Source organism: Echiichthys vipera, assembly GCF_963691815.1.
Source record: "Echiichthys vipera genome assembly, chromosome: 21".
Taxonomy (NCBI): Eukaryota; Metazoa; Chordata; class Actinopteri; order Perciformes; family Trachinidae; genus Echiichthys; species Echiichthys vipera.
The window spans coordinates 12,819,505-12,885,283 of record NC_139846.1 but is presented as its reverse complement, the minus strand read 5'-3'; the positions used below and the strand labels follow the sequence as shown (position 1 = coordinate 12,885,283).

The following is a 65,779-nucleotide window of genomic DNA, read 5'->3' as shown; positions in this document are numbered from 1 at the left end:
TGATACAGTAAGTAGGAAATATTATTATTCTACTTTCCCCATACAATAAACAGGGCAGTTTTGATGTTGCTATCGTCTCATTCTCACACTCAGGTAAAGGCAGTTGCAGAGGAATTTGCAGGGAAAACTTATGATGTTTTCACAGCAAAGAGTTACCGGTATCAGACAGTTGCTGGGACGAACTACTTCATTAAGGTAATTATTACTAACGGTGCAAAGAGTACAAGAGCAAAACCATGGAGGCTCTGGGAATCACCACTGAAACACTTGTTTCTATGAACTTTAATGTTTTGGTTAAAAAAAAAGGCAAAAAGCTTTAAAAAACCTACTGTGCTCTACCTGTCCAGCATCAAATGCCAGACAGACGTTAGTATTAGTGTCATTTAAAAGATACCAGACTGCTTTTGTTACAGATTACACATTCCTATGCAGAATCTGTTCATAGAGATGATGTAATAGCTGCAGGCCAGGGCGTAGTGTGTGAAGTGTGAAGAATAAGGGTTGGACAAAGAAGCAATAAAAACAAACTACTGTATCATATGATAAACACATCAGTCAATCAACAGAGGTCATGCAGTATATGCCAACTATTCCAAATGGACTCAAACAAGCTGCAGTCAAACATGCTTTTGTTTAAACACGGACTGTATTGATGTCTTCTTAGGTCTGAAAGTATAAATTGCATACTTTCAGACCTTTCACCTTTGCAGTCTGTATCAAGTCTCACTGCAACATTTAACACTATTCAAACCCACAGAACTTAAATTGTGGATTTCACAAAGTTTCTAATGACAACCAAATATATCAGGCTGATTTTAGGGAAATTTAAAAAATATATATGTTTAGTAATATTGTTACTCAAAACAGTATTTCTACTGAGCTAAAACTGTTAAAAGTCAATTTTTAAGTTTGACAATTTAGCATTACATTTTTCTTAAAGGGTGTAATATGTTGCTGAAGCTGGCCGCACACTATATGGGCCGTTATTGGCCGGGGGTTAACCCAGACACAGACACCACCACACTCCTCTAATGGTCATAAGTGAAGATTCACAGGGATTTATTCAGAATTGTGTAGAATATTTGAAAATATTAAAAATATTTGAGCGAATAAAAGCGTTCACCTTAGAGCAGCGGTGTCAAACTCCAATTCACAGTGGGCCAAATTTAAAAACTGGGACAAAGTTGGGGGCCAAACTCAATATTTACTAAATAAATAAATAAAAAAGAATGCAAATGTGCAAGTTTCCCTTCTCTCCAGCTGTGTAATGTTGAACCTTTCCAGTGCAGGTCCTTGTTCTTGTCGTGGTGTTTCTTCTGTTTGATTCTTTGGTTACAGCCACAGTGACCAACAGCTCTTTACCTTCAGGAACAGATGATCTGCTGAAAGCTCCTGTTCTCCATCTTTCTTTTGGTGGTTTTTGGGGAGGGGTGGATTAAGTGTGTCTGCAGAGACTGGTAGCATGGATGCTCATGTTTGCTAACAGAAAAGGAGACGTGGATGTGCTTTATACTCACGGACCAGCTCTCCCAGAACCTTGATTTGATCTTGCGGGCCAAATATAATTACTCCGCGGGCCAGATTTGGCACACGGGCCTGAGTTTGACACCCCTGCCTTAGATGGTATAACAAAATTAATATCCAACCATGTTTTTTATTCAGACATTCAGTAATCTCTGCTTGTTGATGCTCTTGATATGAATGAATGAACGAGGAAATGAGACTGTGTCTGGCTCTGTAAGAAGGAGGAGACAGAAGGAAACAAAGGGTTTATTGAAGAAAACCTGCCAGAGTTCAAGTTCTTTCTTTCTGGAACAGAAAATCCACAGTTTCCCTCATCTCAGGGTTAACAAACTCAGAGTTCTGCTATTTTAAAACAGGGCCCAGATTCCCAAATAAATGCAAATGTTGCTCCGTGTCTGTTGGATGTGTTAGAACAACCACTAACAGGTTTGACATAGAATCCAAATGGCCAAGATGTCCTGAAACTTTTCTTTTGCTTTCTTGCAGGTCCATGTGGGAGGAGATGATTATATTCACATCCGTGTATACGAAGATATCAGATGTACTCAAGTAGAGCTGGTTTTAATGCAGCACTCCAAGAGCCTGCAAGACCCTATTGTTTACTTCTAATGGGATCCTAAACCACACAAAGAATCAGTGACTACAGGCTGCACTTTCAATAAAATGACATCAATTTATCCTGCCTCATTATATAAAACAGTGTCATTTATATCTGACTCTTGTCCCACCCTCTCATTCATATGCAGAGAGGTTTCATTATTTCTTGTAAGGGTTGCGAAGTTGATTCAATTCAATTCAATTCAATTTTATTTACAGTGCCAAATCACAACAAAAAGGTTATCTCAAGACACTTTACATATAGAGTAGGTAAAGGCCACACTTTATGACTTATTTATGATTTACACCTTAGATCCAAAAATTCCCTCATGAGCAGCAACAATTTTCACAAACTTTAAGAAAAGTAGTAATAATTATTATAGTTATTACATTTGTATTGTATTTGTATTTGTAATTGTACTTATCGAGGGGCGAGAACCAGAGGGGCGTAAGTGACATTTTGGTTGAAAATTAGTTATATATATATATATATATATACAGTTTATCACAATAAAGCTCTTGATGGTGTCGTTCCACTGCCAAAAAGGTTCATGTGAATTCTAAAACAATCCAATTATTAACCAAAAACCAAAACACCTGACCCTGAACACTATGAACTATTTGGGGCCCAAAGGGTGTAAGTCCACTTAAATAGAAAAATATATTTTTGAATGAATCTCAAAGCAGTGTTTATTAAGTAAATTGTTTATGAAGATGTTTAGGACGTTTTAATATTAAAGATTGAATTCAATAAACAAAGTCAGGACAAAGTATGGTCCCTTTTTGTTTTGGCTCCCCTGTTAAGTTGACCAGATGTCACTTTTGCTGTCTGATTCTCAAGGCCTCCATTATATAAATAGTAATAGTGTTACTATTTGTCTTGAATAGTGAGATAAAATAGGCTGGTTATTTAAAATCTAGGCTTTCTGGTTCATACATGAATTATCAGTCACAATAACTGGAAATGCGCTGCAACTCTGGGCAGAATGAACAACTCTGTGGTCTACAGAGACACTTGGTGGTCAAGTATTGTAATTGCAGTATGAGTATGATCTTATGTACATGATAAAAAAACACCTAATATTATATGTTTATTCTAAAGGTATGGCACTCATGACATAAACAAAAGCTTGTGTTATATTAGCAAGAAATATTGCACCATGTCTACATGTAGGATCTAGTTTAATGTGCATTGCAAACACAAAAACATAAAGTCAGGTCTAAAAAGGGGGTTTGATTCACGTTTCGCATGAATTCACACGGTAGGCACACTGCCCACCATGCTATGGCCACGATGCTCACGCGTGCAGGAGGAAGGAAGTATGACATCATCGACTACGATAAGTAGTGAAAATATAAGAATAATTGAGGCATTATGCAACTTATTAAATCAGTGTCTATGTTGTAAATATTCTTCTAGACAAAAGAGATATTTTTCTAATGACAAGAATGACTTTGATTTTAATTCACAATTCATTCACTATTGCAAATGGATTAAAATAATAAATTGTATGGCTTTAACATAACGATAAAAAAACAGTAAAAAAAAGAAGACAAAAGTCAGAAAACTCAGAACTATAAAGGGGTGTGTGTGTGTGGGAATAGAAACCAGTAGACCTTCCTATAAATATCGTATTTTGCCAAAAGTATTCCTATTGAATCATAAAAAATAAAAATAATAATAACCAAGACTAGCTAACTGCTTATCATTTTAAGCCTTGTATCATATTATCTTGGTCTGGATTTAGAAGATAGGCTTCGGTCTAGGTTGCACGTGTCCATCAAGTTGGGGATAATGTCCAACGAGGTGTAAAATATGGGAATGAAGAGACGATGGGGAAACCAGAAAAGCTGCCTCCGTGGACAGTTTATGCCACAATGAAACTATTCCTGAGAAATAACTTAAAGTCAGAGCCAATCCTGCAAGCCAGATAGATATATTGAAACAGTTGATTACCAGAAACCACACATGAACCTTCAATTCATAGCTGTGCTGAACCACGTTTGATTGTGTGTCAGCTGTATGTGTTAATCCCTGGACTCCACGTTATAGTCACATCCCGGTTAGAATCATCATGTGACCACTGTTCCTCTCTGTGAGTCACATGCTGCATGATTTTGTCCAGATGAACTAATGAAGTAACTTGAAGATGTTTGAGGTTTGGCCCTGCTGTTGTCCGTAGCAACCGTATATTTGGTGTTACTTTGAAGACTCATGAAGTCACTTTTGTTAAGAAATGTGACACATTTCCTTTAAATTCCTGTTCCATGAAGTGGACCGGTTTTCGCCCTATAATAATAACATGTAGGAGAAAACAAGGATAATATATATATTTGATAAGTCACAATGTTCGCATAAAAGTGCAGATGTCTTCATCAGATGTTGCAACTGCACTGACCAATAAACTCTGACTATTGTTGAGTAATGAGGCAGATGATTTCTTGTACACTTTACATGTTTCAGCAGTAATGGCGCATGTTGAGAGGCTCTAAACTGGGAAGTGAACACAACCTTAAGAATACTAAGAAACACAGCAATGGCAGAACATTTAAAAACAGATGTATCTGTGGGGATGTTCAGCGGGAGCTACTGTAGCAGATCAACAGAAGATCTCACATAGAAAGGGTTTGTATCGTCTGGGAACATGAAGATTAACGTCAGATGCATCTCAGCACTGTGCGTCATAAATCTGTAATAAAGGAATATTATTTCATCAAAATACATTTTGAAAGTGTCTAAGGGCTTAGTACATTAAGTATATTACTCATTCTTATACTCACTTATGTCTCATTGATTGTTGCAGCAATTTTTGTTACACAGATTTGATGCTAAAGGAATTATGGACAAAAAAATGGTCAAAATCCCCTCCAAAATACCACATTAAGACCCAGTTATTGATGAAAAACACAAAAACTTTGGATATTTATAGATTTCTGTAAGAATTCTCCATCCATCCTCTGAATGCCCTCTTTAGTTTGTGGTTGTATAGTTTCACGAGGCTGTAATTAACCTAGAGGTCATAACAGCTCATTTTATACAGTGAACTCCATCCATCATCATCTGTAACCACCTGTCCCTGCTGGGTCGCTGGGGGGGGGGGCAATCCCAGCTGACATTGGGCGTGAGGCGGGGTACACCCGAGGGGACCAGGGTGAACACAGGACAGGAACACCAGTCTATCACATGGCACGTAGAAACAGACGGAGACAGACAAGCATTCACACTCACAATCACAGTCGTCATGTGAGTGTACACCTTTGGACTGTGGGAGGACGCAGAACTAGCACTTGCTGTAAGGCGACAGTGCTGACCACTACACCACAGTGAATGCCCCTTACGGTGAACTCAAGTTTAAAACGAAGCTCTTAATGCAATGTTTACTATGGGGGCTGACATCATATACAGTTTTAGAATAGATGAAAATAAAAAAACTGTATGATCATGACTGTCATAGCAAGCTCCTTCTGACTCACATCTATGAGGCTGATTACTGATAATGAAGTTATAACATTCAAAACATTTGTTTTAAGCTGGAATTGGGGAGTAATTCATGAATTATGAACACTAACCCCACCTGTTCTGTGCTCCACCAAAAATGTCACGGATCAGAGCCACTTCCTGTCTGTATCCAGAGGTAGTTATAGTATAAATATACGTGATAACCAGCTGCAAATCAACACTTGAGACACAAACTAAGCAGGCAGTTGACGTCTCTGTTAGCTTGTGTCAATGGCGAACAAAATTCCTACTGGAGTGACGGATAAAAACATAGTCATTTGTGGAGGATGGAGTGAGATGAAGGATGCATCTGAAGAAATTCAGCAGATTTCTCTTGAGGTGAGCTTCATTTTTCAACACGACTCTCTGGTCTGTTTCAACTGAATTTAAACCATATTTTCTTTATTCATACACAGCTGAAGCACCAAGTGGAGACGCTTACAGGCAAGAACTATGTGGTGTTCAAAGCATTTAAGTACAGGAGTCAGCTTATGTTAGGAGGACAGAACTTCCTCATCAAGGTAAATAATATATGAAAAAAGAGATGATTATGAGAGAGAATACAATATACAGGTTACATTAATTGAGCCATTCAGTTTAATCAAATTAAAGAAGTATAAAGATTTTTGGGACGTTCTATTTTCATCTTTTTTTTCCCCTGCAGGTTTATGCTGGAGAGGAGGACTACCTTCATCTGATGGTCCTCAAAGGAGTTCCTAATGCTGAAGAAGAGGTTATGCTGAAGGGTGTAGAGCAGCACAGAACCAAAGACTCCCCCCTGGATCCTTTCATTAAATAATCACACAACCTGTGTCAACAGTGAAACACTTGCAGGCTGCAGTCTCATGATAACATGATCTTCTTTAATCTAACATGATTTGACATTTTGAATGTTTAATCACACAGAGATGCAGATATTTGGTGTTCAGAAGCAGTCGTTTGAACGCACTACTTCCTTAAGAAATAAAGCATTAAAAAGGCCTTTGTACTTCTGTGGTTCTTTTAAACAACATCTGCTTTTGTGTGAAGTCAGATTAACAGATTATATGTGGTCTTGGGTGGAATAAATGGTTACAGATAAATCAGAAAAGGTGATTTCATCCTTTAGTTTACACACACCTTCACAAGGATATAGACTTTTAATTTCTCATGTTGGGAGAAAATCGAACGAACAAGGAAAAACCCAGACACTGACTGATGTCTGGTTTCCTTACTCTCCTGACATTAACTTAATTTCTGCAGTCTCAAATATGATGCTCTGCTCCTTAATCTCAGGATTACTTAGCATTATACATAATATTCATAAAAGTGGTCAAAGGTGCTTTGTTGAAACAGAAATAAATAAGACTGCAGAAGACTTGGGCATTGAATTCAATGTTAATTTTTGAGAAGCACACTACTCTGCTGTGGAATAAAGCAGTAACTTTAGATCAGAACGACACAATGAAAATCTGAATTATAAGATTTGAAACATTATTCTTTTATCAACTAGAATTTGTAAAATCATTTGTTGATCAACTAGAATGTGTAAAATGATTTGTAAGAGAGAAACGAAACAGACCTCAATCATGTGGGTTGTTGTTACACATGCAGCTCCACCCAACATGTGGTGGAGCCACCTGTCAGGTGTATCAGGGTGGTTACTCTGTATAAATACATGCATCTGTGATCAACAGTTCAAACTCTTGGGACACATGAAAGCAGACAGTTGACTTCTCTGTTAACTTCAATGGACCCTCATGGTACAATGTGTGGAGGATGGAGTGAGACACAGGAGGCCACGAAGGACACTCAGAAGACTTGTGATCAGGTGAGATTCAATCTACCTTCATTTCTCCAAAACAACCACAGACACACGACTCAACATTATATTTCATTCCTGTGCAGGTGAAGGGCCAAGTGGAGGAAAAGACAGGAAAGAACTATGCGGTTTACAAGGCGGTCAAATACAGGAGTCAGATTGTGGCAGGAGAAAACTTCGTCATCAAGGTAAATAATGTGATATTTGAAACAAAGGTATCTGTGTTTAATAAATGGCTTTAATAGGGACATCCAGTTGAATGTAATTAGGTGTGAACAGGACAGTAAACACCAGTTGTACACATCACTGCTGGTGGAAGATTCCGAGTGTTCAGAAACACAAGATCAGGATCAGAGGTGTCCAAGTCTGCTGCTGCAGAGCCGTCCTGCGTGAGTTAGGCTTCTTTTCTCTAACAGTCCTGACTCTAATGATGCGCTCATTTAACGGTAAACACACTTGTACTTATATAGTGTCGTCTTCCGACAACACAAGCTGCTTTTACACTGCTTGCCACACTCACTCATTCACACTGTGATGGCACAGCCTTCTGGAGCAATTTGAGGTCAGTGTCTCTCCCAAGGACACTTCACGCGGGCTACTCCGCAGATCTTCTGATTAATGGGCGACCTGCTGTACCTCCACTGCCGCCCACTATCAAGCAGCTGAAGCTTCTGATGATCATTAGAATCGGGGGGTAGAGTAGGGAGGAACCTAAAACAGGCAGACACTGATGAAGATGAATATGTTTCTCAGTTTTCACATTTCCTTCTCTTCCTGCAGGTTCATGTTGGGGGAGTGCATTATGATCATCTGAGTGTCTTTCAAAGACCTCTGGATCACTCAGACGTTCACATGCCGCTCCCAGTGCTGCGCGGCGTGCTGCAGCACATGACCAAAGACAGCCCCCTCGAACCTTTTACAAACTGATCACACGACCTGTTTCAACAGTGGAATACTTCCAGGCTGCAGTCACACATTAAAACGCTCTTCTTCTTTATTCTGAAATGATTTGACATTGATTTTGAATGTTTAAACACAGAGAGATGAAGATGTTGTTGGAAAGCAGAAAGTTGAATGCTCTATACCTTACCCTACCTAAATAAAGCCTTGTGATTCTGATATACAGAATTTGCCTTTTTCTTTTGTGTAGTCTGATTTCTAAAATAGATGGTCTTGATTGGCAGAAATGCTCACAATTAAATTTTAAAAACGATTTAAAAATCATCTTAGTTCAGACCCCTTTGTGATTAAAAAAAACAACTCATGTTGTTCTGATTACACAAACCAGGAAACACGTTCTTATTGTAAGTTATGTTTCCTGACAGGTGCAAAGTATGAGGAATAAAATATTTCATGCATTCTTCTGGGATTAAAAAAAAAGGTGTGGGGAGTGAACAGAATCAAACCAGAGGAGGAAAAACACTGACACCAAGTCCTGGTGACATTACGCACCTTAGGTCTTCATAAGAAGAAAAAAAACGGGTGCATGGTGAAACACTTGCAGGCTGCAGTCTCATGATAACATGATCTTCTTTAATCTAACATGATTTGACATTTTGAATGTTTTATCACACAGAGATGCAGATATGTGGTGTTCAGAAGCAGTCATTTGAACGCACTACTTCCTAATGAAATAAAGCATTAAAAAGGCCTTTGTACTCCTGTGGTTCTTTTAAACAACATTTGCTTTTGTGTGAAGTCTTATTTCAAGATTATATGTGGTCTTGGGTGCTGGAAGAGAAACATATAATTTACGTTCTTATGATATTACAAATGTGTGGAGCGTACAGAATCTAACAAAAGAGGAAAAACACAGACAAACTACTTTTGCGTGCCCTCACAATATTAAACTCTCTCCTCATGCATCATCATTGATTCATTTGATCTCAGGTGCCCTGGCGGGAAGTTTCACATGTGCACGCCGTGGACAGGGGGCAACCCATTCGAGGTTATTGTTGTAATTTGATGAATAAAGACGCTAGTCGGTCTGTGACTTCAGATCCGTGTATTCACATGCAGCATACTAGCACACACAGTGGAAGACGTCAGCTCAGACTGCTTTTACAGGTCATCATACCTGATGTAGCCACAGGGTGGCATTGTAAACAAACATGAACCTCATTTAGACTCAATAACAGGCTATTCTAATGAACTCAAATACCCTAATCAACTAAAATGTTAATACTGGTACAGCTGTTGAAAATCCTAACATGACAGCTCTTTTTTATTCACGCAGTCCCACAAAAAGGTTTAATCTCTCCCGAGGCTTAATCAGACAACCACTCTGGGAGTGTAGGCCTGGCCTTGCCCCCCCTGGTGTGCGGTTCTTGGGAAGGGGCGTGATGAACGATGTACCCCCTGTGACTTAAACTAATGACATGACATTGATTCATTTGATCTTAGGTGTCCCGGCGAGAGGTTACACATGCAGTAGGCACGGATCACCTGAATGAATTATTTTGTTTCGAACTGGGCATGAAGTATGCAGATATTGTGCTACTGCTCAATAGGCATGGGCATGTCATAAATATTGTGAGAGTCCTGATTACACAAACCAGGAAACAGGTTTTATTGTAAGTTATGTTTCCTGACAGGTGCAAAGTATGAGGAATAAAATATTTCATGCATTCTTCTTGGATTGAAATAAGGTGTGGGGAGCGTACAGAATCAAACCAGAGGAGGAAAAACACTGACACCAAGTGCTGGTGACATTACGCACCTTAGGTCTTCATAAAAAGAAGAAAAACGATGGGAAGTTCGTGCAAACCCCACCCAATTCAAGCCTGGGGGATTTGAGAAACTACAGCCCAGTTTGAAAGCAGCAAGTTGAATGCACTGTACCTTATAAATAAATAAATATAATGCTGTGATTCTTATAAACAGAATTTGCCTCTTTTCTTTTTCTTTTGTGAAGTCTGTTTTCTAAATTGCATTGTCTTGATTGGCAGAAATAAGGATTTAAAAAATCCCCTTAGCACAGGCCTAAACAAATCTTAACATGGATATAAATGATTAACTTCTTCATGAGTAAAACATTACATAGGCCATTAAAAAGTGTCCATAAATGAATATTAAGCATGCAGTGATTAAAGTGGCCTCCTTGGATCATTTTCCTCCAGTGTTGAATTCATCCAACATCCACCAGTTTAAAAACAACAAAAGGTGTAAAACGTTAATCTGAACTGAAACCTTGTGTGGCTGTTAAAACCTTAACATCGTAAATCATAACTGGGACACAATATCAGTTCCATCAATCCATTCATCTTCAACCACTTGTCCCTATCGGGGTCGCGGGCGGGCTGGAGTGGATCCCAGTTGACATTGGGCGTGATGGGGGGGTACACCCTGGACAGGACGCCAGTCTATCTCAGGGCACATAGAGACAAACAGAGACAGACAAACATTCACACCAGGGGCGGAGTGGCCATCGGGACAACCGGGGAAACCCAAAGCGATTTCACGGTCGGCCGGTGACCAACAAGTTCAAGTGAACCGGCCAACAGACTGCCCTGCGCAGCCTTGTGATGTTCATGACCGGCCCATCGCATCTCATCTCATCTCATCTTCAAACGCTTATCCAGGGTCGGGTCGCGGGGGCAGCAGCTTTAGCAGGGGATCCCAAACTTCCCTTTCCCGGGCCACATTAACCAGCTCTAACTGGGGGATCCCAAGGCGTTCCAAGGCCAGTGTGGAGATATAATCTCTCCACCTGGTCCTGGGTCTTCTGCGAGGCATCCTTTCAGCTGGACGTGCCTGGAACACCTCCGTAGGGAGGCGCCCAGGGGGCATCCTTACTATATACTATATGCCACCTCAACTGGCTTCTTTCAACGCAAAGGAGCAGCGGCTCTACTCCGAGTTCCTCACAGATGGCTGAACTTCTCACCCTATCTCTAAGGGAGACTCCAGCCACCCTCCTGAGGAAACCCATTTCAGCCGCTTGTACCCGCGACCTCGTTCTTTCGGTCATGACCCAGCTTTCATGACCATAGGTGAGAGTAGGAACGAAGATTGACTGGTAGATTGAGAGCTTTGCCTTCGGGCTCAGTTCTCTTTTCATCACAACGGTGCGGTAGAGCGACTGCTACACCGCCCCCGCTGCTCCGATTCTCCGGCCAAACTAACGCTCCATCGTCCCCTCACTCGTGAACATGACCCCGAGGTACTTGAACCCCTTCACTTGGGGTAAGGACTCATTCCCTACCTTGAGTAAGCAATCCACCGGTTTCCTGCTGAGAGCCATGGCCTCAGATTTAGAGGTGCTGATCCTCATCCCAGCCGTTTCTCACTGGCCTGCGAACCGATCCAGTGAGTGCTGAAGGTCACTGACCAACGTTGCCATCAGGACCACATCGTCTGCAAAAAGCAGAGACGAGATCCTCAGCCGATCTGCAACCCCTCCCCACCACGACTACGCCTCGATATCCTGTCCATGAAAATCACGAACAGGATTGGTGACAAAGCGCACCCCTGGCGGAGGCCAACCCCCACCGGGAACGAATCCGACTTACTGCCGAGGATCCGGACACAGCTCTCGCTGTGGGTGTACAGAGAACCACCCCATCCCCTTGCTGCCCTATATCAGTTTCAAAACAGCCGAAAAATGTTGCTTTGAATATCAGGAGGAAGGAAGTTTCTGTTGTGACGTACAATATGCAAAGTTCAAATAGATTTACACAAACTCTTTCTTTGGTTTGGCTGTTTGCTTTCTAAACCTTGTGATTTTGCCAACTTATTCCACAGAACTACATTGAAATCACTGAATAACTGATTAGGCACACACACACAAAAGCACACACACGCACGCACGCACGCACGCACGCACACACGCACACACGCACACACGCACGCACGCACGCACACACACACACACACACACACACACACACACACACACATACACACCCATACACACATGCACACACGCACACACACTTGCTGTGGTGTGGAGGACTCTCACATATGGGCAAACAGATGTCACCAGTGAAAACAAATCAAACATTAACATTTAGCTGGAATTGGGGAGTAGATCATGAAGAATGAACACTAACCCCACCTGTTCTGTGCTCCACCCAAAGTGTCATGGATCAGAGCCAGTTCCCGTCTGTATCCAGAGGTAGTTACAGTATAAATATACGTGATAACAGGCTGCTAATCAACACTTGAGACACAAACTACACAGTTGACTTCTCTGTTCTTTTCCACAGAGCTTGTGAAAATGGCTAACAGGTCTGGAGACTGGACTCCAACGAAGGATGCAACTGAGGAAATTCAGCAGATTTCTCTTGAGGTGAGCTTCATTTTTCAACACAACTCTCTGGTCTGTTTCATCTGAATATAAATCATACTTGCTTTATTCATACACAGGTGAAGCCCCAAGTGGAGAGGCTTACAGGCAAGACCTATGTGGTGTCCAGAGCATTTAAATACAGGAGTCAGGCTGTGGATGAAGGAAAAAACTTCCTCATCAAGGTAAAAAATATTGTTATATTTGAAAAAAAGATGTCTTTGTGTAATATACAGGATAACCTAATTGTGTCATCCAGTTTAATCAAATTCAAGAAATTGAGACGTTCAATGTTCACGTCTTTTTCCTGCAGGTTTATGCTGGAGAGGAGGACTACCTTCATCTGATGGTCCTCAAAGGAGTTCCTAATGTGGCCAAGGAGTTTGGGCTGCAGGGTGTAGAGCAGCACAGAACCAAAGACTCCCCCCTGGATCCTTTCATTAAATAATCACACAACCTGTGTCAACAGTGAAACACTTGCAGGCTGCAGTCTCATGATAACATGATCTTCTTTAATCTAACATGATTTGACATTTTGAATGTTTAATCACACAGAGATGCAGATATTTGGTGTTCAGAAGCAGTCGTTTGAACGCACTACTTCCTAAAGAAATAAAGCATTAAAAAGGCCTTTGTACTTCTGTGGTTCTTTTAAACAACATTTGCTTTTGTGTGAAGTCAGATTAACAGATTATATGTGGTCTTGGGTGGAATAAATGGTTACAGATAAATCAGAAAAGGTGATTTCATCCTTTGGTTTACACACACCTTCACAAGGATATAGACTTTTAATTTCTCATGTTGGGAGTTCTGAATACATGAACCAGGAAACATTTCTCCTCCTGTCAGTGATCGACAGGCGTCCTGGAACAGAAACATGTTGTTTTACGTTCTTATGAGATCACGAATGTGTGCAGCGTACAGAATCGAACGAACAAGGAAAAACCCAGACACTGACTGACGTCTGGTTTCCTTACTCTCCTGACATTAACTCAGGATTACTTCACATTATATATAATATTCATAAAAGTGGTCAAAAGTATCTGCAAACTAGGAGGAAATTACTTTGTTGAGACAGAAATAAATAAGACTACAGAAGACTTGGGCATTGAATTCAATGTTAATGTATGAGAAGCACACTACTCTGCTGGGGAATAAAGCAGTAACTTTAGATCAGAACGACACAATGAAAATCTGAATTATAAGATTTGAAATATTATTCTTTTATCAATTACAATGTGTAAAATCATTTGTAAGAGTGAAACGCAACAGACCTCAATCATGTGGGTTGTTGTTACACATGCAGCTCCACCCAACAGGTGGTGGAGCCACCTGTCAGGTGTATCAGGGTGGTTTCTCTGTATAAATACATGCATCTGTGATCAACAGTTCAAACTCTTGAGACATAAAATCAGTGACCTCTCTGTTTACATCAACAGCCACTGTGACAATGGCCAACCAGTGTGGAGGATGGAGTGAGACAAAGAAGGCAACTGAAGACACTCAGAGGATTTGTGATCAGGTGAGCTTCAATCTTCACAACCTCCACACACACAACTCTGGTCGGCATTAACATCATGTTTTATTTCATTCATACACAGGTGAAGGGCCAAGTGGAGAAAAAGACAGGCAAGAACTATGTGCTTTACAAAGCCTTCAAATACAGGAGTCAGACTGTGGAGGTACAACACTTCCTCATCAAGGTAAACATTATTGTGATGTCCGAAAAAAGATGTCTTTATATAATGTAGGCTACATGTTAAATTCATTAACATCCAGTCAAATGTGAGGTCATGTTGAATTCATGCAAGGACCGTAAACACCAGTAGACCCCACCCCTGGCAGTGGAAGAGTCTCATTGTTTAGCAACACAAGATTAAGAAGAATATATTTGTTCAGATGTACAGTTTTCTGTCTTTACTGCAGGTTCATGTTGGAGGAGTGGACTACATTCACCTGAGTGTTAGCCAAGTCGTTCCACTCCTGAGAGATGTGCCACAACCAATGGATTTCCTTTGCGGCGTGCTGCAGCACATGACCAAAGACAGCCCCCTCGAACCTTTTACAAACTGATCACACGACCTGTTTCAACAGTGAAATACTTCCAGGCTGCAGTCACACATTAAAATGCTCTTCTTCTTTATTCTGAAATGATTTGACATTGATTTTGAATGTTTAAACACAGAGAGATGAAGATGTTGGTTGAAAGCAGCAAGTTGAATGCTCTATACCTTCTGAATAAATAAAGCCTTGTGATTCTGATGTACAGATTTTGCCTTTTTCTTTTGTGTAGTCTGATTTCTAATAAAGATGGTCTTGATTGGCAGAAATGCTCGCAGTTCAATTTAAAAAAAGGATTTAGAATAAAGGGACAATAAAGATCCTAACCTGAACCTATATGCAACATGATTTGTGTTTACAAATTGAAAAAAATGAGGTTCAAATGTAGAAAAACACAATGAATAAACGTAGTAAATCTCATTCATAGATATGTCACATTTCATGTTTATGAAAGTATAAACAAATATTATTATAACATGTTATATTGTCAATTTTTATCTTTATACACCAGTTACATATGTTTCACAAGAGGAGTTAGATTAAATTAGTAGTTAAATTCTACAAAACAAAAATGTGTTAAGTGTTAAACTGTTTCAATACTAAAACATGCCGTTTTTAGCCTGCATTTTTCATTCATGACACTAGATATTTCATTCTTTTGTGCGTTATTTGTTGGTTGTGTTTGTCATTATTTATAAACCGAAAACCAACACATATTTATTTTGAATGATGTTGAAATCAAATTAACCTCATATGTGTGCACGTAGGTCACCATGATTACATGTGCAAAAGCTGTTTGCATCAGCAGATGTTGCAACTGCACTGACCAACACACTTTTACTATTGTGGAGTGATTGAGAGGCGGATCATGTCTCGTATTCTTCAGATATTTATGCAGTTATGACGAGTGTGGAGGAGCGCTCCAGTGTGAAGGTTGGGAGTGAACACAACCCTGCAAAATACACATTAATAAGGAACTTCCGAGACCTTAAGTATCTCTGCTGACCTCCTTAAACAAGTTCTCTGAACTGAAATGCAGATAACTAAACATTAGCACACAATAACTGTATAAATGATCATTATAAAGACTGAACGGTATGTCAGGCTGGGACAGGCCTCCATGTGTGCTTTGACATTAAGAAATGACAGGAAAGTAGAAGCCCTGATTTTATTATGACAATTCTGGCCATCAAAGCAATTACAATCTGTGAAAGTTTGCATTTGCTTTATTGCCAAATGTTAGTTGAGAAGAGATACCACCACTGTCATGTTTTACCTGAAAAATAACCGGTTCTGGAGGTTGGAAACTGGCGGGACAGATTTCCCTGCTCTCCCTCTCCCTGCTCTCATTCACCCTGCTCTCATTCACACATGACCCCGTGCAGGAAATGTCCCTGCAAAAGACTGCATGTGTGAAAGAAGCTTTACTACAGTATATTCCCGCAAAGCTCGACCCAAAAAGTCTTGTTTGAACACAGATATTACTAGGACCTCTAAAGATGAACATTAAATATCCAGGAATTCACATTCGACACAACCAACTACCCCTGTAACAGTTTACATGGAGCCATATAGGTTTCAAACTCTTCATAACCCTCATCATTTGCTTTCCTGTTTAATTTTCCATTTGATTTATGAATTTTTTTAATGTATTTGTTTGTGTATATATTTTTGTACTATCTTCCTTTATTTTACCCTGATCCACATTCATTTCTGGATTTTCTTCGACAGCATTATCAGTATATGAAACCTTTTTTTTTTTTTTTTATCAATTACTGAATTTTGCTGCATTTAAATGGCATAATTAATCTATTTATTTATTAGCATTATTTGCTGCATGTAAAGCTTTGTATGCTTGTAATGTGTTAACCATTAACTACCTTATGGTTTAAAGGTTTTATAAGAGTTTCTGACAAGGTTAAGATTTGAACTGGCTTTTGTAGAGTTGCGTTAACTGATAAAAATCAATGAAGTTATAACATTTGAAACATTTGCTGGAGCTGATCCCAGCTGACGTTGGGCGTGAGGTGGGGTACACCCTATCACAGGGCACATAGAGACAAACAGATACAGACAATCATGTGCTAACCACCACACCAGCGTGCCACCCTGACGAATTGCAAAACAAAAAACTCTATCCTTGGTTCGGCTGTTTGCTTTTTAAACCTTGAGGTTTTGCCAACTTCTTCCACAGAACTACATTGAAATCACTGAATAACTGATTAGGCGGTTGTCACAAGTGAAAACATAAAAGATTAACATTTAGCTGGAATTGGGGAGTAATTCATGAAGAATGAACACTAACCCCACCTGTTCTGTGCTCCACCCAAAATGTCATGGATCAGAGCCACTTCCCGTCTGCATCCAGAGGTAGTTACAGTATAAATATACGTGATAACAGGCTGCAAATCAACACTTGAGACAAAAACTACACAGTTGACTTCTCTGTTCACTTCCACAGAGCTTGTGAAAATGGCTAACAGGCCTGGAGGATGGACTCCAACGAAGGATGCAACTGAGGAAATTCAGCAGATTTCTCTTAAGGTGAGCTTCATTTTTCAATACGACTCTCTGGTCTGTTTCATCTGAATATAAATCATATTTTCTTTATTCATACACAGGTGAAGCCCCAAGTTGAGACGCTAACAGGCAAGAACTATGTGGTGTTCAAAGCATTTAAATACAGGAGTCAAACTGTGGAAGGACAGTTCTTCCTCATCAAGGTAAATACTATTGTGATGTTTGCATTATATACTGGTTCAGTTAAGTGTGACATCCAGTTGAATCTAATGTGATGCCAAATCCATGGATTGATGATCCTCACTGTTCATCAACACAAGATCAAGATGAAAATATTCTTCAGATGTCCAGTTTTCATCTCTTTTTCCTGAAGGTTCATGCTGGAGAGGAAGACTACCTTCATCTGATGGTCTTCCAACCTCTTGGGTGTGTCTTAATGGATGTGCTGCAGGGTGTAGAGCAGCACCGAACCAAAGACTCCCCCCTGGAACCTTTTACAAAGTGATCACACAACCTACAGTGAACCTACATAATCGGCTTCTGTCTAAAATGATTTGACGTTGATTTCCAAATACATAGAGATAAAGATGCTTGGTGTTCAGAAGCAAGCAATTGAATTAAGAGTCTAACGAAATAAAGATTTAGGCATTTAAAAAAATGTCTTTCTTGTGGTTCTTATAAGCAGCAATTACTTTTCTTGGCTGGAAGAGTTGGTTGCACGTAATCTACCGGCTCACAGGGGAATCGAGAGGAAGGAAGAGGCTAAACGAGCTCAGAGACAGGACAGAAGTATGGAGGCCGAAGCTAAACCTGTAATAGCTAATATGGGACTACATCTGACACTAGGGGGCAGTGGAATATATATAATTCATTCAGCTACATTTCTATATAAAGCTACAGCCAATATAGGCAACTTGTTAACACACTGCTGCCTATTTAAACCTCCAGTGGACATGAAGCAGCATTAACATTTCAAGTTGTGTTTCATCACCACCTTAGTCCAATACTCTCCAATAAACTCTCTTTTGCTTGGTGCTGATTAAAACCTGAGATTAACTATTTACTGAAGAATCCCTCGGTGGCGTTGCTTAAATGAATTTTGCAGTCACCACAGATAGTCCGGTAAGAACTGATGAAGGATGAAGAAGTCCTTAAATGGTGCTTTATTGTGCGGGGCGGCAGTAGTTCAGTCCATAGGTGACTTGGCTGGGAACCGGAGGGTTGCTGGGTCGAGTCCCAGCGTGGCCCATGTATGGAGCATGGACTGGTGGCTTGAGAGGTGCCAGTTCATCTCCTGGGCACTGCCGAGGTGCTGTTGAGCAAGGCACCGAACCCCCAACTGTTCGGGGTGCTGGTCACTAGCAGCCCCCTCGCTCTGACATCTCTCCATTAGTTGCATGTATACAGGTCCTGTCTGTGCATGTGTGTGTATTTTGGGCCTGTGTGTGTGTGTAAAAGAAAAAAAATTGAGTGAAAATTGAATTTCCCTATTGCGGGACAAATAAAGGAATTCTTCTCCTTTAATAACTACCACACACACACGTGCCACTGCATTAGAGTTCAGATCAATGTCTGTGAACAGGAGTAAAATAAGAAAGAGAAACATTTGCATTTATTTTTTATTTAGATGGCCAGCAATCGACTGATACTGGACACAGTGTTTATTTAGCTATTCATTTGAAGGAATGAATGAATCTGTTTATTTTGGTGTATATCAAGCGTATATAATTGAAAGGGTGTAGGTTGAAGCCAAGGCTTATACACCCCGACCCGTTCTTATCTTAAAAACGAATACAAAAGGATCAGATCACAAACAGTACATTTACATTTCTGATCACAACACAATAAGAATAGAGCACAGTGCATAACCCAAAATAGTACAAAAACATTCGACTTGATTCTCCATACTGTAATGCGAATGACGTCGTTCTTATAAAGTCTTTTAAAGCAGACTAGAGTACAGCATGATTGAATATTTTCCATATGTTAACCCCTCTAACAGAAAGACTGTGATTTTTTTTACAGTAGTTTGAGTCTTTGGTTTCTCAAATAACCGTGGTCTTTTTTAGGTTATAACTGGAATCCTTCATTTTAAACGAGAAAGAGAAAGAGAAAGAGAAGGAGAGAAAGAAGTTTTTGCTCAGTAACACGGTTTGTATTGTAATGTAATCAACTAAGTCCCTGAATTTCAAGTGACTAAATAATGGGTTGGGTGGCTCACAGAAAGCTTTATTACTGAGGATTCTTATAGCCTTTTTCTGCAATAAAAATGTCAAATTTATATTTGTTCTGTATGTTTTCCCCCAACCTCAATGCAATATGTCATATATGGGGAAATTAATGAATAATATAAAGTGAGGTGGTTCGGGCATCTAGTAAGGATGCCCCCTGGGCGCCTCCCTAGGGAGGTGTTCCAGGCACGTCCAGCTGGGAGGAGGCCTCGGGGAAGACCCAGGACCAGGTGGAGAGATTAAATCTCCACACTGGCCTGGGAACACCTCAGGATCCCCCAGTTGGAGCTGGTTAATGTGGCCCGGGAAAGGGAAGTTTGGGGTCCCCTGCTAAAGCTGCTGCCCCCGCGACCCGACCCCAGATAAGAGGTTGAAGATGAGATGAGATAAAGTGATTAGTGAGTTTTAATTTATACTTTGACTAGTACTAGTACAAATACAAGTTATTTGTGTAGGAAGCTGAGTCACATCAGTGCACGATGCTCATAGAAAAGGTCTGTTTCATTCCGTATCGCTAGGGCCCCAATAAAAGGTAGAAAGTTATGAGGATTATATTATACGACAGAGTGCATTCACTTAACCAAAGTCATGGATTTTAACAGGCAGAAGAAAAAAAATCAACAACAGTAATCCTCTAACACCTCCAAGAGAATGCATTTGTTTGAACTTCCGGCAGTAAATTTCAACAAAGGATGGAAAATATATCCAGCTTACAACGCTGATAAACCTGGATACAGCTGCTTTTCCCTTCCCTGATTGGTCAAGGTCTCAATTAGCGTGGCAACTGAAACATACTATTTAATTTGTCCACATGAGGGTGCTCCAGGGTTATTGAACCGCTGACCTTTTGAACAGCAGGTCAACAGTCTGGGTTTTCAGCGCCACACAATCCCAATCTGTATGAGACACATTTGAGACATACAGTTTGTGGTACTACAGAGTAAACTGGAGTTGCGCAGTAGTGTGAACAACAGTAACGTCAAATGCCAATGAAACATGAGCTCTGCAGATTTGTCTGGTTCCCGGGCTACACCTGTACTGTAGCTCCACCCAAAATGTCATGCATTAGAGCCACCTTCCAGTCTGCACCCAAAGGAAATTACACAGGATATATATTTGACGACCAGCTGGAAATCAAACACATAAAAGCAGACAGTTGGCTTCTCTGTTAACTTCAACGGACCCTGCGGAAATGGATCAGCCTATGTGTGGAGGATGGGGTGAGATTATGGATGCCACTGAGGAAATTCAGGACATTTGTAATCAGGTACGCTATGATCTACCTTCACAACCTCCACACAAACAACCCACTGGACTGCACTGACATCATGATTTATTTCATTCATTCACAGGTGAAGGGCCAAGTGGAAAAAAAGGCAAACAGGAAATATGTAGAATACCAAGCAGTTCAGTACAGGAAGCAGACTGTGCGTGGATATAAATACCGCATCAAGGTAAATAATATTGGGACATTTGCGAAGGATGTTCGAGAGCCTTAAATGTGGTTCTTTGTATGTTATACGAGTTGAATTAATTGTGACATCCAGTTGAATGTTATAGCGTGTCAAAGGCACAGAAGGACAGCAAACAACGTTTAAACAACGCACCCCTGATGGTGGGAGAGCCTCAAGATGAATCTTTTTCCTGCAGGTTCATGTCGGAGGAGAGGACTACATTCACGTGGGTGTCCTCCAACCAGCGGAGAAAGAAGTAGACATTGAGCTGCTCGGTATGCAGCAGGACAGAACCAAAGAGGACGCTTTCTGATCAACACGTCCACGCTGCAGAACTATAAGAAGATGCACTGCTCCTTTTTGACATAGATAAAATCATTTGGTGATGGGAAGCGGCAAGTTGAATGCACTGCCTTCTAAAGGACTAATAAAGATGAAAAAACAAAACTGATTACCTCAAAGTTGATTCTGAAATGTGTGTTAAGGGAATAAAACATTGTTGGCTTTTGTTTACAGGAAAAAAATAGAACAACTCCGGCCTTGTTTTAGATCTTAAGAGAAATGGGAGCTACAAAAACAACCTGTTTTAATATCACAACAAATCAAATTAGTCTTGTACAAAGTAGTTACATGTTGACTCATTACGCCATGATCTATAGTACGATACGTTAGCAAAACTTAGTGTAAAATTGTTTTATATGAAGAGCTAAGATCAAAACTGTACGTGCTGGAATTTATTTTATGAGATGGCTGCAGGCTAGGGCGTACAGGCTACACTTTTAACAGGCAGGCGTGAAGGAAAGGGGGTTGGACAGAGTCGCAATAAAGACACAAACAAGTCCATTCAAAGTTTCTGTGCCGGCTCAATTTCAGCAGTTGATTTATGATTTTACGATAACACGGTGTCTTCTGAAACCGTTTCAGGAGGAATACACTCTGATATAGTATTTTGCATAGATGTATGTAATACCTCGGGGGTACAACTCTCAATTAGTAACCTCTTCAACCCACACCTCAACATGGATCTTTAACCTTCTCAATATTCGCGTTCCAATTACACAAACCAGGAAACATTTTCCCCACTGGCACTTACTTGGCAGGAGTCCTGGAGGAGGCCATTTTTCTGAGATGAAAAAAGGAGTGTCGAGCGTAGAGAATCTAACCAGATGAGGTAACACCACCAAGTCCTGCCTGCCAACTTTCTTGAATAAAGCAAGAACAAAGAAACAGTAAGAATCTACAGACTGTTGAGGCTGTGCTGAGTCACAGCGTGGTGCTTTGACCTCAGTGCTAACATGCTCACGTTTACATTAGAAAGCATTATGGGGGAACCATCAGTGTCTGTAAGAGATTTTATGTCCATCCACCAAACAGTTTTAGAGACAACTGCAAGCATTTCAGACGGAGCGGATTAAACTGTGCTGCAGAAAGTGAGTTCCTCAAAAGACTCACAAACGCTTTAAAATCATAGACAACACACGTCACTTGAAAACGTTTAATTGTCTTTTTAAAAAAAGTCTTTTTCTACAACTTTTCTCATTGAAGAAGCACACAGATGACTGTTTTACAGCTGTGGTAAAGTATTACAACAATCACAATGGAATATAAGTGTGTTGGAGAAGAGGTCAGAGCGGTCAGAGCGGTCTGGGTGGTCTGCAGCCTGCAGTCAGGACTCAGCACCAGGTCACAGTTTTCAGCCCCAGTCTGGATTCAAACCTCGTGCGGAGCAGCTCCTCTCACCGGAGCCCCGTCCTCACTTCACCCTCGGAGGCGTGTAGTGGATTCGGCACCTTTCACTGAACACCTGAACACGGGAAATGAGGAATGAGTAACGATGACGGGGAATGAACGTGGGATTACGGGACATTACTGATAAAAGCGAGCATACCTTCAGACTTCTATCATTGACAACTTCCTCGACATTCAGCTCTGATTGCATAAGCTTTAACTGGAGACAGGGGAGAGGGGAAAAAAGCATTACTTTGTGTAGTGTTTTATCTCATAGTATGATGGCAGACTAGTTCCAAATCAGAATCAACTTTATGTATGTAAACAGATTACGTACCAGGAATTTGATCTGGTGGTTTTGTGCTTAGCGGATGCATAAAAATATACAAATATACACATAGAAACACAGAAAGAATACACTAAATTAAAAATGATTCACACAGAATTTAGCAATAACAACTATTTAGAAAGAAGACATTAAAAGGTTACAAATATAGAATATTAAAAATAAAATACGCATTAGTGCAGGTGAGGGCGTTAATGTAACGCACCGTGATCATGAGGATTTCCTAATAAACAGAGCAGGCTGTGTGTGGACATGTGCTAATGTAACGTGTAACGGTCGGGGGTTGCGAGGGGTGCGTGGGGGGACTCGGGGCAGGGAGAGGTAGAGTGTGTGTCACCACGAATACAATAACATCCCTTTCTGTCTCCTACACAACTGTTTATATAACTCCACTCCAAAAACCTATCAACTTTCAAGTTTTGAAGATCAATGAGGAAATGGGTCAAATTATTAAAAGGTATTATTAAGTTAATTATGTCTGAGATTTATGTTGCCACACCAGTAGGATAGAGTGGAGGAATTTAATAATGTCGGTGCTCACTGTGAGGAAAACCTGAATTTAAAAAAGGATTATTCCAGTGATTTTTTAAAATTATAAAGTAGAGGACTTGCATATCTCCCAAAACACTGGATTCCTAATTTCCCAGAAGGCAACTTGAAGGCATATTTCATTAGATTCGTCCCTGCTAGGGCTGTGGTGAAGAAGTACTTTCCCTGCAGTCCTTTGAGTTGGTTCAAACGCATCGTATACAGTAGTATTGTATATCTACATGCGTTATGTAGATTGATGCATGCAATGCGGAACTAAATTTCACAGGAATTTTAGCTGTTGGCTGTTAGCAACAGCACCATAACAGGCAGATTGTCAGTCTCTCTGTGGCGGGTGCAAAGAAAACCCCAGAGCTGAAAACAAGAAGGACCGAGGCTTCTGAAAAAAACAAAACAAACATCAGTATAGTAGTTGTGGTGGTTGCTCACCATCCCCTGCAGTTGGCAGCGTGGTTATGCAATATTAGATAAGTAATATTAGAGTATTTCTCCTGCTCTGTGCAAAAGGTCCGGTAGTAATGCGCAGTGTCACCCAATCGCCTCCTTCTACCAGTCTCTATAGGCTACGTTGCTATTTAAATTATGAATTGTATCAGCGTATGAGTGTTTTCTTTAATTATCTAAGAGGGCAAGAGGAAGGGGGCTATCCACCCCTCATTAGAGGGCGTTAACATTTAAAAATGTGATGACAGAGACGTCAAAAATGGTCGACATGCAAGGTTAGAGATGATTTAAAACAGTAAACAAATGCCCAAATGCCCAAATTTTTTTTAAATAAATTTGGTGAAAAATGTCAATATTAACACCAGCACCGATGTGTTTAATCAAAGTAGAGTCATATTAGTAAGTTAACAGCTCAAAAAAACACATTTAAGTGTTCATGACATCCTTAAACTGCACACGCCCAGTTCATAACGCAGGCTTATGCCCAATACGAGGCAACCCTCATGACGTTATACATAAATAATACTAGAGAACTCAACTTAATGTGTAGAATTATGCCCATTTAAAAATTGTATCTAGAAGCGTGTCTATAAAACCACTTACTACTGAAGAAATAGTCCCTTTGAATCGGCCTGCATGGCTGGTGTTAAGTGAAAAGGATGTTTTTGTTTTGTGAAATGGGCTGAACTGAGCCAAATCCTCTCCACATGAACAATGTCCTTCAGCGACGGAGGACTGGGTTACATCTCACACAGCTCCGGGGTGTTTGGGGCCCTCTGGTGTTTCAAACAGGACTTACATTGGTCTGCTCCTTTCTGAGGTGTTTGATGAGTGCCAGGTTTTCGCTGTCTTTCGCTCTCTCTTCGCGCAGTTGTCTCACCACCTCAGATGTCTGGGCTATACAGGACTTGATAGCTTTGTCTCTGGTCAGATGGGCCTCCATCATCTGCGGAACATACGGGATTATTACAGGAGCTGCTACGGCGGTATGATATGGATCAGCTCGAAGGTCACAGACGTTATTTAAACTGTCACTCACAGACTCATAGAGTTGTTTGCATGTTTGCGTGGCGTCCACTTTGCCTGAGAAGGAGACTGTGGGCACGGTGGTGTTCAGGGCGTGGACGATGCGGTCATCTATGGTGCGCATCACCTTCAGCACCTCCTGAGAAACACAGTGGGGCCGACCAAAACCATCAAAGCAATGACCAGGAGGTCAAAAAGATGTGTAAGTTATGCTGCAACATATGACATTTTTCAATTGATGACTGGTTATCAGAGCACAGCCTGATGTCTTGGGAATTACGCAATGAATCTATCCCGGAAATCTGACAACTAGAGCAGCAACGATCAGTAAGTCGACAGAAATGATCGCCTACTATTTTGATAATCAACTAGGCCAATTGTTAAAAGTACATTTAAGTGCAAAATGGCAGAAAATGCTGTTTTCTACCTTTCAAATGTGGATATTTTAGGATTTTCTCTGTTTTAAATCACAATAAAATGAATATTTTGGGTTTCGACAAAAGCAGACACTAGACGACACTAGACGACAACACCTTGGAATTTGAGAAATTGTGAAGGACATTTTTCAGAATAAATCTGCAGACGAATCGATAATTTACAACAAAAGTGAGTGTTTTACTGTCAACGCCTCTGATGGGAACCCTCACAGAAACAGTGGAAGAGTCGAATCTGTGAGATTGTGCAGATAAAGGCACTAAGAACCAAAGGAACGCAAAAAGGACAACAACTGCTCATAATTGCAATATGTTGCAGGCTTATTGTCAGTATAGGCCAAAAAAAAGAGCACTTTAATTCACTTTTCTCCATAGTTTTGCATCAAATGTTTCCCTATTTGTTGTGACCCACACAGCAAGAGTTGTGGAGCTGGAGGGTGACAGCGGATCTCTCGGCATTCACAATCATTTTACACACCAGTTGTAGTTTGTTTGCTTTTAAATCTTGGATTAAATGTCCGTTTAGTTGGATTGTAAGGACATTTAGTGCAAATAAATATAACTGTCTGATGAAGCTTTAAACAACTTAATCAGGTTAGGTACCACATGCTGCTCTGGTCTGGAGACCCGGGACAGACTGAGCCTGTGTGCTGATCCAGTCCAGCTCCTTGAACTCTTCCAGAGCAAACAGTGTGAACATCAGTGATCAGGGGGCTACGAAGACGTGCACAACACCGCGGGTCAACTTCTACACGGGTGCGATTCACACCGTTGCCGTTCTGTAACCAGCCAACACGGATACATTAGTATCTTCCTTAAAAATTACCTGAAACATTGAGAAGTCCTCACAGTTTAAAGTGCCACCGGGCGCCGCCATGTTGCACTACGGGGGTCCTCTCTGGGGTGACTGTTCAAGACGGTGCCTGAATGAAATCAAGCTAACTGCTCGTTTAACATGATGCTATGTTTCCCACGTTCATTCAGTGTTCAAAGCTTTGTATATAAGTCAGTGTCTCTTTCTACACATTGTTTTAATCTAAACACGTAATTACAGAACAGAATGTTTCGGTGTTGTGTCAAAGTCTAACCTAAAATCTGTTATTTTTATTATTGTTGTTGTTGTTGTTGTTCTTCTTATTATTATTATTAGATAAAGCATATGGAGGACTAAACATGGCCTGAGTCTAAATAAATAGATATATGATGAATAAATAAAAAAAATAATGAATAAATAAATACAAAATTATATTAATGATTGAATGAATAAATGCGTGAATAAATGGGACCTTCTACCTCATTAATATGGACACATAAATACACAAATAAAAAAGTGTAGGTGAACAACAATGTACAACGAATGTAAAGCATTTATTCTTTTATTTACTCGTGTATACCTTTATTCGTACATTTATTTAATAATTTATGTATTTATTTCATTTATATATTCATTCATGCATTTTTCAGCATTTGTTTATTTATTCATGTATTCCTTTTATTTATACCTTTATTCGTGCATTTATTCATTCGTGCATTTATTTTATTTTTTATTGATATATTTATTTGTGCATTTATTCATTCTTAGATTTATTTTATTTTTTATTTATATATTTATTCGTGCATTTATTTCAGCATTTGTCTATTAATTTATTTCTATATTTATTCATTCCTGTATTTATTTATTCATGCATTTATTCATTGAGACTAACAGATTATATGAAATAGACTTTTTATTGTAAGACGTGTATTATCATTTCTTTTGATCAGGCATACAGCAGAGGCTCCTATGCTTATGTGACGGGGTCCTGTCGCAGTTGGTGAAAGCAGAGAGGGGTTGACTTTCAGCAGCTGACGGCAGTTTTCATGGCTCCGAGCACACGCTGTTCCTTATTTACTTTAACATAAAAACATGAATTTCGTCAGATCTCGCCTTTCCATTGGCACCTTTATAGGTTCGTATTGTTAATTATGGTTTTAGTTGTTGTTGTTATTGTTGTGAAATGCGCAGTTCAGGTTTTTTGACCTACTTTAGCCATCTTTTTTTTGTTTTTATTATTTTACCACATTTCTAGACCTTGTTCTCCTGACACACCTAACGTCTTTTTATGAAAATGATGGCACATAATGTTTATGTCATCATATGTTGACTTGTGACTGTGTACGCGTTTATTTAGGCTATGTAGTGTATGTATGTAGTGTGTGTATGTATGTATGTAGTGTGTGTATGTATGTATGTATGTGTGTATGTATGTGTGTACGTATGTATGTATGTAGTGTATGTGTGTATGTATGTGTGTACGTATGTATGTATGTGTGTATGTATGTATGTGTGTATGTATGTAGTGTATGTATGTATGTATGTAGTGTATGTATGTGTGTATGTATGTATGTGTGTATGTGTGTATGTATGTATGTATGTATGTATGTAGTGTATGTATGTAGTGTATTTATGAGTGTATGTATGTAGTGTATGTATGTAGTGTGTGTATATGTGTATGTAGTGTATGTATGCATGTATTTGTGTATGTATGTGTGTATGTATGTATGTATGCATGTATTTGTGTATGTATGTGTGTATGTATGCATGTATTTGTGTATGTGTGTATGTATGCATGTATGCATGTATTTGTGTGTGTATGTATGTATTTGTGTATGTATGTAGTGTGTGTATGTATTTATGTATGTATGTATGTAGTCTATGTATGTATGTACAGTATGTATGTATGTAGTGTATGTATGTATGTACAGTATGTATGTATGTAGTGTATGTATGTAGTGTGTGTATGTATTTATGTATGTATGTATGTAGTCTATGTATGTATTTGTGTATGTGTGTATGTATGTACAGTATGTATGTATGTAGTGTATGTATGTAGTGTGTGTATGTATTTATGTATGTATGTATGTAGTCTATGTATGTATTTGTGTATGTATGTATGTATGTATGTATGTAGTGTGTGTATGTATTTATGTATGTATGTATGTAGTCTATGTATGTATTTGTGTATGTATGTATGTAATACTTTGGCATGAATTAGTTAGGTGTGCTATGATTACAACTCGAATGATCAGAACAGAAAATTAACCAGAAACGGTTTGATAACAGTTTAAGTCATTTTACAAACCAAAAATGACATTTCTCAGCCTCTCAGTTGTGCTGATTTGCTGCTCTTTGTGTCTTCTGTGATAGTAAACTGAATCTCGTGTGTTGGACAAAACAAACTTGAGGAGCTGAGAGAGACCTTCCTCTCAATTATCTGACATTTTACAGACCAAATGTTTGTTTGAGAAATGCTCAGCAGCTTGACCAGTGTTGCATGAATAATAATCATATCCCTAGTTATTATTCCACCTAGATTGAAAAAATACTTTTTGTGTTTCATATTTTGAATATGTCACCAGGTCAGAGGTGCAGACATGTCACTGAAACATGGAGCCACAGAGGGATGTGCAATAAACCGCAAGAAGTCAAAGCAGAGCCTCTGCCTGCAGCTCCAGCACAAGGTAGAGTTTGGATCATAGGCATACCCATAACCAATTCTTATTAGTTCACTACCACCCTTTGGTTCTTTTAACCTGTACCCAGAATACAATGATACGTCAGATAAACTGAACCAAATCAAATTGATTCAATTACATCTAAATTGGTAACTGTTTCCCTTAAAACGGTTGTATTTCTCAGCACAAATCAGAGAAATGAAACATCCTCATATTTAATGTCATAAGATTTTGTATAACACAAGTCATTTCTGGACATAGCACACGTTTTTCTTAGTCCCAGAGGGAGGAGGGACACAGGAAGTGGGGTTACATCCGGGGTGATGGAGCCATCGACTGGGGCTTGTGAAACTGAACTTGTCTGCATCTTTTCTTCAAGACGTGGATTTGTGGATTCAAACTCTGTTTGTTTGTTCTCTCCAACGTGTGCGTTCTTTCATAAAGCCCCTCGTGCCGGGTTCAGAGTCCCAGGCTTCAGACCCTCTAATATGGACAAGAGGATTCTGATCTGGTCGGGACGCTTTAAGACAGCAGACCAGATACCAGAGTTTGTGTCGTAAGTAGTCTCTTCCTGTTTGTACCAGACCTCCCAGCACGCTTAACTCTGATTGGCTCTTTGCGTGATTTAGTTAAGATACATCACAAGAACAGAGAGAACTAACTGGATGAGTGGTGGTGCTGCTGTGGGTAGCTGATGTTCCAAGATGACTGCAGTTCAAACAAGGCGTCTGTTTTTGGACGGAGGTAATTACTGTGGTTCCTGAAATCAGGGTGGAGATCATATCTGATCTGCTACAGTGATAAAAGACCTGATTGTCACGCATACAAACTGCAGACCTCCCACCTCCTGCACTCACAATGAAATTCAGCATCGACTTAGTATATAAAAAAGGAACATGCACATCTCTTTTAACAGTGTGCCGAGCTCGAAAACAGCACAACGTGTCAACAACACAACTTTTAAAAGTGTTTCGCGTTGTTTTTTTTATATTGTTTCTTAAAGCATCAGATATCTGAAAACACTGACATTGATTTGTGTGTCTGCCACAGGTTTGAGATGATTGATGGTGCCAGAAACAAAGTCCGGGTTAAAGTCTGCTACTTGATGATGGCCTTAACGATAGGGTCCTGTCTGCTGATGGTGATTCTGGGGAAACGGGTGAGTGATGAGAGATGATTGCATTTGCATGCATTGTTTTTCTCTATTATCTGTTAACAAGCAGAGAAATCTTTTGTCAAATGGTTTATAGCAACGTGAAAGGGCCGTTTAAAGCTCTTTTCGGACGGGATATGTTTAATGTGGGGTTATGTCATTTTTTACCGGGGGTTTGGTCCTGTCTGAATGCACCATGCCAGTAATTATTCCAGAGAATGTCAGTAAAAAATATGTCGCTTTTCACCTTCTGTAAGACATCCTGGGAAAAATACCTCAGGTAAAACCAGAATAGTCCAAATACGACCGTCTGTAAAACATATGTTGATATTCAGTCATATCCTGTCAATACAAAGATTCCACATATTTTTGAGCGTGGAGGCGCTTGAAGAAGCACTCACTTTTTTAACATCGTTTCTGTCCTTTTAGTTCTGTGTTTACTTAATGTTGTGATATCAGGAAGCTACGTAGGCACACATGGCGACAGGGAGGTGCAGTGGTGCGTAAATCGGGTAACCCCTCCCACTTCTAGTAGAATACAGGGATTTCTGAATCCCGTGTGAATTGGCCATTTATATTACGGACGTCCTGAGGTAAGACTATAGTGTAGGGCTTTAGTCTCTGAATTTGTGCTCATGAATTAACCCTTTTGTTCCATGCACAAAAATCCAACTGAACCTTTTCAGATCTTAACTGTGATTCGTCTCATTTCGGCGCAGGCTGCAGGCAGACACGAGTCCCTGACAACTATGAACATGGAGAAGAAGGCCAGGTGGAGAGAGGAACTACAAAGAGAGAAGGAAGCTGCTGTTGCCCTAGCTGAGAAGGCGCAGTGATGGAAGATGACTAGTCTCTGCCCAACCCTCAGTGCCCCACCCCAATATTGAGCCAATGGCATCTCCCTTCTTACTTCAGAGCTCCCCACTCACATCCTAGAGAGTGACCAAAATATTCCAGAGAAGTTGATACTTTAAAAACCCAATGTAAAGTTTTACCTTTGCAGTGAATAAATCGAGGTTATAAACTGGGGCTTGTTTTTGAGGAAACGGCACTAACAATTACTGTTGTATAAGCAGCGTAGGATGTATAAGAGGAGAGTTGACACAAAAGCATGACTTAACTGGTCCTGTGATGGAGCTTTTAGGAGTTTTATAATGAATTCTTGGCATTAACTATGCAGCAAAATAATGATTTTCAGACAAGAAATCAGTTGGACAGACAGACCAATAAAGGTGTGTATTAATGCTTCTAGTAAACTTAAACACATACCTTTCAAGCTCTGACACAAATGCCTTAGGTGTCCTGTTTTGAAATCTGCATCAGAGGCAATGGTCCGTCTTGTGAAGACAGTTGCTCATATTTTTGGTTTTTAGATGGGAGTTTTCTCAAGAGCACAGCGAGAAGCAGATCAGGCACGATCCATTTGCACCATGGTCTGTCGTGTCCTCATGTGATTAGGCATTTATTAGTTCATGACTGATGTGACATTCATGTTTGTATAGTGAGCACCAAAAACATTCATTCAATAAAGTATTGCGTCTTGAGATTCGCCATCTGTTTTAATGACCTGATCTGGTTTCATATAAACTGCAACTCTAAAGCCAAAGGGCCAAGTCAGTTTTTTTACACTATTTGTAGACAAAATGATAGAGAAAATACTCTGCAGATTGATATTGAAAATAAGCATGAGTTGCTGCTTTACAAAGGTGCTACATTTCTTCAGCCGGATGACAGTAATTTGATCAAAGGAAATGCTTCCCAAAAGGATTCACTCTGTACGCAAACCACAATGAAACCGATTCACTTACACTGTGGTTCATGAAACAGCTTTTATGCAAATGGCATAACAGGGGACAGTTGCACAAAATCAATACAACAAACAATAATTAACATGTAGAGCTGGTCATCTCTTGTAGAGATCTTAATAAAAGTAAGCAATGTTAAGAGGACTTGGTAAACAAACATTCAGTTTTGCTAACTAAGGTGATCACCAGTATTTTCAAGTTATCTGGACCTTTGTTGAAATTATCTGGAAGGATTCCTGTAGAATAAAGATTATGGCACCATCAGCAACATGATAGATGCTAGCCCCAAATAAAAAAATATTGTTTTTTTCTAAAACAAAAACAACAACTTCAAACCAAATAGCTGATATATGTGTCGATGATTTGGCGTGATCAAATTGAAATACTACCTGAACATGTCAGACTGCTCACAGCTAAACAGACAATTTTCCAAGAGACTGATTTACTTTGTTACAATACAGTTCTTCTAGCTTTGCTGAGGCAGCATTATCTACTGTTGTAATAAGTGTGCTAATAGTTTCAGTCCACAATCTGCTTGAGTCCCTTTGTGGGGAGGGTAAACGGTAAAGTACATTGTAATCCGTGTCATAACAGAAGGGGACTCGGAGGATTCAGATCACACCTCTTTACACCTCGCTTCCTGAGGAGGGAGGAGCCGTGTCATCAACCAAATTAAATAGCTAACGTAAAAACTACGCTATATTCTCGAAGATCAGTCCTGAACTAAAGTGCTGCAAATTAAATTAAATTATGGTAAGATAATAAAAATTCCCGCTCGTCTGCGACTGGACAGATTCCAGGGTTAAATAGACTGTTTTGTCTCGTCAAAGTCTAATTGTCTCAGTGCGAGGGAAGACTCCAATTCCCATGGTTCCATGGGGTTATTCACATCACAACAGAGGCAGTCTTAACTCTTCAGGGTGAAGCCTGTGCAGGTGGATAGTCCCATTACTGGATGAAGGAATGCATGATATGATGTCCAGGAGGGAACACAAAGCAGCCTGGTTTGTCACTGACAAGCTCCACCGCTCAGTGACACAGTCAGGTTCCTAATTTTTCCATCTGTCGTCATTCATCCAATGGCTGGAGAGAGGAGGTGAGGGAATTCAACCTCCATTTTTGAGTCGTTTAAGTGCCTTTCGTAGAGGTCAGTTGGGACTGGCCACGTGGCCCCTGTGTGGGCAATTCAGTCAACGTCTCGTGATCAGTCCAGTGTTTCGGTTAGATAATTCTTCTCTCTGTGTGTGTGTGTGTGTGAATCACGTCTGTGTGTGAATCATGTGTGTGTGTGAGAATCCCGTCCATGTTTGTCTGTCTTGTGAGTCATTAATGGTTCAATCAGACAAGCGGTGCAGTCCTACAAACTCCCACTTAAATCAGAGATACGGGTCGCTAATCCTCCTCTGGGAACACAGAAGTGCTTTTCATTTGGGATGAGCTGAAGAAATCCAAAAAGTACGACTGGGGTGGTGTTACAGGGACAATCTGCCTGTTAGAAGATGCCGCAGAAGATGAGCAGCTAGTTGGGGTTCAGGCGCAGAGGTGAGCTCAGCGCAAGACAGAATGATGAGTGAAACCTTCACAAACTGGCTGACAAGACTGCAGAACTTGACCCACGTTGGACTTACGCACACACGTGCTCCCGAAATGTTACATTTTCCATAATCATGATTATGATTAAATCAATCTCTCTGACGATGCGAAAGGAAGGAGGAGGGGAGCCGAGGGTTGTTGTAACCCTTGATCGTGGCAGTGGGCAGAGAGTGAGGAGAAATGAGCAGAGGTGAGGATGAAGGTGGAGCACATTGGGAGGGAGGATTTAGCATTATAGCTGGAAGCCTTCCATCGGGGCCTCACACTGCTGGAAAAGGAACTGCTGCTGCTGCAGATCGACAGCTGGAGCCAGAGACGGGTCCTCATCTTCAGTGTTGAAGTAGCGCTCGATCAGGTCGAAGGCTTTCTGGTAGATTTCCTGGTTCTCGTGCCCCTGCAGGAACTCCAACTTGTCCAGCCCTGAAAAGAAGAGCGGTAGTGCTTGATCACCTAACAGTCTATTTGTCAGGTTTAATCGTCTTAGCTCTTTTAATTGTGTGTGCACGCATGTACACTTACCATAGGCCTCTTCAATGAGTGCACAGTAAGGGTTGATGCCTCCTCCTCTCTTGGCTTCCAGTTCTCCCAGTCGCAAGATGTTCTCAAGGCCATTTAGAGCCACCTGAACTATTTTGGAGTCCATAAGTGTGAGCAGGTCACACAGAGGTTTTATACAGCCAAGATCCACGAGGTGCCTGATGAAAAAGATGAATTCTAATATAATAAAGTATTAGCTAATGTTCCCCTATTGTTTTGCAAAGCATGCTGTATGTAGTTTCTAGATTTTCTCCAGTCTTTTTCACTTTTAAAATACAAACTTTAGCGTCTAGGCACTGTAATCGATACTATAGCCGCATATGTTCAGTGTTTTGTGTAGAGCATATTTAAAGCCACATTAAAATGACCCAACAATGGCCTTAATAAGCAACAGAAAAAAGGGAAATTGATATATGGCCGACAATGGCCATAAATAAATCAATGCATGTCTGCGTCTTCTAATGCAATACCAGGGAACCCCTCTCTGCGTGTCTGTGCAGAACATGTGCGATTGTGAGTAGACCTTTCTTGCGATAGCAGAACAAACAGGTACTGAAGGTGTAGGGCGAGGAGAGATTGTCTGCTAGTTATTCGATCAGAAATGCCTTTGTTCTCTTTACTCCACTAATATGAGTCACCAAATATACTTGGGCAGCTGTTGTTATACCTGGAGGGCTCGCCTAAGCAAAGTCTGTGTGGGAAACCCTGTGTACACACTGACTGTATACTGTATGTTACCTAATTTGCTCTGCAGAGCCCCCCGAGGTGGCATTGGTAATTGCCCAGGCTGCCTCCTTCCTTGTGCGAAACTCTGCTACCTGCAGAATAGTTATAAGAGGGGGCAGCAGGCCAGCCTCTATCACCATCTAATAAGAGGGGGAAAAGACTTGATTAGATCAGGAACTGCTCATGTCAACTTTTCAACCTCAACTTAACAAGTTTCTGTCAGATGCCACACAGATATTCACACTCAAACCCACCTGTATTTGTGCTCTGTTCCCTGCGGTGATGTTGGAGATCGTCCAGCAGGCTTCCTTTTTGATGGACTCCTTGGGGCTACTCAGGAGGTGAAGTAGGGACTGCAGCGCTGAACAGTTCAAAATCACCTAGACAACCACACAATTTACACACAAAGTCAGAGCTATTCATCTACAGGATAAGTATTCAATTACTTTCTCCAAAAGTACAATGACGTATGCGTATGTGTGTGTACAGGGTGCCATTACCTGTGTCTGCAGATCATCTCCAGTGACTATGTTCCCAACAGCTCGCAGTGCAGGGGAGACCACCTTGTAATCAGCGTGCCTGAAACAAATCAGTATTGTAATGTATCACTAAGTTTGCCATCCTGTGTCAGGACCGTAGCAGTAACTGTTAAACTTCACTTTCTGCTCTAGCGACACTTTTTCACATTGAAATACTAAATAGTGTATCCTTTCCTCATTTTTGGCATTTTGTTATAGTAATGCATTAGTCACACTCAGATACTGCCTGGGAACATTCACGACACACCAACATCTTGATAGTCACACCCAATACAGTGGTAACAAATGGTATGGATGGGAGAATCTGTGCCTGAGTAAATACCTCAGTTGTGTCATCTTTTAGGAGTGCAAGTATACAGTTTGTGTTTAAAGCCTTACATCAGCAACTCTACCAGCCTGCGACACACTCCTGAGTCAATAACAGCCTGGATTTTGTCATTGGGACCATCCGATAAGTAGGAGAGTGCCCAGCATGCATCAGCCAGAATGTCTGTGTCATTGACAAACAGCAGCCAAGACAGCACACTGAGACACGGGGACACCTGGAGGAAAAAAGGAATTGCATTAGGAGGGTTAGGAGAATATGTTGGTGTTAGAATCAATCAGGAGTGACTGCTTTCCCTATATACAGAATATACATATATATACAGTATAGGTATATATGTATGTGTGTGTGTGTGTGTGTGTGTGTGTACAAGCAACTTCATGCCCCTTGTGACCTTGAAAAGTGAGATATGATGTAAAGTGAGAGGTGGTGCTGTTGCCATAGTGATATGTTTATCTTGGCAAATTACCTTAGTGAAGTCTGGAGGTGGGTTCTTTCCTCTGCACAGGTTGGAGAGCGCCCACACTGCATTCCTCATCATCGTTAGACGGTTCTGTTTGGCTAATAACCTGCAAAAGGACTATGTTTTACTGAGGATACATTATTTTTTACATGTAATAAGAAGATTTAATAGGAAGACAATGTGGCGTTGAGTTGCTACTTACTGCACCAGGGAAGGCAGAATGTTGCAGTCTATGACAAAGTCTCTGCATTCTGTGCTGTCTCCTGCTATGTTTCCCAAGGCCCACACTGCCTGAGGGGCCAAGCAATTATTCAGGTCAGACAATAAACATCATTGAAACGTACAATATTGCAACAAGGTAGGTTAACTTAATATATTTTATTTACATCAGTAAATTATAGTCGAGAAAACTATTAAGACAAGTTTAAGTGACTGTCAGTGGGAAGTGATGATGACAAAACAATTCACCAGTACGTCTGAATTCTCCCTACCTGTTCCTGTACGTCTTCGAAATCCGAGCTGAGCATCTCTATGAAAATGGGCACAGCTCCTGCCTGGATTACCACACGAGTCTGATGGGATGTACCTGATGCAATGTTGGTCAACACCCATGCAGCCTCAAACTGAAACAAAAGCCAAAATATATCTTAGAAATACATTATACAATTATATTGCTCACTCAGGTGAGATTTAAAACGGTTTAGCTGCATCAAATATAACACAGCAGCATTGTTATTCATTGTTAGTGCAAGAAGAGTTCATAACAGACAAGAGCAAAATCTGCAAGAAAGATAAAATAAATGTACCTGCAATGTGCAGTTTTCTCTCCTCCCCAGGAACTCAACAAAGCGCTCCACCACCCCTTGAGTGGCAATGACTTCATCAATGGGTGGGTTGGGCTCTGTGTGACACAGTAAAGGTGGACAATATGAAAAATATTTATAAAGCAATACTTATCATAGCATTATCTTAATAAAGATGGATTAATCATTTATGTATTCAGAACTATTTGATAAAATGTTACTTTCATAGTCAAAGTGAATTTTACTAGAGGTGAAAATAAGGATTTTACTGCTGCAACAAAGTTGGAGTGGCAGTTTTTGTGAATGACTGTTGAAGAAAACAGCCTGTGTAACTTATCTACTCAAGGTTTGATAACAAATCCCCACGCTAGATGCATGAAACTGAAAAAAATCAAAAATCAAATATCCACAGGAATAATACCTATATATATATATAATATATCTACAGCACCCTTACCTTTAGAAAGGAGCTTCCTAAAGCGCTGGGTGCCTATTAGCTGCTGCTCAGGAGTACTGGAGAAGATCATCTGAGTCATGTCTTCAGAGATCACCCCGCCCTGTGCAGCACAGAGATCGAGATTTGATAAAACACGGATGACATACGGTCACATCCAGCTTCATACATATAGTGAATGACAGCACTGCAATTAGATGGACAGCAGGATCATTTTTGATTCTCTTCTTACAGTGAGTGGATCCATGTTGTTAGCCTGGGATTCCAGGTAGCCGCTGTCTGCCATCCCATCGTCCTCTGGGAGGCCATCATCCTCCACTGTGGCAACATTCCTCCTCTTAAAAAGCTACAATGGAATAATATTGAAACCAATTATTATTATTTAGTAATATGAGTATATCCTCTTCACCATTAAATTGACAGGAACAGAGCCACACTGCCAGGATGTTATTTCATAATCATTAAGGTTGTTTAAGTTCAATCTACCTTGAGGACAATTCTACCTTCACAATAATACATATTAAAATTCATCCCCTGCGGATGATGTCTAAATTACTTCCTCCACACTTTGCGCACCTGTTCATCTTTCTTTTGTTTGCGAAGTTGTAGGCCTTCCTCTTCCCTCCTTCTTCTCATTTCATCTGTGTTGAGGGACTTGTTCTTGTAGCTCTTGAGTCGTGCATTGTCCTTACCCTGACTCATTGTGCAGCCTAGAGATGCAAATAGTTTTTTCATTGATATCATCATATAGGCAAATCTCAAAAACAATTTACATACAGCCTATTCACAACAGACATAAAATACAGATTTGATAAAATAACAAAGTACAAACACATAGAAAACAAGAAAGAAAATGAGGCAAATAATGAAACAACAACATTATTAGCCACCATCAGCATCTCTTCTCCTTTTTCATGTGATCATAAGCCTGATCACTATTCAACAGCAACATTTTCATGATATGTAGATGGACTTGGATAAGGAGATGACTGGAGATTAAAATTAGAGAACAAATTGTTAATACTTGATTTATTTTGAAATATTGCTTTTTATTGTTCAGAATGTGATAGAATAGCGGCTGTGGCTGTACCACTGCTGTCCTAGCATGTTTTTTTAAATGACCATGGCACTTTAGCAAAAACCTTATTTGTGAAGAAAAAAAAACAAAGAGCAAAATTAATAGTGGGTTTCTTAGCCATTACTTTGTTGCTAAAGATTTTCCAAAGATCGCCCAACTCCTGCTGCAGAAAACATCCCCTGAACCACGACACTTCTTCCTCCAAATTTAACTGACTTCTTTACAAACTTTGGGTTCAGTTTTTCCCCAGTCCTACGCCAAACGTAATGTTTCCCACAAGCACAAATTAATTGAACTTACTCTCGTCACTGAAGTGCACTCTGGACTAGTTTTCCTCTGTCCACACAACATGCTCCTCAGCAAGGCCAAGTCTCGCCATTTTATGCTTTCTGCTTTGAGGTTTGGTAACTGCAGAGTGGGCTTTCAGTCCAAATTGATTTAAACGATGAGACACTGTGTGCAGAGATAGATCCTTGCCCTGTTCAGCACTGATCTGGCGAGCAACTCCAGCTGCAGTGTTGAACCCATTCCCCACAGAGATTCAACATAATCCTGTCCTCTCGTGCACTTGTTTTTACATGGACGACCAGCCTTTTCAGGGGACTTAAATCAACCTGTGTCCTTGTAAAGTTTCAATATTCTTGAAAATCACAGACTAGGAGCGCCCAACCTCTCTTCAATGGCTGAGAGGGTCATCCCTTTGGCCGTCATCTGGACAACCTGCTGTCTCAGGGTTTCAGTCACCTTAGAGCAGCATAGTGTGTCCATCAATTAAGTAAATCGTCACCAAGTGCCAGATTAACACCAATGACTGGGAGATATCTGAAAGTGTTCTCTAGATTGCTCACTGCTTTTTTGACAAAATAAAGTTGTTGTTTTTTTGAAGTGCCTTGGTTATTTTTAAGAAAACATGATAGGAGAGCAGTGGTATAGCCACAACTGATGATATTTTATCAAAATCTGAACAGTAAAATAATAATAATATTTCAGAATAAATCAAGTGTTCATATCCTCAAAGCAATTTCAGTCAAAAACAACTGGACTGGTTGTTTGTCTAGGAAGACGTTTCACCTCTCATCCAAGAGGCTTCATCAGTTCATGTACGCATCTGACCAGGCTGGGACTGGTCCAGACCAGTCCCAGCCTGGTCTTCCTAGACAAACAACCAGTCCAGTTGTTTTTGACTGAAATTGCTTTGAGGATAACGATGACCTGGACGAATGAGAACATTCACAGGCCAAGTGTTCATAATGTGTTCTCTAATTTTGAGCTCCAGTGTATGTTTGCATGCCTGTATCTCGAGCCAAAGTACCTTAGAGTTAGCTGTACGTAGGGCACCCTCCACCAGTGTTTACCATGGCAACTATAACGATAACCAAAACGATCACTGACTAATGTAAAACAACCGAATGTAATTTTCAACTAGTTAAATGAGGCATCATCCTCTCAGCAAACAGTTTTTAAAATGGGAAACCCAGGGATAGCCAGCTAGCTGGTTAGCTTCAGGTGTTTTGACTGATCAATAAGCAACTAAACATACCATTGTTTAATATTTCGATGTGCTGCTTCCCCTTATCGATCCACAAATATGTAAAGCACAAAATAATATTAAATGACTGAAGCACTGGTACACGGTAGGGCTACACTATCTCAGCAAGCTAATGTCATAGCCGTTGTTAGCATCAGCTAGCTGGCTAACAGCGGCTAGCTGAATTAGCTAACGTCAGCTCTGAAGTGTAACGTTATCTCCTGCGACAGCCCAATGTTTTCCAAATGTTGCTGACACAAAGAACAACATTAGCGTCCTATTATGAAGCGTTACCAAACATAAACGTCTAAATACATGTAATTATTAATAACTGACCTGTCAAATTGGGCTCTGTAATCCCCTTATTATTCGCTAGGCCACCGTTTTACAGCCGTCGCCGGTATGACACTGCGCATGCGTGATAACAAAGGCGCCCCCCTCACCTACAAAAAAACAAACACACACACACACACGCACAAACACACACGCACGCTTATTACTCCACTCCACCCACGCAACGCTTCTGCTTAGTAAATAACTAGAAACACAGCCTACATCTATACAATAAAACAAAATGCACAGTGAAGACACTTTACAAACTGTTTAGTACGCTGTGTGCAGACTCTGTTGCGTAGCAATGAAGAGCCACAGTGGAAATACGCACAACACGCCAACGCCGTAGACCTAAATACAGTATCTACCATGAGGAGGACTAGATGCATTCAACCGTATGTATAAACACATAAATAAACGGGACCTTTCGGACCATATGGACACAGAAATACAGAATTAAATGTAAGTGAACAAAAATGTAAAAATAAAAGGAAAAATGTATTAATTAATGTATTATTTTATTTATTATTACAATTATTGATGCATTTATTTAGTTCATTATTATTATATTATTAATCATAGTATTCTCGTCATTATTATCCCCCTCCTTAATTCATTTACATAATCATAACATCTAATTGTGAAGTCAATTTACAAACTGCCTATTCTCAAAAGACAAATAACACACATATAAAAAAAAAAAAACACATATAAACACAGACAAAACATGGCTGTAGAGAGAAAGAATGAATGCTTTTATTCGTTCCGAAAGGGGAAATTCAATTTTTTTACTCTGTTATTATATTATTCATGAGATGACAAGAGAGCAATGCAAAAAGACAAATGGCATATGGCAAAATATGCATGAACTCCCTCTGCCCCTTGGCACAACAGGGCAACAGGTGCACTGTCTACAAAGTTTGGAAACAGATATGCCCCTTTGAGGTTAAAAACGGGAAACTCTGCTTCAATAAGCTAAACTGCCACTTTCTGCTTGACAGGCTGTTGAAATATATGGATAAGAAACTACAGATATATGTTCAAATCTAAATATGCAATGAATGCACTACAGCTTTAATACACAAAACAAATGAGTGAAGTTAGGTAACGAGGGTAAGGTGTACTTTTCTTATAGTAAAAGCAACTAGTCAGCATTTAATCACCAATTCATAATTATAAAAGCAATCTCTGGTCCAAATTGCTGCTTTCATAAGGTGATAAATGGCTGTTACTAAACAGGCGTATGAACAGAATGACCCCTCTGAGAGAGTTATATCAGAGATCTACTGGGATTATTGTAACTGATGCTTTGTGTAAAATGCATTTGAATGCTGTGGCTGGATGGAGGAGTTTTTTTATGTTTCATATTACCTTTTCATACACTGTTAGTTCAACAATAAAAATCTGGAACATATGTGATCGTATGTAAAAAAGTTAACGTAAAAGAAATACACTATTTCCCTCTGAGGTGTAGAAGTGGAAGTACTCAAGTAAAGTACAAGTACCTCATTAAACTTAGATACAAAGCTTGATGGATTTCTTTAGTCACGTTTCATCACTTCATATATTTATATAGAGTGTATATATAAAGAGTATACTGCTGGGCCACAGGCCGAAGTGATTGGCTGAAATAGACCTGCTAACAAACATGACTCCGGGGCCAAAGTCCAGCTGTTATTAATGTTTATAATTCAGTTATGAAGCAGAGTCATTTATTTACGTCAGGTTTTTATCTGTACACTGAATCACAAATACATTTAGTCCGTGATTTGAAAACAAAGGACATGAGGAGAAAGTCTGCCAACTCTGACAATATAAGTTAATAACAGGAACATGTGCTGAGGGGTCATAAATTATATCTGTTACACAACCAACTCTTTTTTATCACAACAAAAGCTCCTCCTTGACAGCAGTCTTTGTGTCTTTCATCCCAGAACGCTCTTTAAACGGTATGTCTTTTTATTCAACTGATTTTAAGAATGAATTATGTCCAAATTTTTTACTTTATGATGTGTTTTAATTCATAATACTTGTTTTTTTTTCAGATAAGTTTTCCACGATGGCAAAACACAACATTAGCCTTGTGATTGCCATAGCGCTGGCTTTGCTATCCTTCATCGTCACGATGGTGTTCACTGCTCTGGCAGGGCCGGGAATATGTAAGTTTGAATGCTCTATTTATATGCATTATTTTGTAAAGACTTAGTTATTTAATTTGCAACTGTGGGAAAAATGTTGCATTCTTTGACCTTTCAAGAGTGTCAAAATAAAATTCTGCAATCATTTTGTATCTTTTTTAATTTGCCTCCCAAAGATCCATTTTTGCACACCACAAGTAACATTTCAGATGAGTTCATCACCGAGATCACACCAGCAGGATGGACCTTTACCATTTGGTCGATCATTTACATCTTTATGGCTTTAGTGTTGGTTTACGTCCTCTCTGGCATCTTTAGGAAGTAAGAACCAACCTGAATTTAATTCTCGCGATTATCTTTGTATCGTTGATTGTGCCTGGTATGCAAACGCTTACCTCTCTGTGACTTTCTTTCTTTAGGAATGCATACGGTTACGTCTACTGCAGCCCGGCTATTTTGCCACATGGATTTTTTGTGGCTTGGTGCTTGAACATGGGCTTGAACACTGGATGGTTGTTCCTGTGGGACAGAAAGTGAGATGTGATCTTTTCTTCATTTACTTCAAATAGAATCGGTCTGCAGTTTATTTCATATTGAGAAACCATCTTACCAACAAGCAAATAATTTGCTTTAAACTCCATCCATGATGCTAATTTTCAGGTTCATACTTGAACTTTGTGTTTCTAGGACATGGTTACATGCTTTAATGTTAAAAAAAACACATTATTTTTCCTGTCTGATTAGTATACGCTCCATTTTAGCTCCTGTCTGTTAAAGCTCCCTCTCCTGAAAAAGCCCAGTATGCTCTGATTAGTCAGTGTTTCTGGGTCTTCCACATCTGTGCTCTCAGCATCTCAGCATCTCTGCATCGTCATCAGCTAGAGAATGACTGTATTTGCGTTTTCTACCTATATATAGTTGTGACATCACATGCATTTCTTTGCGGACTGTGGATTGAGCATTTTGATACTTCACAGTATTTATACAGCACCTTGACCTTCTTCTAATAAAAAATTGAAGGAAATCTCACTTTTCGCAATATGGGCCCTTAAAGGGCAATTGTTTAGTCTATCCCAGCATGCAGAAATACACTAGCGGAAAATTCAAAGAGTATAAGTCAGAAACTCAAAAAGAAGGAAATCAATACAAGAAACGTGAAGTACAAAGTTGCTGTATTTAACTGGATAACAACAAGACTGAAATGATTTGATATCTGTAATAAAATATACATTTTTCATCCTTTTCATCAAAGGTTGATGCCTGCTGCACTAGCTTTCCTCATCCTAATCGCCTTGACTAACTACGTCATGATATTCTTCTCCTGCCATGGTCTGCACAATTATGGAGCCTGGCTCAACAAATACCACAAAGTAGATCTGTGGCTTCACCGTGTGTTGGTTAGTACAGTAATGCTGCTCAGTGGCAAGTTTATGTTTATGTGTTGACCACCCGGCAGCATCTTTTGTGCCAACTCTGTAAATGTCTCTGCATCGAAGTCTTTTCTGTTGTCTCTTTTACAGGTTCAGAACGGTATTGCCATATATGCAACATGGACAACCATTGCATCCCTAATTAACCTGACCATCGTGCTTTCTCATGACGCCAACATGTCCCCAACTACCGCTGCCACCATCGCCCTCTCTATTTTGACTGCAGTGTTGTTTTTGTGGTAAGTGTAAAAGAGAAAATTCTGCATTTATAAGTTCAGAAAAAAAGTGTCATGAGCAAATGTGTTGTATTTCTTGCAGGTTTATGATAGAGTTCTTCCAAGACACACACGTGAGGTACATTCTCACCATTTACCCCGTTGTGATCTGGGCAGTGACGGGGGTGTACACGGAAAACGTGAATGCTGCAGCTAAGACTTACAATAGCATCTTTTATAGTGAGGAACTTTTTCTTGGTCATCTTAATCAATCAATCTTAATTACATCACCTGGATATTTCATGTCTTCTTAAAGTTTCTTTTCCACCAATATTGCATTGACTGTGATTGATACAGGAATTAAACCGATAACAGGGGACTGATAGTATGCACACTCATGCTACCCTCTGATATTTTCTTTCCACTTTAGCTGCGCTGTTGGCTGTATCCTGCTGCATCTTTGCCGGACGGTTACTTTTGGTGATCTTGAACCACATCAGAAAGCCATTTTACATAGATCCAAGCCCAGAGAGCATGACTCCGATGGAGATCGCAGAGAATCAGAAGAAGATATTTAAGTAAAATACCAAAGTAGTACCAAAGCAAATATCAAGTCCAGTTGTTTTTTACCTGTATTGCTCTGGGGATAACGATGACCTGGACAAATGAGAACATTCACAGGCATATTCAAGTAAGAATGTTAAATAAATACTATGTATAAAAATATATACTTTGTTGCACTGCCGCCACATGATGAAGCTTCTTCCAATAAATGTGATGTTAAATGATATGATGTTTACGTCCAAATTAGTAGTCTCAATCACTCTCACACTGTAAATACTTTGTGATCTTAAACTGCACTCTGAGATGTAACAACGTGCTAGATTCATTATTTATTTCAGCTGTTTTTTTCATACAATTATGAAAAATGGTGGTTATTGTTTGTTTTTGTTCATGCCTTTTGACTTTAATTATGTATACGGTTGAAAATAAATATTCCCTTCCCTCAATTCCATGCTTTTGTGGATTGATTTGCAGTATATAAGTGAAAAAAACCCAACATAAAACAGTTCAATTACACAGTACAATAATGTCCCTGGACGATTACTTGAGGGGCAGTAACGACAGCTGTTTAAATGGCTGCATGTTTAACTTTCAACTGTACATGTCAGGCTCCATTCCAATAAGAACTCATGTTTTTTATGTGCTTTGCCCCATCCTAAATACTTCTTCGTCCTCTCTGCATATTTTAAACATTGCATTTCTCTCCTACAATCACTCTAAACAATCTATTCGTCATTTAACTCTAAAACATGAGCTTGAAGCCACATACATGTGAAGATATACTCTATGTCTTTCTGTTAACCTTTGACTGGCTGCCCTCTTTTTTCTAGAGTTGTAGATGTGGGTGACAGGGGAAGTGCAGGGGTTGATTGCACGTTCACTTTAGATTTCACATTGAATGGGTGTACATCATCTAAAGTATATAAGTATATCTGTAAAGGGAAGACTTCTGGGTACCCATAGAAGCACTTTTCATTTAGATAAGTTGAGGTCAGATGTCAAGGGACCCCTTTGAAAACGGCCAAGCCAGTTTTCCTGCTCCAAAATTTTGCCTTAGGGCGCACTCACACTGTCCATCCGTACCGTGCCCAAGCACGTTTCACGGCTAAAGTGTAGTTCGTTTGACCAGTGTGAGTGTAACCGCAACGCGCCTAGGCGCCGGCCACGGGCACGCCCGTTTGGGAGAGGTGGGCTTTTCTAAAGCACGTTTGCACATGTACGAGCACGAGCGTGCGCACATGTACAAGCACCAGCACGAGGCCTACGGCGGTTCTGACGTAATTTTAGTTGCGCCTGTTTGGACATAGAAAAAGAAGGACGGACCATGCGTGGACATTTAAAACAATGGCGGCGAAAGGGTCACGTCGGTGTGAAGCGGAGGTGGAGTGTTTACTGCAGATTTGGTCGATGAAAATATTTAATTTGGACAAGACGCACAAAAACTCTGAGGTCTATGGAAAGATTTGTAAACAAAGCGACGCATCGCGATGACATCAATCAATGCGTGTGACGTGTTACGTGTTACGGCGTGATGACGTATAGACAGGCAAGAAGCATTCGCACCGAGGCCCAGGTAGTGTGAGTATAAAATGGGCCTGGGCTGCAGGGGGAGAGGGAGGGGGTACCCTAAGTACCCTAAAGCACGGGGCATGGTACGGATGGACAGTGCCAGTGCGCCCTTACTTTGGAGCCTTCTTCCCTTCCTGATTTTCTAAGACTAAAAAAACAAGTTGTTGTACAGATTTTGTACTTAGGAACTAGTCAGATACTACAATCCAGTTTCCAAAACAGTTGGATCGCTGTGTAAAATGCAAATAGAAACAGAATGTGAGAAATTATACAAAGGAGACCCCAAACTGTTGATCAGCTAAAATCCTACATCAAGCAGGAATGGGAAAACATTTCGCTTTCAAAATGACAGCACTTGGTCTCCTCAGTTCCCTAACGCTTACATCGTGTCCGGGCTTTTTTGAAACATGTTGCTGGCATCAAATTTTAAATGGAAACGGATTTGTAAAAAGCATTAACAAAATCTACTACTGCTTTTTGTCTAATTTTAAGCTCTGCGAGACATACAGTAGATTAATTCATGGTAGCAAGAATAGGGGTAAACTTGATATTCCCATCAGAAAACAAAACTAAATCTTCAGACTTTTATATCGCAGCATGGTTTCACATGTCCATTTCTAGGGGTGACCATTTTAAAGTTATGACATTTATGGATCACATGGGGAAAACAGTTTACCTTTTATTATTCAGTGCACTGTGGAAATGTATATGAGATAAGAGGTGCACGTGATGCTCTGAGTGGTTGTAAACCTCGCCCTTACACAACTAGCTATTATATAAAATAGGCAGTCCCTGTCCACTGCAGTTACTCTGGTTCTTCACACTGATGACTCAGAGAGAGGGGGAAAAAGAAAGGTAAGTCTTGTTTGACTTTATTGAGTTTTGATCATGTGGGGACTCTTTTTGGTTTCCTGCCAACATTTTATTATAATGAAGGAACCTCAGTGTGCAGCAGTTGCACGTGGACCTTTCTGAAGTTACACAAGTAGTTGTGAAACTTGATTGTCAGCCTACGTAAGTCCTTGAAGTCCCTACGTAAGTCCTTGAATTTTGAAAATAATTTACTAAGAATAGCAAACCTTTAAAAAGGTATTAAGGTGGCTTTGTGTAATAGTCTGAATTATTGATTATTATCATTTGCTAAGGTCAGAGGTCAGGTTCAAATGCAGGTCATCCGCAATAAAGTTGAAAGGCATTATCTTCCTCAAGGACACATTTCTTTTAGCAAAACACTATTTGCTTATTCATTATAAACATGACAATGTGCCAAAGTAATCTTCCCCATTTATCCATTATAATTCTTCCATTTGTCTCATTCAACATGTTGAAATATGCTCTATGTGCTTTCGTGTAAGTTTCTAAACACTAAAAGTTATTTTATTTGTCTTTTTTTTTTTATGAAATAAACATTTTCATTCATCACAGTAGACCATAATGGGAAAACACAATCCAGGACGTCTTGCTGCGATAGTGGTGTCTGTTGTCGGCTTTGTGATAAGTTTGGTGTTCAACGGGCTGTCTGTAGTTGGAATTGGTAAGTCAATGTTTGTTTAGTGTCACTTATAGAGGATGAGAAATAACAAATATTAGTTTAACATGTTACATTCCTCTCTATTCTCACTCTTAGGCCCGTATGAAACCACTACAGCCAATGTGTCGGCAGTGTTTGACACCCAGATCACACCTTCAGGATGGACTTTTAACATTTGGAGCGTCATCTACGTCTGGCTGACGGTGATGATCATCTACATCGTCGCGGGACTTTGCAGAAAGTTGCGGCCAACCTTATTTTATTCTCTTGTTTAAAACCCAACAAATCTGGCTATAGGGCAGAGGAAGTGCGTTTGTAGTCCCAAACTGGGATACAAGACATGAGACAAATTTAGGAGTCATTTAGTTCAGAATAGTTGCCTAAATAGACAATCATGTCTACATTTTCATCAACTCAGACTGATCAACTGTGTTTTTTCCCCCTAGGAATGGTTATGGCTACGTTTACTGCAGCCCTGCGGTGTTGCCTTATGGATTCTTCATTAGCTGGTGCCTCAATCTGTGTTTCAATATTGGCTGGCTGCTTGTTTGGGACAGAGGGTAAGTGTCTCCTCTCCTGTGTGATTATTCAGTGCAAATTAGGCAACCTAAGTTAAACTGTTATATTTAATTTATGTGTATTTCTGCCGTCCTTTTGCCCTTATACTCAAGAGAGATGATTGCTGCACTGGTTTTTCTCTTCATGGTCATCTGCACAAACTACGCAATGATATCCTTCACCTGCCATGGACTTCATGTTTATGGGCCCTGGCTCAAGAAGTACCACAAAGCAGACTTGTGGCTCCTCCGAGTACTGGTTAGTATGACAAATGTACAGTATTTGCATTAGTAAGTGTGTATGCTGGTTTAAATCCTGCATGTGCCAGGTCATATGAATCTAGGACGTGGGGTTGTATGACGTTATTCACAGTGTATCAGTAGATGGCCATGAGAACACACATCATTTTCTCTTTCCCAACCCAACTTCAAAAACCTATACTTTCCCTTTAATATGTTGTTTAAGTATACAATGTTTGAAGCATAGTTCAAATAAAACAACTTTTTGTCTCTATTTCCAGGTTCAGAATGGTGTAATGATTTATACAACATGGACAACCATTGCAACACTAATCAACCTGAGCATCGTATTGACTTATGATGTAAAGATGTCCCCGACAGACGCCGCAACCATCTCGTACTCCGTTTTGGCTGCCGTGCTGCTTGTGTGGTATAGTGCTCCTCCCTTGGCAAATTCTTATAAGGGATGTTATATGCTAGATAATCAGTGAAATTCTTAAGCAGATGTGTTTGTGCTGCATGTTTCACAGGTTTGTTTTGGAAAACTTTGTCCTTGACAAACACGTGCGGTACATCCTCATAAATTACCCGGTTGTGATCTGGGCGCTGTCTGGAAACCTGGACAAAAACTATGATGCTGAATCACCCAGCCGCAATGGCATCTTCATTGGTAAGACACTGATGGGAACTCAATATTAATAATATGGATTGTAAACATCACATTAACAAAATGACTTCAGACTTCAGAGTACACAGTACTGATTAAAAAAATGTAACACTTGTGCTAGTAAAAACGATTTATTGTAAATTTTTAGTAGTCTACATTCAATCCACAGTAAAACATGTCAAATGTTACCTTGTTACATAAGTGAGGAAATATCATAATGGTAATTCCTATGCAAAAATGCCTCTCAGCAGTGATCCCAAACATCTGTTTAATGTACATTTTCTTCTCTTAGTTGTGCTGCTGGCTATGGCCTCTGCGCTGTTTGTCATTCGGATTATTTTGGTGATTTGGAGACATATCCGACAGCCGCTCTACGCAGACGTCAGTCCCGAAGCCATGGAACCGATGGAGATTGCTAAGAAGCAGAAAAATATTTTCTGTTAAACTTTTTGATGAAATAACACTGATAGGGAAAAGGATGCTGTTGATTTTTTTTTAGAATCATGAGAACAATTGTTTTACTATGTATATTTTAATAAATGTTGCACAACTCTGATTGCATCCATATGATTCAAAATGTACCCAGGCATAATTTACATTAACTAACTCAATTAGCAATATTATTTCAACTTTAGCTGACTGACCTCTGAACCTTTTATGGATCTTTTCTAACATATTGCTAACATCACAACACAATTAGGCTCTGATAAGGATACTATTACAACACTACACAGAGGGTCAACACTCTTATCATCCACCTCACAGTATATTTACAGCGTGTTTTTTTAACATTCCCCATAGTTTACAGTATGTTTTGTATCAAATGCCAACCTATAGTCCAATGCTAATTGAAGTTTTCTCATTGGAGATGTTTATTTTAAATAAGCATTAATACAATTTATCATGCATGATACCAACAGTTCAGCAGCGCTGGCTCTTTAGTCATAATTTGGCAGATTAACAATTCAAACACATATATGTTGCTACTCCAAAAGTCTAAACTTCATGGGCATTTATGAAATATCATTCTTATTTTTTATAGTCGTTTGGGTTAACATATTTTTCAAACATTACATAAGTCATATATGATGAGAAACAGCAAAAACTTAATTGGAACAAACAAAAACAATAATTATTTGATATATTATAATATATTTTTGAGTTTGATTATCTGTAATCCAGCTATACCAATACATGTCATATCATTGGATATGTCAAGGGTGAGCGGTTAACTATGATTAACCTGTAGGGGGCAGCAGCAGAAAGCCCCAGCTGCAGGCTCAGTCTGCCCAAAAACACAACGAAGAAGAAAAGGAACAAGTTTGGGCTCATGTGGCTACAAATCCCTGTGCGTGGTTTTACAGGCAGCACGTACATGGCAGTCCAATGCTTTGTCCACCAGTTATCTACACAGTCAGATAGTTGCGTTTATGGTTATTTTTTACTATATTCAAGTTTATGGTATAGTTTAAACGCACCGACTGCGGATTAGCATCTGCCAAATGGGACAATAGTATTGCCTGAAAGGCAAACCTCGGGGCAGAAGATCCCTCGAAATTGTTTAGAGCGCGCGTTAAGTGCGAATTGTCAATTGTTGTTTTGCTAAAGGCTAACTTTGTTATCTTTGTTATGACACGGGCGACACCTCTGGCCTTTCCATCTTTTATATGATTGTATAGTCGCTCTCAGCTTTATTTTTTGAGAGCGGATTCAAAGAAATACATTTCTGAGGCTAACCGAGTAAGAGCAGTTATTAAAAATAAAATGGTACGTTAGCTAGCATAGCTAACCGTCAGCACAACCTACATTATCGCTGTCGTTCAACGTTGCCGTTCAAAGATAACATAAATGGATACAAAGTACCCTACCTTGGTAAGTTACGGTCTTATTTTTGTGTTCCTATTTTCTGTTGTGCCTTCCGATCAACTTAACACACAGACAACAGTGGGAGGAAGGGGCTGTAACTACGTTCAGACTCCTGTTGCTAAGTGACGTTACAAAGAACGCTGAGATAGAACCTTTAATTAACGTTAAAACTATTGCAACAGCGAAGGAATAATTAATAATTAGTTCATTCCGAACTCAATGAAGGTTAAAGTTAATGCTCAGTTTGGTCATATTGGAGGCAGTAATGCCAGGGTTCGTACTGGTGCTAAAAATCCTTGAAAACACTTGAATTTTAGTGTGGTGTTTTCAAGGTTTGAAAAGTGCTTTGGATTTTGAATAAAGTGCATAAAACGGCTTTGAATGTTTGCTATATGGCAGGGGTGGGAGCCCACTGTCCTGTATGTTTTAGGTTTCTCCCTGCTCTAACACACCTGAGTCTAATGATAATGAAACCCCTGGCGAGCTTCAGCTGCTTGATAACGAGCAGAGCATTAGACTCATGTGTGTTAGAGCAGGACAGGTGGATAGGAGGATAGGTGATGGTTGAACTGCTTGCAAAGTTCTTGAATTTTAACTTTTGGAAAGGTGTAGGAACCCTGTTGCTTGTACTTGTGTAATATTGTCCATCCTCAGAGGCTTTTCTAGAATCTGTTGGGGCCAGAGGCAAAAATTCACAGGGGGCCCCTTGAACCGCATTCATCACCATTTCATGCACATTTTTAGTTATATTCAGAGTCAATTTTTTTTTTTCAAATATCAATATCAACCATGCCAAACTTCAAAAATTCCAAAATTCAAACATACAATTATGAATAACAATAAAAAAACAGGAAGGAAAAACACTTATGGGCAAAGTCTTTCTCCTACTGTCATTGCAAACTGCGTAAATTAGCGGGAAAGAGAGACATGTGCAAAGAAACCACATCCCAGTCGTCGCTTGTAACGTGCTCTGTTTCGTTTCTGTTCACAGAAGAGACCAAAAAGGAAACTGTGCTACCTTACAAGCAAGGAAAGGTACTTTTGAAAAGTATTAATGTGCTGTGTGAAGAAGCTTTTGGATCAACTGTTGTGTGTAAAGTGCTATATAAATACAGTTTAGTATTTAGTGTCTCAGCCGTTCTATTGCTGTCATGTTTACCTGATATTTGTGTTTTCAGTTCATCTAAACAATGGGAAGGAACGCTGACATTAGGAGACGTTGAGAAGATATTTGATGACTTTGGTGAGTTGAGTGTGTAATTTTGCAGTTTGTTGCATTATCGTTTGTCAACCTATATTTAACTATTATTTTTCAGATCCATCCTCGCATGGGGATGATGATGATGATTTCATTGAAAGACGTCCAAAAATCCAAATGGTAATGTACAGTCCATCACTACAATAACAAGCGCTCAAAATTGTGAAAAATTTGCTCTCATGTTGGATAATAAACGGCGTCAGTGGCAGTATGATGCGTCTTTTGAATGGTTGATTATATTTTTGTCACTTATACACTACTTAATGCTTCAATCGCTGCTGTTATACAACTTTAATTTTCTGCTTTAATTAAATCGCATGATGTGGGCTTTTGTATGACAAAATAGCCACATTGTGCCTGTGCCCTTAGGTGTCCTGAGCCTTTAACTATACATTTTGTAACTTTTAAGGGTCCTGAACGAGATGTACTGCATCCTGCAACAAGGACGCCCGGTCCAAAACAAGACATTGGTAAGAGACTCAACCCCATATTTTACTGTGAAAATACCTAGTCTATTTAAATCCATATTTATCAAATGTTCAGACACTTGTCATTTGCACTTGTAGAACATTGTGTCTTGTTAAAGGGGGCTGCTTTTGTGGTTGCAGATATGGACCTTCCATTCATAACGCATGGGCCGGTGAAGACATCCAGCCCTATTGAGGAGAATATGGTTGTTAAAGAGCTGGGCAATGAAAAAGACCTAGCTGTTTCCCCACTTCTCTTTGCCTGTGAAGATGAAGGAAGAGAAGAGGCAAAGTCCCCTCTACTCATCCAGGAACCCCAGTGCAATGGGCACATCACTGAGGAGTAAGTAATTAATTGATTGTAGATACCTAGTTGTTTGTATAACGTTTAGGATGCTAGTGTCAACAGTTACACCAGAAGCAAGTTTAATTTACTTCCTTTCCTCTAGATGTGAGGAGTTTGCGTCCCCTCCAACCGAGGTTATTTTAAGCAAACCCAAGATGTCCAGTCAGAAAAAGAAGGCGGAGAAATCATGGTGAGGGCCTTTCTATGCTACAAGCACCCATGCCTTGATGGATTTCAATACACAAATGACCATTGCAGTTTGAAGGGTCCCTTTTAATGTTTTGATGTTTGACCTTTTTATTGTCTGGTATCTGTGTTCAATACCTGGATGTTTGCCTTTTTGGGATGTATGCTTATGTGCATTTGATGTATTTTTCCTTTATTCTGCAGCAAAGAGAGTCACCCAGTTAAAGACAAAACACCTAAGGAACCTCAAACACTTGTTTTTGAGGGCAAAAGAAAATCACCAACGTAAGAAGTGATGACTTTTAGTTCATAGTTTCATACAAATATACATGCATGTGCAGAGTTGATAGATGAAAGACTTGATAATATAACTTGATACAGCAAAAGTTTGCACAGTTGTTTAATGCAGCAACACATTTTGCATTCTTTCATTTAACTGAAGAACTTAATTCAATCATTTCTGTTTTTTTTCTTTGTGTTTATTCCCAGGCAAGAAAATGCAGACCCCCCTGTGTCAGCAGTGAGACAGGAGCCCGGACTCTCAGTTCGTGAGGAAAAATCAGAAACTGTTCAGAGGCAGCAATCAGTGCGGTCCACCACCCGTGTGGGAAAAGACATGACATCTTTTCTTAAGCAGCTTAGAGACGCTGTACAGCCCAAACCTGCATGGTGAGTTGGGATAAGGGTAAACCTTAATAATGTGTCGCTCTGGTGCATTTCTGTTAAAAAAAAAATGGAAGGAAACCAAAATATGTTTACAAAGTTCAGTATCACTTGTGCGTCAACATAAAAAAAGAAATTATTAATGATCAATATATTTGCCTTTTTTTAGTTCCAGAAAGACACCAGTGAAGGCACCTACTCCTCCTGAGCCGGAGGATGATTTCCTGATCATGGAGGATGATGAACCTTGTTTGTTTTCCATCCCAAGTAAAACTGCCACCAGTAAGAAACAGGGATGGAGCAGAACTTCCGGCACTGACAAAGACACCTCAACGGACCAGGGCATGAAGGATAGCCCGGTAAAAAATGCACAAAAACGTCAGGAATCTGAACAGACAAAGAGCAAACTGGGGAATCAGACTTTAGATCAAAAAACAAATAAAATTAAAGGGAAGAAGAAGACGGCTAAGAAAAATGAGGTGACTGAGCCTGGAAATGATAAGGAGGACTTGTCCTGTCCAGAGGATCTTCCTGCAGGTGACTTAATGGAAGAAGAGAAAATAAAAAAAAAGAAACTACTAAAGAAGGTGCCATCTAAAGAAAGTGACAAGGAAGAGGAACAACCTAAAGACGGAGCCAGAAGGGGAACGCATCAAGAAAAAAAGACTCTGAACGTAGAAAGAATCACTCAGGAGTTTTCTGACGTGAAGAAATCTTTAAAAGATGGGAATCAGAATTCCATGATAAGCAGTGCTACGTTATTAAAAAAGAGGACCAAAAAGGTGCCGCAAGGGTCTGATGCAATAAAGAAGACGATGACTCGGAAGGAACAAAGTCAGAGCAGTGAGGAGCATGCAGAAGCTGAAGACTCGGGTTCTCTTTCAGGTGAGGACCTGCTACCGTTGATTATTCTTCCTTTGTTGACATTTGGTCTTTCTGCTAGTTATCACATAGTGTCTATGCTGGTCTTTTACCCCCGAAATGATTACTTCAATATTTGTGAATACATTTCTTTCAAAATTTGAACTCTAAAGAGCTTTTTTTTTTTTATTTTTTTTTTATAAAGTAGTAGAAACAGCTGTGACTTAATTGCAATGCATAAATCATTAAAGCCTTGGCTCGTTTGAGAGAAACACAGTCCATGGCCGCGCCAATAAAGCTCGGAGCGACTTCGGCTCACGTTATCTTCACACACCCCTCAGCCTGTAAAGTGCATGATTCATGACACCGCAAGATAAACGACCAAAATACTAACTAATAGATTTTTAAAAAATCATAATACAGTACATATGTCATATTGCACAGCCCTACTTCTCTCTGATGAGATATTTCCATTTTTTTCATTTTCACAGACCAGTAGTTTTACTGTAATCCTGCTGACAACCCAACAGAGTTGAAAACATAACCTCTTTTGGGGTAGATGGAAATGACAACAATGGAAAATGAATGTATTATCTTATTAGAGATGGGGTGTGAAATGTATGACATTATTATTGAAAAGCAGTTAAAAAGAAGTTATTTCAGGCATCTCATTGAACATCTATACAGCATTATATCTTCTTATATTGTTTGCCACTGACAAATATATAATCTATTCTGAAGCACAAACAGAAAAGGATTTTGCAGATGGAAAGCTTAAACGCAACAAACAACCGATTCTGCCTGAAGGGAGTTCATCTGATGAGGCTCAGATTGTTTGGAAGGGGAAAAGAAAGCAGCCTGGACATCGGTTATTGGACCATCAGATCACAGAAAAAACAAATGTTACGGACAAACAACCTACACTCAAAAAGGCAAAGCAGTCCATCCAAGAGCCCAGCGTAGCAGTACTTTCACCTGTGAAGGGTAAGAGCGGCAGAGCTTTAAAGAAAAGAAATCCGACACAGCCTGCCCCATCATCCAGTCAGAACACAAATAAAGCTAAAGAAAAGAAAATCGAACACAAGAAAAACAGGAAAACAAGAGGAGACAAACTACTGCACACGACTGAGTCAGAGCCGGAGCAGCAGGACCTGGACCTTGATCTGAATGCACAGTCCAGCCCTTTAAACCTCACAACACGAGACCACACCTCAGGTAAACTTAGTGATGGAGGAAATACGATCCTTTACTTACAAGAACCGATACCACAGTTTAACAATACTTAGTACAATTCTCATGACTAGTCAAGTGTTGCATTTATGTCTTAAGTAAAAGTATATAACGATTAGCAAATTGTACTTGATCTGTTTTGTGTTTTAGTGAGGAACAAATTATACCTGTGTTTGAGTTTTGTTAACATAACCAATAAGCTCTGTTACTTTCTATGATGTGATGTTTAACAGGAGAGCAGGTATTTCAAAAAGTATACCATCACGTCTGTAAAGAAAAACGCTCTATCACACCAGTGCCTGTCCCTCCCAGAGGACCTGGGGAGCAGCTCAGGGCAGCAGAACCAGAGAAACGGCGGAGGAAACCTCCTGGTAACTGGTGGATGGTTGATGACCTGTCTCAGGAGGCAATTTCTCCGCAGCCTAAGCAGCAGGAGCCCATACCTCGAAAGGAAAGAAAAAAGCGGTCTAAACAGAGCGGATCTACTCAACTTGGGACTCCCAGAAATGGCAACATTGAAGGCTCATCAAAACCACTAGGGGGATCTCCTGTGCCTCTTTTGAAACCAAAGCAACTGTCGGCTCCAAAGACTGTCAAGCGGTCTCTGCCCATGTATAAAGACCTTTTTACTTCATCCACAGAGACCCCGACTGTGGTCAGCAGCAGAGAAGTGGGTCAGAAGAACAAATGTAAAGTTACTGCGCGTCCTGCTAAGGAAGTTAGAGCTACAGACTGTTTATCATGCAGTCAGACTAATAAACATGTTCTCTGTGTGGATGCTGGTGAATCCAGGAGCACACAGAACAGTCCTCCCAACATTGAGGGCCCACAGGACAGCGAGTGTCAGTCAGAGGGCAGGTAAGGGAAAGTCTAAATGCAGTTGCTCTTAACACCGACCTCTTTATTGACTCTGTGTGGTTTTTATTATTTATTCATTTATTTTTTGGCAGGTTTAAGGCCCTCAGAAGTGGGGTGTCCTCCATGATTCAGCTGGCACAGTATGAGGACGATGACGACTTGAGTACGTTTTTGACCTGTTAATATATGAATCTACTTTATAACCCAACCACATTTTGCAGATTTATGTTTTCTTCACTAAACTATCTATTTTGAGTGTTTTCCCACACATTTTATTTCTCCTTATCCACCTGAAAATACACATTTGGTCACGTTTATGATGATAAACCGTCATCATTAATGATGAATGAACAATCGTTAATATACAACCAATACACCTGAAGAATAAAAATGCATGTTGCAGGGATAATGATTTCCATTTCTTTCTGTCTGTTCAAACAAATAAGCTGCATGTACAACCTGGGTTACATAGATGGCTGTAAAGTATGTATGCAGCCCAATGCATGTATACTATATGTAACTAAGTCGCCAGTGGGTACAGCAGAAGCCTAATGTTCGTTGTAGACACAGTAGAGAGAAATGCCAGTATGAACTTGATAGATAAATTGAAAATGCCAAACTTGACAGTTGTTCTGTCAGGCCTGACCTGGCAGCCAGGCTGCAATATTTACACTGAGCCCGTTAGCCTTCTGTGCTGAATTGTAAATGCAGCAGCTGGGCCTTCGCTGCCTGTTGGTTAACCTCGGTTGACTTGAATGAGTTACTAAATTGTTAAAACTGAATTTTCTGCGTCACCCAAAAGCTGTCCCCTTTTTTCTTTTTTTTCTTTTTTACTTCAACTTTTTCTTTTTTTCTCTGTTCCAGTTTTGCCGCCACACAGAGCCCACGCTGCTCTCTCTGTGTCCGATCTGTGTGCTCCTCCTCTTGAACCGATGGTCTTACAGAAGCAGGATAAGACCAACCTGACCGAGTGGTTTAAGAATCTCTGGCTCATCCCTGATGACCGTAAGAAAATGTCTGATTAATAATGCATCATTTATAGATGTTTGCAGTGAATATGCCAACAAGGAGAAATGACTTAAAGCTTTAATCATCTGGTATTTGAATAATTCGGGGTTTTCAGTGTCATTTGCATACTTTAGGAAGCTGAGCAGATTTAAACTAACTTTCCGAAAAATATGGAATATGCATTTTCTTACGCTATAAAAATAAAAGTTTAATTATAGCTTTTTTTAAATCTGTATTATAGACATGTGTAATCAAAAATCACATGATTCTTCTGAAAGGGTCTAAAACAACCTGTCATTGAATCATTTTTGCTGTTTAATATTCTTGCAGGAAGTCCTGACATCACTCCAGATCATTTTGATTGGTACTCTTATCAAGGCAGGGCTATGGGTGTCCTGGTGGACCTAAACTATGGCTTCTTCTGTTCTGGAACAATCCTGCTGGGCTCCTACATGAAGAAGCCTCTATGTGTGGATCACAATTCCACAATAGTCAGTACACCTCTTATTTACTTATCATATGTTTCTTTTATTTTTTTTTCATGTATAGGCTGTACAAAGTACGTATGTAGTCTACGTGACGTCAACCATATGGTTCTGAGGAGCCACAATGGAGCTCAAAGTAGGTGGCTTCTGATGGCTCCAGCTGTTGCCATCTTGGCAGTGCCTGCTCCTGGCTAATCCAGAAATGGGCAAACAAATAGAAACAAATCCTAACCTAGCAAAGGTTAACAAGCTAGACTACTTTGACGGGAGGGGAGGAAAGCCGAGGTGGTCAGCTACCACCACAGATAGAATCTAATACTGTGGGAATCACTGTATTTAACTCACTCTAATGATCAATTTGAAGCAAATCCGTTAACTTGATTTCAGATTATACTGATGCATCCAAGATAATGATTAAAATCTGTAGATAATAATTCCTTACACCGCTATTGCAAATAGTTATATTTATGGTTTTGACACCAAGAAGTCCGCAGGGGGCTGAAATTTGTGTAACGTTGCCATCTATAGCGCTGTGCAAGATTGATATATTGACTGACTGTTGAGAAATAGTAATGCTAACAAATGAAATACTGTCATTTAGTCCAGTTAAACGCACAGCAAGCCATATTATTAGTCTAATATTTGGGTGAAAAATTCCCCAAAAAGGCATCAACACATGCGTCCACTGAGTCGGCTTACTATCTATGCAGTATCAGCTGAGGTGTTGCTGAGTGTAGCAGAGCAGACAGCTAGTGGCTAACGTTAGCCACCTGTGACGGCAGCCATCTGTCACTTAAAGCAGCCACGCCCTTAGTTATGCAGAACTTTAAACCTTAATCTAATTTGAACAGGAGTTATATAAAAACGTTACCCCCGTACAGTTGTCATGGATAGTGAAATGAGACCAAACGTTTTTGTTCCAGGCTGTAAACATGTTTATCTGCTGTAAAGTTGGGGATTTTAACATGGGGCTCTATGGGGATTTGCTCTGTTTTGTTCTGAGGCAGCCTCAGGCAAACACTCGAACTGCAGCTTTTGGCACTTTGTTGACTTCATTTCTCAGACGCAGAGGTTGCTTCTTGGTTTTGTCATCTTAGCGATCTGTCCTCTTGTACACCCGATATGTTTAAAGTGTTTTATTGTTCATAATTTATTCAATTGTTGTTTTTGAATGCTTTTATTGTTCTTAATTTATTTAATTGTTGTTTTTAAAGGCTTTTAACTTATTATCAAGCGCTGTGATTGTAACTATCAACGGCAGAGACTCCACCTTCTATCCCGGACCATCCTTTATGGTGCCATGTGGTAAGAATGATATCATTACATATAATAAGGCAAAATATATTTATTTTAGTGAATGCTTCTTGTCTGTAATGCCAGCTGTGTCTACATGTCCTCTAAGACCTCTTGAGAATGTTTTTTGCTGATGTTGTTGTTCTTTTTTACACAGGACATGCGTACAGCATCCAAAACATCGGTTCACAGCCTGCCATTCTGCACTATACCAGGATAGTAACAGAAAGTTCAGATTAAAGTTTTCAGCTGGATGGCGGCCATATGATTCTAAGAAATGACCAGACGCCCTGGATATTTAAAATACAATGACATTATTTCTGTGGTGTAAATAGAAAAAAAGCTGGTTACTTGTTAAAGCTGAAGTTGGTCATTTTAAAAAATGTGTTTTGTGTGTTTTGTTTTTTTCAAATTTGCTGAAATTGTCACCGTGCCCAACCCTCAACCTATCAGAGCTGAGGAGTCTCTGTCAAACTCGGCAGCGCAAAAATATAAATCACGATTCTGCTACTATGTTTCCTATTTCTGTCATCTATTATTGTTTAGCTGTAAAAATGAAAGAACAGCGCATTGGCCTCGTTGCACTGTAACGATATAGTGATAATTTCAGCAAACATGAGAAGAAAACTCAGTTCATCATTGATTTACTTTTTATTTTTATTTTTACTTAAATGGATTTATTGCTTAGCCGTGCCTGTAATGATACTATTTTGGTAAAAACTAATAAAGATGATTTCTAAATAGGTTAGAGGTTATAGGTTTGATCCTTATTTAGCCGTTTCCTGTGGTTGTGCATGTATCGTTTCCGGCCTCTAAGAGGCAGTGTACAGCTTTTGTCCAATTTATGACCCACAATGCCACACCAAGAACTCAAGTAACCTCAATGAACGTAGTGTAGTATTGTCAGAATGTATACTTATTTACTATATGAGGCACAAACTCGGGCTAGTAGACACTTATGGTCAAGGTCCAGCAGTTCTCTGGTGATATTCAGTTAGCTCATAACTGATATAATGTTAATCTATGGTTAACTGTGGTCTGCCAGTAATATTTAAGGATAAAGGCCATGGCTGAGAAATGCTGACATTCATACACTGACACAAGACATCGTCTGGTGGGCATGAAATCGTACCCCATGTTGTCATGATACATTTACTGACCTACTTCATGAAGACTGAATTGTGTTTTTTGCATGTTTCCCTTCCCTATACTACTGACTAGTTTATGATACACAATACCAACGTGGTTCTCAAACAAGAACTGTGGGATTGTTCTGATATTGGAAAAAGCCTTGATCAACTTCAGTGATAGAGCAGTTGGGGCTACAGGATAATTATGTTTATGATGGTCCTTTTAATTCAAAATGTTTCACTGTTGCAGACGACCTGAAAGAGCCAATCAAATTAAATGAATCCAACATTCCGAACTTAAATACATACAAAAGAAAGTAGTGTCGCCTCCAGAGTCCAGCTTCAAGAGCATGCCAGTTTGATAATTTATTGCTTTTGAATGTCTAGTTATAGCTGTGCCTGGTGCACCAGCAGTCTAACTTGCCTCTGGGCGGGATCTCCCTCAGAGAAGTGGATGCTGCCTCTTCATCCAGCGAAGTATTCACTGGGCTGGCCTCCCAGGTCTTTAATTATAAACCATGTCTGTGGCCAAATGGGCTGCCTGTAAATGTGCAGTGAAATGGCATCTTTGACTCCTGTGAAAGATTTTGTGCTCAGAATGAAAATTTTAACATGAAGGTGTTGGATTGTTTGTTTTAGTGATACTATATAGACATGCCAGCTGGTGAGTGAGTAACCTGTGTCCTTTCACTGCAGCAGGATCGAAAGGTTACTCAGCATCCTGGTCAGTTCAGGCAGGACAAAAGGAAGCAGGATCACAATAAATAAATAATTTCACTAAGGCCTACTGCAGTGCTTTTCTAAGCCAGATGCTAACGTCAGCATGCTAACATGCTCACTATGACAATGGATACGTTGCTGTTTTTTTTGTATTTCATGGTATTCGTCAGCAAGAATAAAAATATAAGATAATGCTAGTCTTATTCTTTACTGATAATGCAAATGTCAATGAAGTCAGGGTGAGTGTGGATCATGTTCCCAGGGTCCTTCAGTGCATCTTAAAATAGAATATAAGAGATTGGTAAGGGGTTTTCTTTGCAGTTCAAATTGCAAAAACACAAAAACAAGGATGGAGTACACTGAATAGTAACCCCCTGTATCATGATCTGTGTAGTATCACCAGAGCTTTGCCAGTATGCAGCCCTGCATTTACTAGCAAAGCATCTAGTCATTAGATATATTTGCTATCCTAAGCCATGCTGTGGCGTGGATAAAAAGAAACCTCACAAAACCATTTGTATATTTGTGTTCGCTACCTTAACTTAAGGCCAAATGCAGGATCTTGTCCTTAAATTAGTTTAAGTGGCGAGACAGCCACTGAATAATGTATTCATGAGAGTCCGCTTCACAGCGAGCTTAATGTCAGCCCTTGCTAACAACATGCTCTTTTTCACCCCTTATCCCTTTCTCTTTCTGCCTCAGAATTAAGTGAATTTCACACAGTAACAACTCATTTTACTGCAATTGCTACCACACTTGGAAGCTTTATTACAAATGGCCATTTGTGCCAATGATAATACAGAGATATCACTCGAAATAGAAATACAGAGTAATGAGTAAAGGCTAATAAAAGCCTAAAAAATGATTTACCTTTTGGAATAACAAATGACTTCATCATAAGCCTGAAGAAACAATGCCACACTAAAACCTGGCAGCTGGTGAACACATTCAATAATCAGAGTATATTAATGACACAGTATTTACATTCACTGCTTGCCTGCTCGCATGCCAAGAGTTAATTTGTCCCCACATAGGCTATACAAATGATCTGTGATTAGCCTGAGTCTCAGTTCTCAGAGCAGACTTAAAGCATTGAGTATGATTTCCTTCCTTTGTTCACATTGGCTCTAAGCATTTGTTTTGGGGCCGAGAGGCACAAGAGTGAATAATAAGCTCTTTACAGTCAAGGTGCTCTGTGTTGTTCTATGAGTCATCCTCTAACAATCTAGGAATTATTTAATTTGGGGGCAGGGCATTGTTTTGTAATATATATTTCAACCCCCCCAAGTCACAATTGAAATGGCACGAAAATGAAAGACATTTATTCAATTGTTGACCCATGTACATCCTCAATTCACTAACAAACAGCAAAAAGAGCTGCATACCCCGAGGTAAACTCTACTGTTGCTTTACATCCTGGTTACATCCTTGTTGACAGCTAGAAGATACTGACACATCTGGCACAGACACAATGGGACGTTCAATAAAATATCTGCTCGTCAGGATTTCATTGATTAATTATCCACACAAGTTATACTGAAGACTTCGTTCTTGTAAACAGGCTCAATTCTCGAGTCATGAAGACAATAAATGATATACACGTCCATTGTGCAATGAGGATATACACACAGAGGAAAGACCATGTCGTAATAGTGTTTATATAGCCTAAGTTTGTTTAGCATTGGATGATGATGAGGTCCTTTTGGTTATTTGTTGCATCTGTTAACACTAAAAAACGTAGAGTTGTGTTTAGAGCAAGCTGTTGAGTTTTATCGAGTGGGCAACTGCCCCGAGGTCTGAGGGTGACTGTGGGGCAAGTACTTTGTGTTTGTGTGACCACAACTATACAATGTAAATGTAACGTCACTCCAATCGGTACCTCATTTGGAGGCCCTGTCCTATAGAGGGTCCCTGTATTAAAATCTAACCTAAATACTTTTAGTATTTCAAATTAAATATCCATATTTATGTGTGGGAGTGAAAGCATCCCTACATGCTTCACTGTAGGGATGCTGTGTTTTGGGTGGTGTGCTGTGTTTGGTTTCTGCCAAACATAGAGTTTGGAGTTCAGCCCCAAAAGATCAATTCTGGTCTCATCTGACCATATCACCTTTATCCACATGGCATCAGAATCTTTAATATATATTTTTGAGAGACTCAGAAGAGGCTTCTTTCTCTCCACCTTGTCAAACATGTAGAACTTGTGAAATTGTTGTCACATGCACAGATCGACCAACCTCTGCCATTAAGACTTGTAACTCCTTCAAGGTCACCATGGGCCTCTTGGTAGCTTCCCTGATCAATATTTTCTTGGCTCGGTCATCCAGTTTGGAGGGGCGGCCCGATCTAGGTGAGGTCTGGGTGGATCCATATGCCTTCCACTTCTGAGCAATACTCTGAACGGTCCTCAGAGGGATAGTTAAAGCCTTTGAAATCTTTTCTATCCTTCTCCTAACTAGTGCCTATTCAGAACTTTATCCTGAGCTCTTTTGAAAGCATCTCTCCAACCATGGTGAATCCTTTGTGTTACCATACTCTACTAGGAGTGGACTCCTCAATAAAAGGCTCATTTTATTCTGAAGTAATGGAAAACACCACAATTAATGTCAGATGGAGGCCAATTAACTCTGTGTGTAATCTGGAAGGTGATTAGTTATACCTGAGAATGTTTAGAATGGTTTTTCTAAAGGGACTCATCCATTTTAAACATTTCCACATTTCAGGCTGTAAAACAAAAAAAAGTGACTATTTCAAAAGGCTACGCTGACTTTCTGTAGGCACTGTACCTCGCTGCAATGCAAGCGTTGCATAAAAATCCAAAACCTTGTTTTTTTAAATGAAAAAAAGAAATACATTCATTCAAGTCAGTAAAATGAAATAAAAATAATATTGTAATAGAATAAGTACAACAGATAGATGACAGCTGGTTGCAAACATAAAAAGATACTGTGTCATCCTTGTAGCTCTCAGCTGAACTTAATTTCTGTTGTAAAAAAAAAAGATCTCAGCTAGTAGGCTGTGCACACTCTTCTGGACAAATAGACTGGAGTAAAAATGAACAGCCACATAATTACCTTCAGTTGAGCCCAGGCACTGTGCTTTTATTTCTCGTCACCAGACACAGAAGAGGGAATTGCGTTGCATTATCCATCATAGTCTGCGTTAGAAACAGCAGTGCAGAAGAAATGCTCAATGAATAAGACATAGTGTAACCCATACAGCAGCCGACGTTTAATTCCTTTCATATGGGAATGGAGATGTGAAGCAAGTGATAGGAATGTCTTTTCTTGTTAATTTAACATTGGTTTTATTGATTTTTGTACTTATTATTAAACGTGTCATCAGCTGTTGCTGTTTTTTTGCTGAAATAATTGTTGTCTTTGTGATCTTTCTTTTATTGCACTTATCCGGAGTAGTGCCCCTAATTTCATTATTATTCTGCACGATGAAAATAAAGGCTTTCTATTCTAGATGGCTGACAATATAATAACACAGTGCAGGGTCAAAGCATCCACACACACAGAAAGTTAAATAAATTAGGGATCACTATATGCGTGCAGATGGTTCAACTTCTTTTACTTTACAATTTACTTTCATCCAGCACCTTCTTAACTTGTAGTAGCTTGAAGAAGCTCTAAAAAATGTTCACATTTCAGCAAAAACAAAAAACAATGAACTGATTTATTAAAGAAATTGGCTGGAATATAGCATTATGTCGATGATTTTGCTGTCAATAAGGAAAAACGATGGCTCTATTTAATGAGAATTCCACTCCAGTGTATGTTGTCAAAATTTAAACATAGCTCTCAGCATTACTCCGTATGAGGAAAACTCATTGTGACACAATAACCTCTCCCTTGACCGCTTTAATATAAATCCATGTGGATCCATGTCCATCCGTGTTCATCTCAATGACCACCTGCCTCGTACCTCATCAGCCAACATGATCGCATCCACCCACAACTCTGCCGCGTTAATCCAGTCCTGGTTCTCTGATCCACATTGCACTTATGAGAGGGATGACTCTAAAAGGAAAACACGCACACAGCTGATAGAAGCTTGACCCGAGTTTCTCTTGAGGATGAATGAAAATGAATTATACAAGATACAGTACAGCAAATGTTCAGGGACACAGTCATGATGAGACTTCTGGGAGAAAACGCA

At 39.8% G+C, this 65,779-nt stretch overlaps 10 protein-coding genes across 11 annotated transcripts; 8 read left to right on the top strand and 2 right to left on the bottom strand.

The window, feature by feature from the left end:
- Nucleotides 1–5,851: 5,851 nt before the first annotated feature.
- LOC310963334 (cystatin-A-like) lies at nucleotides 5,852–6,419 on the top strand (the record flags this gene model as incomplete). Its single annotated transcript, XM_083936078.1, has 3 exons — nucleotides 5,852–5,959; nucleotides 6,037–6,141; nucleotides 6,285–6,419. 3 exons carry the CDS (start codon nucleotides 5,852–5,854, stop codon nucleotides 6,417–6,419), a joined length of 348 nt encoding a protein of 115 aa, XP_083792204.1.
- Nucleotides 6,420–7,315: 896 nt separating this feature from the next.
- LOC310963135 (cystatin-B-like) lies at nucleotides 7,316–8,481 on the top strand. The gene is made up of 3 exons (XM_083935817.1): nucleotides 7,316–7,430; nucleotides 7,508–7,609; nucleotides 8,202–8,481. The coding sequence occupies exons 1-3, from the start codon at nucleotides 7,350–7,352 to the stop codon at nucleotides 8,346–8,348; spliced, it is 330 nt and encodes a 109-aa protein (XP_083791943.1). The 5' UTR covers nucleotides 7,316–7,349; the 3' UTR covers nucleotides 8,349–8,481.
- Nucleotides 8,482–12,503: 4,022 nt separating this feature from the next.
- On the top strand, nucleotides 12,504–13,156 carry LOC310963333 (cystatin-A-like; the record flags this gene model as incomplete). The annotated part of the gene is made up of 4 exons (XM_083936077.1): nucleotides 12,504–12,537; nucleotides 12,629–12,711; nucleotides 12,789–12,893; nucleotides 13,022–13,156. 4 exons carry the CDS (start codon nucleotides 12,504–12,506, stop codon nucleotides 13,154–13,156), a joined length of 357 nt encoding a protein of 118 aa, XP_083792203.1.
- A 1,002-nt stretch (nucleotides 13,157–14,158) lies between these two features.
- Nucleotides 14,159–14,781, top strand: LOC310963332 (cystatin-B-like; the record flags this gene model as incomplete). Its single annotated transcript, XM_083936076.1, has 3 exons — nucleotides 14,159–14,230; nucleotides 14,310–14,411; nucleotides 14,635–14,781. The coding sequence occupies 3 exons, from the start codon at nucleotides 14,159–14,161 to the stop codon at nucleotides 14,779–14,781; spliced, it is 321 nt and encodes a 106-aa protein (XP_083792202.1).
- A 2,460-nt stretch (nucleotides 14,782–17,241) lies between these two features.
- LOC310963331 (cystatin-A5-like) lies at nucleotides 17,242–17,794 on the top strand (the record flags this gene model as incomplete). The annotated part of the gene is made up of 3 exons (XM_083936075.1): nucleotides 17,242–17,313; nucleotides 17,391–17,492; nucleotides 17,663–17,794. The coding sequence occupies 3 exons, from the start codon at nucleotides 17,242–17,244 to the stop codon at nucleotides 17,792–17,794; spliced, it is 306 nt and encodes a 101-aa protein (XP_083792201.1).
- A 2,815-nt stretch (nucleotides 17,795–20,609) lies between these two features.
- Nucleotides 20,610–21,421, top strand: LOC310963608 (leukocyte cysteine proteinase inhibitor 1-like). The gene is made up of 3 exons (XM_083936486.1): nucleotides 20,610–20,787; nucleotides 20,873–20,974; nucleotides 21,171–21,421. Exons 1-3 carry the CDS (start codon nucleotides 20,713–20,715, stop codon nucleotides 21,285–21,287), a joined length of 294 nt encoding a protein of 97 aa, XP_083792612.1. The 5' UTR covers nucleotides 20,610–20,712; the 3' UTR covers nucleotides 21,288–21,421.
- A 1,127-nt stretch (nucleotides 21,422–22,548) lies between these two features.
- On the bottom strand, nucleotides 22,549–26,378 carry mix23 (mitochondrial matrix import factor 23; the record flags this gene model as incomplete). The annotated part of the gene is made up of 5 exons (XM_083935888.1): nucleotides 22,549–22,778; nucleotides 22,863–22,922; nucleotides 24,841–24,987; nucleotides 25,081–25,206; nucleotides 26,328–26,378. The coding sequence occupies 5 exons, from the start codon at nucleotides 26,376–26,378 to the stop codon at nucleotides 22,728–22,730; spliced, it is 435 nt and encodes a 144-aa protein (XP_083792014.1). The 3' UTR covers nucleotides 22,549–22,727.
- Nucleotides 26,379–27,315: 937 nt separating this feature from the next.
- fam162a (family with sequence similarity 162 member A) lies at nucleotides 27,316–31,174 on the top strand. Its single transcript, XM_083935891.1, has 5 exons — nucleotides 27,316–27,450; nucleotides 28,901–29,002; nucleotides 29,441–29,552; nucleotides 30,047–30,155; nucleotides 30,869–31,174. The coding sequence occupies exons 1-5, from the start codon at nucleotides 27,408–27,410 to the stop codon at nucleotides 30,983–30,985; spliced, it is 483 nt and encodes a 160-aa protein (XP_083792017.1). The 5' UTR covers nucleotides 27,316–27,407; the 3' UTR covers nucleotides 30,986–31,174.
- Nucleotides 31,175–31,995: 821 nt separating this feature from the next.
- On the bottom strand, nucleotides 31,996–40,416 carry kpna1 (karyopherin alpha 1 (importin alpha 5); the record flags this gene model as incomplete). The annotated part of the gene is given in 15 exon segments (XM_083935685.1): nucleotides 31,996–33,967; nucleotides 34,067–34,242; nucleotides 34,823–34,950; nucleotides 35,065–35,190; nucleotides 35,311–35,389; nucleotides 35,728–35,891; nucleotides 36,144–36,243; nucleotides 36,340–36,428; nucleotides 36,629–36,760; nucleotides 36,944–37,038; nucleotides 37,398–37,497; nucleotides 37,627–37,740; nucleotides 37,971–38,104; nucleotides 40,337–40,385; nucleotides 40,387–40,416. Coding segments are annotated over 15 exon segments (1,704 nt in total). The 3' UTR covers nucleotides 31,996–33,779.
- A 10,198-nt stretch (nucleotides 40,417–50,614) lies between these two features.
- LOC310963397 (uncharacterized protein) lies at nucleotides 50,615–60,513 on the top strand. 2 transcript variants are annotated; one of them, XM_083936207.1, is made up of 17 exons: nucleotides 50,615–51,116; nucleotides 52,102–52,145; nucleotides 52,289–52,353; nucleotides 52,427–52,488; nucleotides 52,778–52,838; nucleotides 52,977–53,178; nucleotides 53,285–53,371; nucleotides 53,572–53,652; nucleotides 53,857–54,036; nucleotides 54,200–54,915; nucleotides 55,633–56,106; nucleotides 56,418–56,979; nucleotides 57,072–57,142; nucleotides 57,844–57,984; nucleotides 58,318–58,478; nucleotides 59,687–59,777; nucleotides 59,923–60,513. In XM_083936207.1, the coding sequence occupies exons 1-17, from the start codon at nucleotides 51,093–51,095 to the stop codon at nucleotides 60,003–60,005; spliced, it is 3,105 nt and encodes a 1,034-aa protein (XP_083792333.1). In that variant the 5' UTR covers nucleotides 50,615–51,092; the 3' UTR covers nucleotides 60,006–60,513. The 2 variants fall into 2 exon arrangements, with proteins under 2 accessions (XP_083792333.1, XP_083792332.1); XM_083936206.1 differs by having other exon boundaries at nucleotides 56,355–56,979.
- Nucleotides 60,514–65,779: the final 5,266 nt, after the last annotated feature.

Bases quoted from the DNA above. Each gene is read 5' to 3' on its own strand.
- fam162a (XM_083935891.1), top strand. From the start codon at position 27,408: ATGAATTTCGTCAGATCTCGCCTTTCCATTGGCACCTTTATAG. The intron at 29,003-29,440 runs GTAGAGTTTGGA...TCTTTCATAAAG, and splicing joins GCCTGCAGCTCCAGCACAAG to CCCCTCGTGCCGGGTTCAGA. The intron at 30,156-30,868 runs GTGAGTGATGAG...ATTTCGGCGCAG, and splicing joins TGGTGATTCTGGGGAAACGG to GCTGCAGGCAGACACGAGTC.
- LOC310963608 (XM_083936486.1), top strand. From the start codon at position 20,713: ATGGATCAGCCTATGTGTGGAGGATGGGGTGAGATTATGGATGCCACT. The intron at 20,788-20,872 runs GTACGCTATGAT...ATTCATTCACAG, and splicing joins TTCAGGACATTTGTAATCAG to GTGAAGGGCCAAGTGGAAAA. The intron at 20,975-21,170 runs GTAAATAATATT...TTTTTCCTGCAG, and splicing joins GATATAAATACCGCATCAAG to GTTCATGTCGGAGGAGAGGA.
- LOC310963397 (XM_083936206.1), top strand. From the start codon at position 51,093: ATGGATACAAAGTACCCTACCTTG. The intron at 52,354-52,426 runs GTGAGTTGAGTG...ATTATTTTTCAG, and splicing joins GAAGATATTTGATGACTTTG to ATCCATCCTCGCATGGGGAT. The intron at 57,143-57,843 runs GTACGTTTTTGA...TCTCTGTTCCAG, and splicing joins TGAGGACGATGACGACTTGA to TTTTGCCGCCACACAGAGCC.
- LOC310963135 (XM_083935817.1), top strand. From the start codon at position 7,350: ATGGACCCTCATGGTACAATGTGTGGAGGATGGAGTGAGACACAGGAG. The intron at 7,431-7,507 runs GTGAGATTCAAT...ATTCCTGTGCAG, and splicing joins CTCAGAAGACTTGTGATCAG to GTGAAGGGCCAAGTGGAGGA. The intron at 7,610-8,201 runs GTAAATAATGTG...CTCTTCCTGCAG, and splicing joins GAGAAAACTTCGTCATCAAG to GTTCATGTTGGGGGAGTGCA.